Source organism: Miscanthus floridulus, chromosome 8 (genome assembly GCF_019320115.1).
Source record: "Miscanthus floridulus cultivar M001 chromosome 8, ASM1932011v1, whole genome shotgun sequence".
NCBI classification, from domain to species: Eukaryota; Viridiplantae; Streptophyta; class Magnoliopsida; order Poales; family Poaceae; genus Miscanthus; species Miscanthus floridulus.
In genome coordinates, this window is record NC_089587.1 from 61,188,606 (window position 1) to 61,260,694 (window position 72,089).

At 44.4% G+C, this 72,089-nt stretch overlaps 1 protein-coding gene and 2 pseudogenes across 1 annotated transcript; all 3 read left to right on the forward strand.

The window, feature by feature from the left end:
• The first annotated feature begins 27,162 nt into the window (after nt 1–27,162).
• On the forward strand, nt 27,163–28,239 carry LOC136469183 (wall-associated receptor kinase 4-like; annotated as a pseudogene).
• A 10,163-nt stretch (nt 28,240–38,402) lies between these two features.
• Nucleotides 38,403–53,925, forward strand: LOC136469184 (beta-selinene synthase-like). The gene is made up of 7 exons (XM_066467481.1): nt 38,403–38,568; nt 39,104–39,377; nt 39,475–39,847; nt 39,992–40,210; nt 40,289–40,406; nt 53,015–53,266; nt 53,632–53,925. Exons 1-7 carry the CDS (start codon nt 38,461–38,463, stop codon nt 53,923–53,925), a joined length of 1,638 nt encoding a protein of 545 aa, XP_066323578.1. The 5' UTR covers nt 38,403–38,460.
• A 14,187-nt stretch (nt 53,926–68,112) lies between these two features.
• The window catches only part of LOC136469185 (wall-associated receptor kinase 2-like), an 11,847-nt pseudogene continuing 7,870 nt past the window's right edge, over nt 68,113–72,089 (forward strand).

The window sequence follows — 72,089 nt, forward strand, 5'->3', positions numbered from 1 at the left end:
TGTTGAAGCTCCACCTAGTAGTAGTCCAGTAGTCCTCGAAGGAACTGATGGGTGGGCATGGCGAATCCCCGCTCGTGGAAGTGGGCAAAAGACACGATGTACCCTTCGGGCGGCTCTGGTTCCTCCTCTTCACTGGGTAGCCACCACTCCTCGACGGTGGTCAATGGGCGAAGGAGGCCTCAGCGGACGAGGCCCTCTAAGCGTTGAGGGGAGATGTTGGATTTGTACCCTAGGTCCATTGCGATGGCGGGAGCAGCACGGGGAAGAATGCAGCAGCGAGTTTAATGGCGGGAGTAGTGCGTGTGTTGGAGGCTCTGGTGACTGACGTCAGAGGTTGGCGATGCGAAGGCGAAAAGGTAGAGTACGGAACTCTAGGGGTGGACCCTGTGGTTTTATAGGGGCAATGGATGCGAGAAGCGCAACTGTCCGCCTCGATCTCTAGGCCTGCCATGCGCACCACCGCGTCACCTCACGAGATACGCGCCCACGATCCCTATCCTTTCCCACTAAAACCGAGCTGGACGGTTCCCCTTCCCAAGTAGACCGGACTCCTTTCCCACAGATGGGACATAGGTCAGAACGCTTCTTCTCTGGCCCACCTAGGCCTAGAACGTTGAAATATCATGATTAGCTCTCTTTTGGGTGTTGCTTGCTTTTCTTGATCAACCCTATTGATTTGCTTCAACTAAGCATCTCAAATGTTCCTCGGATCATCACTTCCATGTTAGCCTACCAAGTACCACACTTGGTTTACCTACACATAGGCGGCAAGCCCCTACACTAGGGAGAAGTGACCTCTCTCCAAGAACCATTTTTGACACTCACTTGAAATAACTTGATTGATTGATCCAAGTGATGAACTTAACTTGATGAGTAACCTTGATTCCTAAGTCCTTTTCTTTCTTCTTGTTTAAGTTCTTTTCTTTCTACCAAATGATTTCCAATAGTCACTAGAACTTAACCTTCAACTTCATCTTGAGTTTGATCTTGATCTTCCAATTTGAGTACCAAATATATGCAAAGTACACTCCACAATCAAATGGCCTTGTACTCTTTGCTTGGCATACTTTTAGGTCATCTCAAAACTAAACTTAGGTTCCTCAAACACTTGTAAACATGTTTCCAACTTGAGGACCTTTTGATCAAAGTGACTCTAGATCAATCCAACATTTGTCACTACCCTTCAAAGAAATAAGCATATCTCCCAAAGTACAAATCCAAATACCACTAAATTTGGTGGAGATGTTCTTTACTAAGTTATCTAGCAGCTGTAAAAATTTGAGATTCATTTGACTTCTAGATTGCAGCCATATATCAATTCTTCCACTACTGCTACATGCTGAAAACAGCTGCACTATAGCTGACAAGATCTATTCCAAAACCGAAGCATTTCTTATCCAATTCTCATGAAATTTGTACAACATCTTGTACCATAAGTCTAGAGCATGTACAATAATTTTCATGCCAATCCAATAAGTTTTCAATACTCAAACATGGCTAAGTTCACAGCTAGCTCAGATTTTGCAATATAGGACAGATTTCAACAATTGAGCTATACTTCATCAAATATGAATCAAACTTGATACTAACTTGTTTGAATACTTCCATAAGACATATATCCATTCAAACCACTTACTAAAAGTCATCTTATGAACTTATCCAACACAAATCAATCCAAACTTGACTACTAATCAATTATCCATTCAATCATCTCATAGCAAGCAACATTGCATATTTATCCAATTCAATCAACTTATATGCACCCAAATGAAATGATCAACAAGAGATATACCTTGGTTAGCTCATGATCATCCAACTAGGCAAGCTTCAACTCAATTATTTGCAAGTCATCAAATATATCCAATGAATCACCAACAACTTGAAATTTACACTTGTATGTTTTAGCACATTTGGACTTTATTCAATTTGTCATGGCATTGGGATAATGATTATCACTTAGCAATACTTGGCTCAACTACATGATCAACAAGATGAATATCATTTGAACCAAGCCTCCAATGCTGATGGTACCTACAATCAATCATCCACTTTTTGATGGTACCCAAACAAGTTTGGGTCCTCTCAAGTTAGGAGCAACATACTTAGGCAACGCCTTAGTATGAGTAGCGGGATATTTTGCAATTGCAACCAATGAGGTACCATTGCCATCCTTCCTAAGCATAAAATCATTATCAATTGAAATAGGCTTAGGAGTGTGACCTAGGGGATATGAATGTGCCATGTGTCCCCTTTCCCGGTATGAGTAGCACTTTCTATTTGATTGAGACTTCTCTTCCTTGCTCATGTGGTGCTTCTCATTGCCTTGCCTCTCATGGATTGCTTGAGCCTTCTTCTCAAGCTTGGTAGGACACTTAGAGGCAAAGTGTCCCATACTTCCACACTTGAAGCACTTGATGTGAGCAAAATCTTTCTTCTCATCTTCATTCTTGCTCATCATCTTGGCATCTTGAGTTTGCATTTGATGCCTTGCCTTTCCACCCCTTCTTGTTTTCTTCTTCTTTATCATCAAATTACCACCATCTTCATGGTTGATCTTGATCTGAACTTGGGGTGTCTTCTCTTGCTCAACTTGTGGCTTTGGTTGAGGCTTCACTTGTTGCTTCACTAATTGCTTGGTTGGGCACATTGAGGTAAGATGACCCCACGTGTGGCACTTGAAGCACTTGACATGCCTTAGCCTCTCTTCTTCTTTCTTGAACTTGAGCTTTTCTTCATTGGGGCAACCATTTGCAAGATGTCCCACTTCATGGCACTTGAAGCACATGAAATGAGAGAGCTTCTCTTGTTCTTGCTTCTTCATCTCTCTTTCATATCTTCTCTTGCCCCATCTTTTGCCCTTGATCTTGCTCTTGTTGAAGCTAATGCCACTTGTGTCATTGCGACTTTCTTGATGATTGACTTTGCTAGTATTGAAGCCGACTCCACTCTTGTCACCAAAGTTTCTTTGAGTCTTCAACATATGCTCAAAGGTGACTTGAGAGTTGTAGCACCTCTCTAACTTGTTGCTCAATTTCTTCACTTTATTTTTGAGCTCATTGTTCTCCTTCAAAAGGTTAGTCTCACAAGATATAGAAGTAGAACAAGCATCTATATGTGAAGAGCATGGCATATCTAATAAATCATCACAAGAGGTGGATACATGCTTCTTGCCTACATCACAAGGGTTAGCAACATTTTGCAATTTATCATTTGATCCATGTGATGAGCTCTCATTATTTTTAAGTTTCTTTGTAAACACTTTAATGAGAGAAGCATGTTGTTCTAATAATTCATCATGAGATGTAAGTAGTGTCTCATGATTCAATTTAAGCTCATCAAGTGAAGATTTATATTCATCAAGTAATTTCTTATGTTCTTCGTAAGAGTTCTTTAGAAATGAGTTTTCATTTTCTAATTTCAATGTTTTAGCTTTCTCATTTTCTAAAGACATGGTCATGCTAGCAAGTCTACTAACAAGCTCATCATATGAATCAACATGATCAACCACTAATCATTTGATACCTTGGTGTCACCTTGTGACATAAGACAATGTGGTGTGGTTGGAGAGCATGTAGTAGCATCTTCATCATGGCTTGAGCATGAACCATCATCACCATCAAATGTGCAATGGGTAGCATCATCACTTGCAACACTTGTGGCATCATCATCAACCTTGTCAAGTGAACTTGTAGTTGATCGATCATCATCATCACTTGACCATGAGGTGGAGCAATCTTTCACAATCACCAAATTGTGGTTATGCTCAACACACTCATGTGCCTCCTTCTTTGGTTCATCCTCCTTCTTGAATTTACCATCATCCCATGTGGAGGAGTCACCATAAAAGGCTTGGAGTGCTAGCCACATATCATGAGCACTCTCCAAGTCCCACACACGTCTAAAAATATCATCATGTATAGCACACGTTAGATAATAAAGAGCACGATGATCAAGTTGTAAGCAATCCTCTTGCACTTGGGTGAGGTTATCCTTATCCAAGGCATCACGAGAAAAACCAACAACAATGATCCACCATGCCTTGGGACCCAACTCACGGAAATGATCAAGCATATGATGTTTCCACCGTGCATAGTGTGTGCCATAAAAAATGTGTGTGTCACAAACAACTTCTAGCCCAAAGTTCGCCATCCTCTCGGGTCGATGAAGATCACAAATGAGAGACCGGGCTCTGATACCAATTGAAAGGGTCGAGATGGCGACTAGAGGGGGGTGAATAGTCCTTTTTTAAAATTAATCACGTTAGCTAACTGAAACAAGTGCGGAATTTAAAACTATCGGTCTAGCCAAGACTACACCCCTCTATATATGTTCACTAGCACCTTGCAAAGATACTGATTATGCAACTAAGGTGCCGGGCTAGCTAGAGCTCTCCTAAACAATTCTAGGAGCAAGGTTACACAAACCTATGCCACTAGTACTTTAAGCAACAAGGGAGCTCCTACAATGCTAGTAAGCAAAAGTACAAAGCTAACTAAGCTCACTAGCAATGCTCAATAACAAGGCAACCAATGCCTAATTAGAGAGTGCAAATACTTAGCTACACAAACTAAGCAATGTGACTAACAAGGTTACTAAAACCAAATTAGCCACGCAAGGGAGCTACTTCTATGCTACACAAGCAAGAAGGTAATTAGCAAGCTACACAAGCTATCTTATTACAAGAGCAACTACACAAGCTTAATATGTATAAAAGTAATTGCAAGCTTGTGTAACGGGGATGCAAACCAACGGGAAGAACAAAGGTTGACACGATAATTTTTCTCCCGAGGTTCACGTGTTTGCCAACACGCTAGTCCCCGTTGTGTCGACCGCTCACTTGGTGGTTCGGCGGCTAATTAGCATCACCCGCTAAGCCCGCACATCGAGCACCACAAGAACCTACCCCTTGAGTGAGGGTAGCTCAATGACACGCTTTACTAGAGTTGCTCTTCGCGGCTCCCATGGGGCGAGCACAATGCCCCTCACAAGCACTTCTCCGGAGCGCCGCACAAGCTTCTTACGGGCTTCCACGGAGACCACCACCAAGCCATCTAGGAGGTGGCAACCTCCAAGAGTAACAAGCACCACTGGCATACAACTCGATCACCTAGTGCCACTCGATGCAACCTCACGATGCAATCGCACTAGAATCGCTCACTCACATAATCTAATGATCACTATCAAGTATGTGTGAGATGGAGGGCTCCAAAGCACTCTCAAGCATGGACACAAAGTCCCCCAAGGTGCTCAACACCAGCCATGGCCGAAGGCCACTTCTATTTATAGCCCCAAGGGCTAAACTAGCCGTTACCCCTTCACTAGGCAAAAATCGGGCCGACCGGACGCTCCGGTCGTGTTAACCGGACGCTGGACCTCAGCGTCCAGTCGCCCGCGGATAGCCACGTGTCCTGATTCCAACGGCCACTTGACCTGACTGGACGCAGCAGCTTCAACTGACCGGACGCAGAATCCTCAGTGTCCAGTCGTTTCCAGTAAGCTCCCCGAGGCATATTTCTTCGACCGGATGCATCCGGTCCACCTTGACCGGACACAGACCAGCGTCTGGTGCAATACCCTCGGTACTGTGCAGACCCGTCAGTTTGACCGGACGCACGCTGCCAGGGTCTAGTGCTTTTAGACCCAGCATCTGGTCAGTTGACCAATGCCAGCGTCTTCGCGATCAACTCGTTTTCACTTCTAACTTCTTCACCCTTGCTCCAATGTGCCAACCACAAGAATTTGCATCCGGCGCAATAGAAAATAGGCATTCCATTTTCCCAAAAGTGTCGAATCACCAAGTGTACACCACCATGTAAACACCACCTCCTTTGTAGATGTGCCAACACCACCAAGTGTAGACCACCATGTGTATGTGTGTTAGCATTTTCACAATCATTTCCCAAAGGATGTTAGCCACTCAACTTGCCACGCCACTCGATCCTAGCGATGATGCAAAGTCAGATCACTCGAGTGGCACTAGATGACCGATGTGCAAACAAGTTTGCCCCTCTTGATAGTATGGCCATCTATCCTAAACCCGGTCATAAACTTCTCTACACACCTATGACTGGTGAAATGAAATGCCCTAGGTTATACCTTTGCCTTGCGCATTCCATTCCATCTCCTCCAATGTTGATGCAACACATGCACCAACACGATCAACAATGATATGATCCACTTCATATCATCACGTGATCATATTGGTTCATCGATCTTGACTTCACTTGCTCTTCACCGTTGCTATCGTCCATCGGCGCCAAGTCTTGCTCAAGCTTCACTGCCACACGGTCCATCACTCCAAAACCTTCGACTTGCCCTTCACGCTTGCAACCAGTCCATCAAGCCAAGTCTTGTCTTAATCTTCTCCACCTTGATCACATGACTCAATGTCATGTCTCATGTGCAATGAGCTCCTTCATCTTCACATGTGTGAGCTTTGCAACATCTCCAAGCCATTTTCACCTTCAGTGCATATGTTGCTCACACACATGTACCTGTGGACTAATCACTTGTGTATCTCACATAAACACAATTAGTCCACCTAAGTTGTCACTCAATTACCAAAACCAAACAAGGACCTTTCAAACATCCGGGGATCGGCCCAACGGTCTCGATGACCAACCAACAGAAGATGGGCCCGTAAGCAACCAGAACCCAGGTACACGAGCATCAACTGGGCCTCGATCCAAAGTTGAGCCCCAGCTAGGTTAACCCTGGACAAAATCCCTACAAACGGGACACCAGGGTTCCCTTAAAGCTTTCCGGTTGATGAAACCAAACCTCATAGCCTTACCCACAAAGGGTCCAAAGCACCCCCAGGCGATTCTGCCCAAATCACCCGGGGGCTCAGGGGCTACACCCATCGGGTGCGCTCGCGTGCACCCTCTAGCAAATCAAAATACCCCCCGGGCGATTCTGCTGGAATCACCTAGGGGCTTGGGGGCTACTATCGGCGACCAAATACCGGGGTACCTAATGAGGTGGAACTGATAAACTATCGAACGTTGACACTCTAGATCAAACAAGAACGTTACTTTGTCTCTTGTCTGAAATGACAGGAGACTGGTTCCACCTCGCCCGACCCCTAATGGTCAGACTTCGCCTCACCCGACCCTCGAGGGCTAGACTCTGCCTCACCCGACCCCCGAGGGCTAGACTCTGCCTCGCCCGACCCTCGAGGGCTAGGCTCCGCCTCGCCCGACGGCCAAGGGTAGACTCCTCGTCGCCCTACAAGTACACCTTGCTCCATCATAAGGATGAGCACAGGGTATGACTTGACACTCGAGTCAAACACAGCACTAAGGACCATGCCCTGTGCCACGGTAGGAAAAGTACCACCAGGGTACGACGGGATAGGTGCTTTAGACCATTCTGGCATTGTAGAGTCCGAACAGTATTGTAGGCGCCGCCTTCAGCCCTTCGACACGGAACCCAACATAGACATACGACAACCACTACGGTCCAGGAAGAGACTCACGACCTCTACAATGATGGATGTGCTGTCACCACATCGTGGTCCCAAAGGAGCGGCGCCCACTCCATGGCCCCTCGGGTCCACCAGATCGGAGCACTCGCTTTGACCTCCGGACACCCTCTCCAATCGGAAGGCCTCGCCCAAAGCGCTACTTCTGACTCCGACCCTGCGTCCCTTCGACCGAGGCTCATAGGAACCAGAAGGCATGCGGAGAAAGGCAGGGTGAGGCTCATAAGTCAAAACGACTGTACCAGAGACCATACCCTGCGTGGAGCAGTACTCTACAGCCATCATGACATTCTACAGTGGCATCGATAGTGTTGTAGGCGCCTACCATTATCTGGTATCCACCGGTATGGGCAACAAGGCTTGGTAGACGTGGACAACAAGGCTCGGTAGCATACGCACCCTTTTCCTCTCACTTGTAAAGATGTCCCCTTCATCTATAAAAGGGGATGTGCTTCCTCCAACATGGGAGACCGACTCTTGATGGATAAGTTGAACACACACGACACGACATACACAGCTGAGCACTGACCAAGCTCTCAGCAACCTTTTCGATCATTCCATCATAGACTTGGGACTCCTCCCTCTCTCGACTGTTTTGTACCCCCTACTACGAACCATTTTTGGTACAGATAACACGAGCAGCAGCAGCAAACTGGATGTAGGGACATTCTGCCCGAACCAGTATAATCCTCGTGTCCTTTAGTGCACCATCCGGGCCTAATGCGTAATAATCACAAATTTACTAGCCGGTGTTTATTCGAAACACCGACACAAAGCATCCGCCAAAGACAATGCAGCAAAGTATCCGCAAGCGAGGGTGTCCATCACGCACCCTACAACAACTACATGAGGGGGAGCCCAAAGCGACGTCGACGGCAAAGCATCTGCCCAAGCGCAAGTGGCCATGCATCCGCTGCGAAGAACCAAACGACTACGGCAACACCAAACACCAGGCTAGACAGACCAAAGCGGAGAGTAAGCTAAAGCACACGTAGGCGCAGCACAGTGAGGAGCCACTCCGACAGGAGAAGCGAAATGACAACAGAAGTGCCCCAGTGAAGCCTCGAAGAAGGGGATGACATCCGCAGGTGCCAATGATGCTGGAAGGAATGCACGAGATGCACTTTCATCCCAAAGCTGCCCCCGACAACACACGCAGCCCGAACAACACTTCAACGATGCCTCCAAGAAGGTAGATGACACAGGGAATGCCATTGCCGCCGCCCTGATGCAAGAAGTCGGGCAAACTTTTCACCTAGCGGCTGTTCAACCACCGCAGCAAGGCGGCCTATCCCGCTCACAGAACACATACTCTAGCCACCAACCACTGTGTTGGCAGACGTGTGACCCAGCAAGTCTGTCGACAAAGGGCACCAGAGTAGGATGTCACAGGGCCAAACCAGGCACCAGCTGCCAGTCACCGGCCGGCTAGAGCTAGCCACATCCTTGTCCACTAGCAGCCGGCCGCAATGAGCAGGCACGTGACCCTAGCCACCAGCAACCAGCCGAGGCGGGCAAGCGCACGATCGAGCAAGGCTGCTGCCGCCCCATGGCCATGGCCAGCCCCTGGCACCCCAGAAGGGCACCGGTCGCCGCCGTAGCTAGCCATAGACGCCAGATCTGGACCCTCAGGGTGTGGGGGGGGGGGGATCCGGCCGCCCATCCTCGTCATAGACCGCCGCTAGGTGCCGGCCGCCGGCGCCGCTGTACGCACCCATGGCCAAGGCGGTAAGGCGTGAGCATGGTGTAGACGCCAGATCTAGCCCCGGCCAGGGAGCCCAGATCTGGCCAGCCGACTGCCCTACCTCGCCAGAGAAGAAGAGGGTAGGGGAGGGTGGTAGAAGCGAGGGGGGAGGGAGGGGGTGCTGCGGGCGGTTCCCTTTTTTTGGGCCACCGCTCATCGGAGGGCGACGACGACAACAGCCAGAGGTGAGGCGAGGAGGGGTGGCCCTAGGGCACCGATGAGGAGACCCCCGAGTCGCCCTTAGGAGTGCTCCACATGACACTAAATATATGCTCAGCTGAAAAAGGAAGCAGCTGATGGTTAAACTGCAATCCAGCGAGACCAAAGGTCTGGCTGGCCATTAACCGGTTGTGATGGTAAGATTATACAACCGGTTTTTCACTATACCTGTGACCTTCTATGATGATCTGGTTATGTCAGTAAACATGGAAATTACGTTACATCCAAAACCTATAGTGCTTGTGTGATGAAAATTCATTCATCACCTATCATGCGTGTTAAATCATGTTATGTGACTAAAACGCGTTTCTTTCCATAATAGATGAAGTGACAATACTCCTATCATCATTAGGCTACGATGCTTGTTTTCAGCATTATCATGTCGAAAAGACATCACAAAATGTCTTATAATTTGGAATGGAGGGAGTACCTTGCAAAGACAAAAGTACGATACCTCTAGCGATATAAGTGGCACCAACAAGTGTCACCACCAATGATATTAGGTTATCACTCCCACCAGCAATGTCCATGGAACAAAACACTGTTATGCCAAGCAACTAACATTGAAGTATCTATAAGGAGGTGCCGCCTATAGATGGCCTACCAACCCTATAGCAACCCTAGGTGCACATTCCAATCAGAACCTTTTTGAGAGCCTTTCATACTGGACAAAGGAGAACCGGCCAGACTAGTTTCTGCGAGTATTGTAACAAGGTGAACTTCATGTGATCCGTGCATTCTAGCACTATTGGTGTGGGATTAGATTTGTGTCAACACCTCCACTTCTTGACTCATCCCCCACTCCCTACACACATGCCAGATACCCACTATTCCTCAGTAAGGGCATGCAAATTGAAAACTATAGAGAATCATATATGGTGCATAGTGTTAAAAAACTGAGAACTAGCTCCCATCATAATGTGACAGAAGATCACTTGATAAATTATCTAAGCTATTTATAAAATTTAGAACTACATGTACTTCCCACAAAAAAATTGCTGTATCTAAAAATTGCATCACAGTGAAATTTACATATATAAGCTTAAATGAACGGCGAGCTAGCTTAGTTGTTGTTTAGGTTCCTTATGGTTAAACATGTTTACGCAAGTTACATTCAAGTCTCCAACTCAGCATATTATGCTTACAGTTAAATGCACCATATAGATCCATTAACTTGTGATGATGTTTCAATTAGGTCCATCAACTTTCAAAGTGGCATTTTTGGTCCATCAACTTTGTATGCCATATCACTTAGGTCCATATCCCTCCACACGGGCTTCTCATGCTAATGCGTCCTGTTGACTTGTCCATCTGAAGCAACTATATATTGACCGATCATTTCGTCCATGTTGTGGGCACGCGAGTAGGCGTCGTCGCCGTGGTCACAAGGGCGTGCGAGCATGCCCGCCACGGCCACGCGGGCGCACGAGCAGACCCGCCGCGGCCACACGGGTGTGTGAGCAGGCACCGCCGCCACCGCTGACAGGGATCCACAGCTAGCATGAGGCGTATAGCATTGAGTACGACCCGGTGACAGAGCGGCACAAGGTCGTGTGCGTGTTGTGCTACCTTGATCGGACCGGCGGCTTCAACGTGCTGCAAGTGTTCATGCTTGGGGACGCGGTGGGGTGGCGGTACATCTTGGTCCCTGGTGGGAGCTGCCGCGTGGACGCCGGGCTCACCAACATTGGCGGCATCACGCACTGGGTCACCAGGGACATGGAGTGCATCGAGGAAGAGCGCAGTGGCGGCGGTGCCTGCTTGCGTGCCCGCGTGGTCGCACCGGTGGCTGCCTGCTTGCACGGCCACGGCAGCGGCTTGCCCACGTGGCCATGGCAGCGGCTTGCTCGCGCGCCCGTGGGGCAGTCCGCAGCACCTGCTCACACTCCCGCTGCGGCGCCGACAGCACCTGCTCGCGCGTCCACCACGTGTTTGACGAAATGAAGGGTCAATAGTTGCTTCGGATGGACAAGTCAGTGGGCCACCTTAGCATGATAAGCCCACATGAAGGGATATGGACCTAAGTGATACGACATACAAAGTTTATAGACCCAAAAAACCATTTTGAAAGTTGATGGACCCAACTGAAACCTCCTCACAAGTTAATGGACCTCTAGTGCATTTAACTCTTGTGCTTACATTTTAATCTACACTACTACAGGATGGCCTTATTGTCCCGGGCGGTAACGGCCTTTAGTCTCGGTTTCCGCGCCGGGACAATGATCCCGAGACTAAAGGTGGAACCTTCAGTCCTAGGTCATCGAGTCAGGACTAAAGAGGGACCTTTAGTCCCGATTGGTGTTACCAACCGGGACTAAAGGCCCTCCAGCTGAGCAAACATGGCCACACCCTTTAGTCCCGGTTGGTAACCCCAACCGGGACTAAAGTTCCTTTTCTTTTTCTTTTTTTTGTTTAATTTGTTTTCAGTTCAGTTACACATATTTGTTTAATATATAATATGTTTTTATGTATGTATTCTAAGCTGCTAATATAAATATACGCACGCATATAATTACCTCTAATTCTCATCTCGAGCATTATTATATTCGAATAAAGTATGAAACTATATATATTATAGATATATATGTATATATACAACACTTTCATAATCTTGTTCTCGAAAATAACGATATCAATAAACATTTAATTTACATCATTTATTCCTTAGGATCAAAGTAGAACTCGTCGTTGTGATTTAGCATTTTTTCTAGAAGAAATCCTGCTATTGACTCTTGAATTGCTTTCAGATGGTCTTTTTGCATGACCCTTTGTTTCAACCATTTAGTCTTGCATTTAAAATAAAAGGAAAAGTATTAATACATATATATATATATATATATTCATTTAAAAATAAATAAAAAATTGATATATACGTACTCTGAGGACATCTTCAGGAGTTCTTCTTATGTGCGCAGTGATAAATTCACAAACGTAGTATCCACACAAGTTATTACATGGTTGCTGCCGCAAACACCACTGTACGAGAAGAAGATTATTCTCATCATCTCACACGTAAATTGAAGTACGATATAGTAATTAAACACGTGGGGAAGTATATATAGTACAACTTACTGGTATTTCAACTACATTAAGTGGTGCCTTGCAATCCCTGCAGTGTTGCCGAATAAACTCTTTCCAAACCCTGTGCGACCAATAATGTACAATCATTAATAAATTATGGCAAAGTCTATTCAATAATAGTTGTGCGCGAGAGATCAAAATTACCCCTGGATAATGTCTATCATATCTTGGTATAGTGCCCGTTCTTTTCTCAACAAGTCCACGATTACTAACCGACTTGAGTTTAACTCAATGACAATGAGTATCCAGTGAAACCTGCATTGGTTTATACACACACGTACATGCATATAAGTTGTATTGATATTACATAAAATGTGTAGACTACATTATTATTAACACTTACTCAAAGTTGTACGGGAAAAGTATTGTTGTCTTGTCGTGCTGCTTCACGAAGAACCTCATGATATTCTTCTGTGCTTCATATACCCACTGCTCCTTGGCAATAATATCGGTTTTGAATACGATATAAGGATCAATGAAGCCAACACTGGTGTCTTGTATTCTTTGGAGCTCTGACATCTGGAATCTATATATAAATATAAGTTACATGTGAGGATAATTATATACACGTACGCATGGAAGTGAGTTTATTAAATAAAAGTAAGAATCACTTACAAACAAAAGCAGCTAATGATTGATTTGTCCAGAGCGTCCATGTGGTATAGTTGATGCAATTCTTCAAAACTAATATGTAAGATGTCATCGCCACAAAAGTAATGATGGTCTCTAAATCTAACAAAGATCCACTCCTCACCCCTGCCACACGCCTGCATATACCACTTGTTGAGCAAGTACATTTGCGTATCCAATTCATTCAGAGCCACAGGGTTGTACAGACTTTTGCCAAATTTATAAGTCTTCTAGGTATCAACTTCTAGGTTCTGGATTGGAGCTTTGCTCGTCAATTGATCCAAGGTTAAACCAGTATCTTCAAAAAAAGCATTAAGGTCTTGAACCGACACTTCTCTAGAGTTGTCTGGTCGATAGACTTCTATGTTGGAACCATATTCATTAGCAACAACAAGATTTTGCATTGGTTGCTTCTGTTGTCTGAGCTGTGGGACATCCTTCCCTGACGCTCTTTTCCTTTTCTTATCTGCATCATGTGACTTCACGAGGGAGCGGTCATAGTCTGATAGTGGCGGAGGCTTACGAAGTTTAAGCATCTTTTTCTTGTTAGCTTCGACCTTCTGCCTCAGCAGATCTCGTGGTATGTAAAAGTACAGCTTCTCCTTAAGCTTCGCTTGTCTCTGCTTTTTGATATCTATAAAAAAATCTTTCACTTTTTTGTCTTCTTCAGCTGCTATTTGCTCATCAGTCTTTTCAGGAAGTATTTCTTGAGAAATAACTCTTTTTTAGGGTCTTCTTTGCCATCGAGACCTTAGATGTCTTTGTAGTGCGTCGCTATGGAGGGGGTAGGGGCGGTGTTGGAGACCGGCGTGGAGGCGATGAGGCAGGTGTTGGAGACCGGCGTGGAGGCGTTGGAGATCGTTGTGGAGGCGGTGGGGCCGGTGTAGGAGTTGGAGATCGTTGTGGAGGCGATGGGGCCGGTGTAGGAGTTGGAGATCACTGTGGGGATGAAGTCGTCTTGCCCCCCACGACGCTGTGATGAAATGGGGAATGAATGATTGGGCTAGGCTAGGGGGAGACCCTGCTACAAAAACAAGTTGTGAGTCAATTATTTTTGAAGCCAATAGAAAATTAATGGAAAATAATATTTCATTCACTTTCATTCGTACCTAGGGTGAGGTAGGAGAAGCGGTGGCACCCCAGGAATGATGATGAAGCGTTTGCGCCATTGAATAAATGTCTTCTCTGCTTCTCCTAGTGTCTTCTCCCCATCACCGCCTTCAATGTCAAGAGGAACATTGCTGTAACCTTTGAGCACTCTATCGATCGAGACGCTAGCATATCCAGGTTGAATAACTGACCCATGGATTCTTGGTGTCTTCGTTCGGTCTATTGGAGATACAACCCCGATAGCCACCATGATTGATGCATTATTACCATCTAGAATGTGCAGCTCACATGTTGTTAGAGGCTCGGTAATGTCATCAATAGGGAAACGCAACCCAGCGTCATCTTGAATAACTGGCAGCTCCGTGGAAGCACAACTGCTTTTCATCTGACCAACGGGGCTAATGGTGACTCTCGGCGTTGATTGCGATTGCATTTGACTCATTGCTAGCTGCACTTATCTCTTGATCTCATCCTGCATTCTTGCCTCAAGAGATTTTTCTCGTTCACGTGATTCAAGCAATGCTTGTCGTGACTCATTAACAAATTACTCCAATACACGGATTCGGTCTGCCTCCTCGCCCTTCTTTCTCTGGTGGCTTATGTAGGTATCCTTGTTTGCTCGGAATGCTTGTAGCCACAGAACTACCCCATAGCCTCTTGTTCGACCACCGTGTTTGGGATTCTCTAGGGCATATGTCAATTCATCATTCTCTCTGTTGGGCTTGAAAACACCACTATCAGCTTCTTCCCTAGCACGAGCTAGTCTCTGTATTGCTCTCTCAATTTTTTGGTCGAAATTTAGCTTGCTAGTGTCTGGGTCTAGGCTTCCCCCATGAGCGTAGTACCAATTCTTCACGCGTTGAGACCAGTTCTTCTCTATTGTTTTAGGTATGATTCCCTTGGCAGTAATCTCTGCTTCTAGGTTCTACCACTTGGGAATAGCACTCCTATAACCACCTGATCCCATGCGATGATGGTATTGCTTCTATCGGGTATTCTGCTGATTCCTCATCACATGTTCCTCACTCTCTTGAGATGTCTTGTATTCTACGAAGTCATTCCAATGGGACTCCAACTTGACAAATGCCTTAGCATTGAAATCTGGTGTATCATTCTTCAAGATAAACTTTTTATATAATGTTTTCTTCCAACTCTGGAATAATGTTGCCATCTTCTTCATTGTCCAATCCCTCACTAGCTCCTTCAAAGCATCATCTGCTTTTAATGTGAAATGCTGAGTGATATCTCTCCAAGCTAGGTTCTTGTCACGATTAGATACAAAACTAACATTCGGAGCGGATATCTTCTGCTTCCATTCATGAGCACTAACTGGGATCCTATTCCTTACAATGAACCCACATTGATTGACATATGTCTGAGCATGTGGTCCCAATGGTTTGCCGGTGTCGATGTCGAATTCTGATATTATGAAACGGCCCTCTAATAGCTTTTTTGGCCCTCGGACTTTTCTACTCTTGCCGGTGGTTGATGTAGATCCAGAGACCGGCTACATGAGTAGAAACACAACGATTAACAATAAATATACGTACGCATGCATCTATAAGAGATGATAGATAATCGAATATACCTCGCCAGTATTTTCTTGCGCGACAATTTGTTGATCTTCAACCACCGGGATATTCAGGATATCCTTATAATCAGCAAAGTGCTGACTCATGTCATCTACATCCGCATTGGTGCCAGCGTTGATAATATTCGCCATTATGTCATCATTCAAGTTATCATCCGAAGCAGCCATTTGTATCTTCAAGATAACACATAGATAGAATTACTATGGCACATAACATAAGTACATGTGATAACACATATAGAATTACTAAATCTAATTAAATATAATAACACATAATATTTCATAAGGATAAACAATAATAAGGTATAGGATTTGGAATCGAATCAAAAACACTTTCGATCCAAAAACATGGAAATAAGTATATGTATATATACACATAGAATGATACCATTTTCTCTCTCTCTCAACACATAGAAATAAGTGCATATGTATATATCTCTAGATATGCATGTGATAACACATAGAATGTCTCTCTAGATATAATTTTCTCTCTCTCTCAACACATGGAAATAAGTACATGTATATATACACATAGAAATAATTAAGTACACATGTATACATAGATAGAATTACTAAATCAAAATTAAATCTAATTAACATATATATAGAGAGATAGAATATATAATTACTAAATCCAATTAAATAAATCTAACATAAAATTAGATAAACTAGTAATAGATAATACATTTTAATCTAACATATATCAAAAACTATAATAAAAAACTATCTAAAAACTATCTAAATAAAGTACTAATTAAATTTTAATAATTTAAATCTAACATATATAAAAAAAAACTATCTAAAAAACTAACTAAAAAACTAACAATAAACTACTAATTAAATTTTAATACATTTTAATCTAACATATATATCAAAAACTATCTAAAAACTATCTAAATAAACTAGTAATTAAATTTAACATACATTTTAATCTAACATATATATCAAAAACAATCTAAAAAAACTAGAAACTTTGTAAAAAAAATATGGCCGAGAGCAGCTAGCTAGCAGGCTAGCTGGGGCAGATGGTGGGCCAGGCAGGGCGTGCTGGCCGGCCACGGGGCCGAGCTGAGCACCTGGTGCTGGCCGGCCACGGGGCAGACAAGCTCGACGGCCGCCGGGCGGGCCGGGCTCGACGACGAGGCCGGGCGGGAAGTGGTCGGCGACGAAGGGTGGGCTCGGGTGCGGCGGCGGAGACGGGATGCGGCGGAGAGACGGCGCGCTATGCGGGCCGGGCGGGGGTAGATGACGACAGCAGCGCGGCAGAGACGAGCTCGACGGCTGGGCGGGGCTGGGCGACGGAGGCGACGTGTAGATCGAAAAGTAGAAGATGAACAGAACAGGAACCGTTCGATATATATAGGCCGGGACCCTTTAGTCCTGGCTGGTAACACCAGCCCGGACTAAACGCCATTTAGTCCCGACTGGTAAGCCGAACCGGGACTAAAGGTCCAACCCTTTAGTCCCGGCTCGGCTTACCAGCCGGGACTAAAGGAGCTTTAGTCCCGGTTGATGTTACCAGCCGTTACTAAAGGTATTTTTGACCGAAATTGCTGCCCACCCTTTAGTCCCGGTTCCTGGCCTGGGCCGGGACTGAAGGCCTGAAAATTTTGGCCGCAAACCGTCAGAGTAATTGGAAAGGCCTAGGATTTTGATTTTGTTCTCCTTGTTTAATACTAGGTTAATCAACTAATTCTATAGCAACTTCAATACTTTGCAACATTTATTTAAAAAAATACTATTGATTAACTAATTAGTTATTGTAAATAGGAAAATTTTGTAACCTAAAGTTTTTAATTTCTTTTATGAATATAGTATATAAATGTTACTAATACTAAGTATTTTGTTAATGCAAAAATATATTTGTAACTTAAAATTAATAAAACTAATATTATTTGATAGAAATTTATTATCACATTATTGTAACGTCAATGTTTCAATTTTTTCTCGGTTTTTGACCAAAATTGACAGAAAATTTTTGTTGGACCTATAAAAACAAAGAAAATATAGTATTTTTGTTCTATAACTTTTTCAAATAAAAAAATAGCCTATATAAGGATTGTAGATCTTGATGAGTTGAACAAACTTAATATTCAAAACTTTTCAATTTGAGACAATCTAGGGTTCCGAAAACTAGTTTGTAGGTATCGAAATTTAAAAATCACAAATTTGAACCATCTATACTTTCTCAAATGGAAAGTTGACCAAAACAACAATTGTATATCTTGATGATCTGAACAAACTTGGTATTTAAAACTTTTCGATTTGAGACAATCTACGGTTCCGAAAACTAGTTTGTAGGCGTCAAAATTTAAAAATCACAAATTTGAACCATCCAAACTTTCTCAAATGGAAAGTTGACCAAAACAACAATTGTAGATATTGATGATCTTAACAAACTTGGTATTCAAAACTATTCAATTTGAAGTCATTTAGAGTTCATAATAGTAGAGTCAAAGTGTTGTTTTTTCATTTGACCAAATTTGACTTGGTCAAACTTGCTCAAATGAGACACTAAATGACCTCAGATGAAAAATCTCTGAATACCAAGTTTGATCATCTCAGCAAGATCTACAATTTTTACATAGCTCATTTTCCCATTTGAAAAAGTTTTATCAAACACTAGTCTCAAATTCTTGAATCTCATATAGACTTTCTAAAACTATGTCATGCACTTGTGAAATTTGAACTACATTTTATTTAAACTTTCTCAAATAAAAAAATGGCCTATATAAGGATTGTATATCTTGATGATCTGAACAAACTTGGTATTCAAAACTTTTCAATTTGAGACAATCTAGGGTTCTGAAAACTAGTTTGTAGGCATCGAAATTTAAAAATCACAAATTTGAACCATCCAAACTTTCTCAAATGGAAAGTTGACCAAAACAACAATTGTAGATCTTGATGAGTTTAACAAACTTGGTATTCAAAACTTTTTAATTTGAAGTCATTTAGAGTTTATAATACTAGAGTCAAAGTGTTGTTTTTTCATTTGACCAAATTTGACTTGGTCAAACTTGCTCAAATGAGACACTAAATGACCTCAGATGAAAAAACTCTGAATACCAAGTTTGATCATCTCAGCAAGATCTACAATTGTTACATAGCTTATTTTCCCATTTGAGAAAGTTTTATCAAACACTAGTAACAAATTCTTGAATCTCATATAGACTTTCTGAAACTATGTCACACACTTGTAAAATTTGAAACATATATTAAACATATTACAATGTGAAGTCATAACATATTACATAATATCTGTCTCTAAAACATAATATATTAAACATGCATCCGTTGTATCATGCGGGCACAATAGTGAATTTCTTCTTGACGTATAACCCTTGGTTATGATCTTGTTGTAACCATGGAGTGTCTTCATCATTTAACATGATGCTTGGATCTTTCTTCATTATGAAGGGTGGAATTCAGACATTTCTTTCATAATCTTCTGACATGTCTGACTTGTCTTCAATTGCCACTATATTTATTTTCCCAGAAAGAACTATGTGGCGCTTTGACTCATTGATCATTAAGTTGATGTCTTCGTTTTTTCCTCTATTTGATTTTGTAGGCATGTCTTTCACATAGAACACCTGACTCACATCGGCAGCAAGGACGAATGGTTCGTCTTTGTACCCAATATTGTTGAGGTCCACTATTGTCATTCCATACTCTTTGTCGACTGTTACCCCCTCCTCCGGTCAGCTTCACCCATTGGCACCAGAACAATGGGACTTTAAAATTAGGTGCGTAGTCTAGTTCCCATATCTCTTCTATGCGGCTATAATATGTTTGTATATTCCCATTTGGATCTGTGCCATCTATGCGAACAACACTATTTTGATTGGTGCTCCTTTTATCTTGGGCAACTGTGTAAAATGTATTCTTATTTATCTCGTACCCTTGGTACGTGAGGATATACCACGATGGTTGCCTAGCCAACAAATATAGTTGCTCATCAATATTGTCATCGCCTTGACATTCTTTTCGCAACCAACCACTGAAACTTTCCATGTGCTAACGCCTAATCCAAGCTTCAGTCTTCCCTAGAAACTTGGATCGTAAGAACTCCTTATGTATCTCGATGTACGGATGCACCAATGACGAGTTCTGAAGAACTGTATAGTGTGCTTTATTGAAATAATCATCTTCCATGCCAATATATGTCTTCTTCCCTAAAGTTCCTTTACCACTAAGGCTCCCCTCGTGTCGCGATTCGGGAACGCCAATCAGGGCAAGGTCAGGAATAAAGTCAACACAAAACTCAATGACCTCCTCTGTTCCATAGCCCTGGGCAATGCTTCCTTCAGGCTTAGAACGGACTTTCACATATTTCTTCAAGACTCCCATAAACCTCTCGAAGGGGAACATGTTATGTAAGAATACAGGTCCAAGAATACTAATCTCCTTCACCAAATGAACTAGGAGGTGTGTCATGATATTAAAGAAGGATGGAGGGAACACCAACTCAAAGCTAACAAGACATTAAACCACATCATTTGTAGAGTAGCTAGTTCCACTGGATTGATTGCCTTCTGAGAAATTGTATTAAGGAATGCACATAGCTTCACGGTGGCTAGACATACATGTGGAGGTAGAATTCCTCTTAAAGCAACTGGAAGCAATTGCGTCATAAGCACGTGGCAGTCGTGGGACTTTAAGTTTAGAAATTTCTTCTCTGGCACATTTATTATACCATTTATATTGGAGGAAAATCCCGATGGGACCTTGATGCTGCTTAGACATTCGAACATACTATCCCTCTCTTCTTTGCTAAGCATGTAGCTAGCAGGACTTAAGTAATAACGTCCATCATCTGTCTTCTCTGGATGAAGGTTGTCTCATTCTTTCATGCCCTGCAAGTCCTGGCGTGCTTCAAGTGAATCCTTTGGCTTCCCATACACACCCATGAATCCTAACAGGTTCACACAAAGATTCTTTGTCAGGTGCATCACGTCGATTGCGTTGTGGACCTCTAAGACTTGCCAATAGGGTAGCTCCCAAAAGATGGACTTCTTGTTCCACATGGGTGTGTGTCCCTTAGCATCTTTGGGAACAGATTCGCTGCCTTGTCCCTTTCTAAATACTACTTTCACATCCTTGACCATTACGAGTACATCTTCCCTGGTTTGGTTATGAGGCTTCTTCCGGTGGTCTGGCTTACCTTTAAAATGCTTCCCTTTCTTTCTTACTTGGTGATTCAAAGGAAGGAATTGACGATGGCCAAGGTACGCGACCTTTCGACATCTTTTCAAATATATACTGTCAAGGTCATCAAAATAATGTGTGCATGCATTATATCCTTTGTTTGTCTGACCTGAAAGATTACTTAAAGCAGGCCAATCATTGATCGTTATGAACAACATTGCTCGTAGGTCAAAGTGTTCTTGTTTGTACTCATCCCAGACACGTACACCTGGTTTGTTCCATAAAACTAGAAGTTCTTCAACTAATGGCTTCAGATAGACATCAATGTCGTTGCCAGGTTGCCTCGGACCTTAGATGAGGATCGGCATCATAATGAACTTCCGCTTCATGCATAACCATAGAGAAAGGTTGTAGATACATAGAGTAACTGGCCAAGTGCTATGACTAGTGCTCTGCTCCCCAAAAGGATTCATACCATCTGTACTTAAGGCGAACCTTAAGTTTCTAGCCTCATTTACAAACTCTAGAAATTCTCTGTCTATCACTCTCCACTGGGACCCATCAGCTGGGTGTCTTAGTGTATTGTCTACCTTACGGTCTTCTTTATGCCACCGCAATAACTTTGCATGGTCTTTATTTCTGAACAAACGTTTTAAGCGTGGTATTATAGGAGCATACCACATAACCTTGGCAGGGATTTTCTTTCTAGGACGTTGTTCACCCTCGACGTCACCAGGATCATCGCGTCTGATCTTATACCGCGATGCTTTACATACCGGGCATTCATCCAAATTCTCGTATTCATTGCCATGGTAGAGGATGCAGTCATTAGGACATGCATGTATCTTCTAGATTTTTAATCCCAAAGGGTAGACAACCTTTTTTGCTTCGTACGTAGTGGTGGGCAATTCATTTGGCTTTGGAAGCATCTTTTTTATGAAGTTCAATAAATTTCCAAATGCCTTGTCGGATACACCATTCTTTGCCTTCCACTATAGCAATTCCAGTGTTGTACCTAGCTTTTTTTGCTCCTCTTCGGCCGTCGGGTATAGCAACTTCCTATGATCCTCAAGCATGCGCTCAAACTTAACTTTCTCTTTTTCACTTTCGCATTCTTGTTGTGCATCACGAATGGCATCGCCAAGAGCATCATCGAGATCATCTTCTGCCGCTACCTCTTCTTTATCTCCCCCATTGTAGTATCATCAAAGGCACCATACTGAGCAATAATGTTATCAATGTCTAAATCTTCTCCTTCACCTTCTTCCATCATGACCCTGCTTTCTCCATGCTTAGTCCAACATATATAGTTTGACATGAAACTTGACTTAAGTAAATGTGAATGAAGACTCATTGAGCTTGAATATTCCTTTAAATTCTTACATAGGGCACATGGACAGCACATGAAACCATCCCGCTTATTTGCCTCGGTCACACCTAAGAAATAGTGCACGCCCTCAATAAAGTCTTGGGAGCGGCGATCGGCATTGTACATCCAGCGGCGATCGCCATTGTTGACATAATCTGCATTACACAACAAATTATGAAAACCTTGAACATAATTAAGTATTTTATTACACAACATAGATGACACACACGGTTGATTAATTAACTAAGCCTGGCTACAACGTAAGCAATCCCAACTATCACTAAACAAACTAAAACTACAATGCACTTCAGTAACATAATTATTTCGTGATCGTACGCAACAAAAACAGACAAATCATTCATCAGTTGAATATCAATAAGCTTCTCCAGCTGGCTCACTGCCTCATCATCAGCAGTCGTTACCTCAAGCGCACCCGAATTCTGCACATATGTAGAATAATCTTCCTCCCAGTACCAACCATCGCATCCATTGCCCTCCCACTGAAATTAAAGCCAAAAAATATTTAGTCAAAAATATTCAAGAAAAGCAGGTCAATTAGCCATAATAATCAAATGCGTAAGAAACTCACATCGCGATCCGGGCACTTGTAGAAAACACGCCCCTTGTTGGGTCTCTGTCTCTTGACTTAGTACTCCATCACAATTTTCTGCTTACACTTGCCGTAGATAATGAGAGGGAGTTCTAGCCTCAGTCGTTTCGCAACCGAACGAGAGGCCGAGGATCCGGTACCAGTTGTCATCTACTTTCTATACTTATTTTTGCAAACTAGTGTAAATTTCACATTTTCTAAAATAATATATTTAAACAAAACTAAAATTATTTATTTATCTAACTGAACCATGAAATATGTACTATGTATAATAGTAAAATACCAAACTATCAAGTGATTTTACTATTATAAATCATCATGTGATTTTGAGCTAAAAATGACATAGAAATCATAATCAAATCCACCATATCAAGTTACTTTCTATACTTATTTTTGCAAACTATTGTAAATTTCTCATTTCTAAAGTAATATATTAAAAAATAAAAATATTTATTTATCTAACTAAACCATGAAATGTACTGCATATACTAGCAATACTAAACCATCAAGTGATTTTGATGAACTAATTTAACTTTTGTTTATCCAAACATATATGCAAATCATCATGTGATTTTGAGCTAAAAATGACATAAAATCATAATAAAGTCCAACATATAAAGTTACACATGTATCTACATCACAAAATGAGATAAGCTACTGATAAAACATAAGAGAATTAAGTTTGTTACCTCCAAAATCGAAGAGCAACACCAATGGAGGGGGAGAGAGCAAGAACAACAGCAAGCTGAAGAACAGAGACAGTGAGTTTGAATTGAATGGCTCGGGCTCGGGGACGAAGAAATGAGCTGGTCTATAGGCCGGGATAATTAGTCCCGGTTAGAGGGCCAAACCGGGACTAAAGATTAATCTTTATTCCCGGGGCATTACCCAAACTGGGACTAAAAACTTTAGTCCTGGCTGGTATTACCAACCGGGACTAAAGGTAGCCGAGACTAAAGATCCCTGCCCCGCGGACGACCGTTGGGCAGTAACCTATAGTCCCGGTTGGTATTTCCAACCGGGACTAAAAAATACCGAGGCTAATACCAAATTGGGACATCGTTCTAAAGTCTGTTCTCTAGTAGTGGGTATCTTGATTTTTTTACGTCTCTCATCTGGATACAGCTGTAGCATCTGTTCATGTACAGACTCACACCAACCCACACACGCACACCACACTCACACCACGCGTACACAAACAAACCTACAACTACACCCAGATCATAATATCGCGTCCTTTGTGAGATCACCGGGCCCAACCAAGGCTCCATAGACAATGGGCGCGTCGCATTCCCTCCGTGACTCCACGCGTGAGAGGCAATGAAATTTATTGAGGACAAACCCCGGTGTAAGACGTGAGTGCGGTTCTAGGGAATCGTACTCACGCCGGCTGCATGCCCACCGGCTGTGCTAGCCACCCAAGCGCTGCTTGGTTCACCGGTATCTTGACTTTTGAGTCCACCACCGGTTGTCTGGAAAAATCTCACGCAACCATGAACATCCGGCCGGGTGTGCGCCTCTTCTTAGGCCTGGTTTAGTTTCTAAAAATTTTCACCCCAAACTATTACAACGAATCTTACGGCACATGTATGGAGTATTAAATATAGACGAAAAAACTAATTGCACAGTTTAGTTGAAAATCACGAGACGAATGTTTTAAGACTAATTAGTCCATGATTAGCCATAAGTGCTACAGTAAATAGCATGCGCTAATGAGGATTAATTAGGCTTAATAAATTCGTCTCGCAGTTTTCAGGTGAGCTATGTAATTAGTTTTTTTTATTAGTATCCAAAAACCCTTTCCGACATCCTCGAAACATCCGATATGACATCCAAAAATTTTTATTTCGTGAACTAAACACAGCCTTATCTCTGGTTGTACGCTCTTCTTACACGAGAACCGACATCATGGAGGGAGCGGCACGTCCTAAAGTTGACAAGTACATCCCACCAAAGCAATTTGTATCTGCTCAGAATGATCTCTGGGCAACTTTTTTTTTTTTGCTAAAGATATATAGTGTCAAATATAATATGTAAGCTTCTGCTCAGTTGCACCAACATTATGACAGATGGGTTGGCCTCCATACCGGCGAACATTCAGTTTGTAGTCGCTGATGATTTAGCTCCGTCTCATTAATGGAAATATATTTTCCCCTAAAAAAACTTTATGACAGATGGTTCACTACTGTACCCCTCACTCCCTCAGTAAATTATGGAGCAAACTGAGTATTATAGACCGGGAAGCCGCAGATCAGAGCTGATGACCCTTATATATACCTGCAGACTGCTGTTGCTATATATGCAAATTTGATCAACTGAGCGAGGTTAGATACGAGTAGTCCAGCCAAGAATACCTCACCAAAAACTTTTCAGGTACTTGCGTGCACCACAGAGTGGCCGAAGATTATGTGATCAAAGCAAGATCTCCCAAAAGGAAAGACAAACATGTTCCTTCCGCGTGCAAATTAATTAAAAGGACGCTGCAAAGTGCTTTTGCTAGCTAGCTACTATATGCAATCCTAATCGATGCTTCGGAATCCTGATTAAAATACAATCACCACGTCTGAAACAATCATTGCATCTTTTTTATTTTTGAAAATGAACATCAGTGCAATGTACTAGGCGATAAAAACCATGCCAATCACTGAGGATTCCATGGAAGGTACTGTACTTTTGTCCCCTCATCCTCACTATGATGGCCTCCTCCTCCTTTGTGAGTTGTAGTTTTTCTATGAGGTCTTAGACAGTACGTTCTACTCTGTCGCGCCGAACTCACCTCCAATCTCCTTCACCGATGAGACACACCGGTTGTCACTGCCTCTCGTTACCCAAATCCTTAATCCTGATCTGTTCAAAGGGATCAGATGCAGGAATCAAAAGCCACGTCTAGACTAGGAGCAAGAGGCTCCAATCCTAGAGGCCAGCTACCGCCGGAGCCCCTATAGGATGAAAAATAGGCGGCACCGGTACCGGAATGGTACTATGGTAGTAAGCGAATATGTGGATACTAGGGTTGGATTGACTGTCAATGAGGAGTGCAAGTGGTGCGGGTCTAACAAAGCAGTGGTGGATGTCGAAACATCAATGCAACCACCCTAGAAATGCCTTGATTTTAGGGGACAGTCGGTAAAACCAATTGTCCCTAGAATGATATTTCTAGGTTTGGCTGTGTTATGAAGCACCCTTGAAGATTGAGGTAATCTAAGGGCAGTGAATAACATCGACCGCCCTAGAAACCAATTTTTAGAGTTGGTTTGTAAGCTAGGATCTAAAATGATTTTTAGGGGTGGTTGAAATGATACAAATGTGCCTCTAAGTAGGAAAAAAATCAATAGGACAATCCTCCTAAAGCAGTCATGGACACCTATGATACGTAGGTGTCCATGTGTATACATCCAACATGCAGGAGTTGTTGCTCAAATTTAGGAGGAATAGTTGAAAAGAAACTATAGCTTTCTTATGTGTGAATCCACCTCCACGGCTACCCCATGAGAACTTAACTCTAAGCAGCGGCGATTGCCTCCCCGATTGACCTCCGTAATTTTCGGAGAGCTGTGACCATGGTGCCGGGTGTTAGATGCCAATAATGTTAGCCCACAGGATCACCGGCTCAGGTGAGTCGACCACTCACCAGTCTTGCCGAGCACGGCCGACCACGACAGATGTTGTCCGACCACACACAATGGCTAGAGGTAGAAGAAAATGGGAGAACAGAGCATACACACACATAGACAGAGACACCAGCGTTGGCCGGAGCCCTATATAGGAGATGACAAATCTGAACTCTTTTTACTGTGTTTAAGTGGCAAACTATATATACAACTCTATACATCTAGTACTAGTACAGCTGCCATGCTGCTATAGTGACTAGATAACACAGCAGGACTGACTTCTGTGCCTGTCCCTGTTGTGGCTACAGTGAGGCAGGTGAGCCGTTCGGCGCCTGCCTTCTACAGCGGCTACAGTACCACAACAGGGAGCCTTTTTGGCGCCGCCTTCTCTTACTATGTGTTAATATAAGGAAACAGTAGATTATCTGACAAAGAAAAGATATTCACGTCTGATTGGCAGAGGAGGACCCTCTTTTCAAAAGCTTACAGGCCCACCCCCAAATACATATATATATACCTGTCCTAAAGCGATGATAGAGGAAGGAATTATCACCCAGACCGCGATGGCGACCATATCCTCCTCGCTAGTATCGTCTCTGCTGCCATTGTTGTGCTTGCTACTGGCAGCTGCCACCAACCAACAGCAAAGAGCGGCCAACTCAAGCGTTGCCGCCCATCACGCTGGCAGGCTGCCCCGACAAGTGCGGCAACATCAGCATCCCCTACCCTTTCGGCACCAAGGATGACTGCTTCTGTCCAGGCTTCTTCGTCATCAGCAACGACACCTTCGATCTGCCCCGCCCCTTCATCAACTCTAGCCTCGTGCTCGGCACCGACGACACGAGGACGAAGATCATCGTCGAGGACCTGTACTACCTGACCTCCAAGGACAACGAGATGACACCCAACCGGTCCGCGCGGCCAATCGAGCTCGTTAGCGTGTCTCTCACGGACGGGAAAGCGTGGCTGCTGGGCGCCTTCAGCTACGAGTGCAGGCTGAACAAGATGCACCATTCGGTGCGGCGGCAGAGTATCAACTTCGGCCTCAACGACTGGCCGTTCCTCCTGTCGGACGCCGATAATGTGCTCATGGGCATCGGCTGCAACGTCATCGCCGAGCAGACCACCGGCCCGCCCTGCCAGTCCTACCTCAACCCACTGTCCTTCACCGACCGCCCCGTCAACGGGTCCTGCATCGAGCAGGGCTGCTGCCACGTCAACCTACCCCCGTCCGCTCCGACAGCGAGGTGACCATCAAGAAGGGCACCACGTACGAGGATGACGGCGGCTTCGGCGGTGGCAGCGGTAGCCCCGTCTCCTGCTCCTACGCCATGATCGTGGAGAAAACGTGGTACAACTTCTCGTTGGTGGACCTCGACAACGACGCGTTCCTGCGGAGGAACGCCACTGGGTCATACACCCGTCGTGGCAGACTTCACCATCGACTTAGGTGGATATCCCAAGGCCGGCGAGCCGACGCCCAAGGACTTCGCCTGCATAAGCGACAACAGCAAGGCGTGGACCGGCCAGCCGCCGATTCGACGGCGCACTACTGCAGTTGCTCGGTTGGGTACCAAGGGCACTACCTGAAACAACAAATTTGCCGAGTGCCAAAAGATTTGCCAAGTGCATTCCATTGAACACTCGGCAAAAAGTTGTTTATCGAGTGCTTCAGAAACCACACTCGGCAAAATAATGGCACTCAGCATACCAATATCTTTGCCGAGTGCTGAAAAAAGATCACTCGACAAACTAGGAAAAACACTCGGCAAAACAGAGACACTCGACAAAAAACCGACATGTAGACATCCGTCAGTTAGTGTGCTGGTCGTTAGAAGTTTGCCGAGTGTCTGTTAGTGGCACTCGGTAAAGAAATAAGTTTGCCGAGTGTTTTTCCTTAGCACTCGGCAAAGAAATAATTTTACCGAGTGTTTTTTTGGCACTCGACAAATAAATAAGTTTTTTTTTCTCTCTTCTGACCTTGAAACTTTTTCTACTATCCACATATAACATGCGGTACTCCATGTTATGATTTGACATATTTTTGGATCTGTTTGCTATATTTAATTAATTTATTGCATTTCAAGGAATTTTTTGGTATAAGTCAGATTTGAACTACAAGTGATTCAAATAATAGAATAAAATGAGTAGAAAAATGATATTTATGTTATTAAGTCTGGTGTGAGGTCTTACCTAGAAAATGAAAAAAAATTTCGAACATCTTGTTCAGGAAACACGACCACGAACGTGTGGCCGAATGGTTTTTAAATTCTAAAAAAAGCAAACAAAGTCTAAAAATCATTAGATTTGTCAAGATCTCATGATATCATACGTGGAGGCCATGATAAAAAATGGAGAAGGTTTCGCACAATCTATCATGTACGATGTTTACAAACCGAAGTATCTCAGAAGAAGAATTGTAGCGTTGAGAAGGATTCAGTAAGATGTAGAGTCAAAGTGACGGTCGAATTAGGGTTTGACTTCAAAACTTTTTGTTTAGGCAATAGAGAACATAGATTGATTCATGTGTAATTTCAGTAATTTTTTGGATCCGTTTGATCATTTTAATTTATTAAGTGTAATAATAGAATTTTAATTGATATACATTGAATTTGAGCTATAATTGCATGAAATAATAAGTTTTTTTCACTTCTGGCTTTGGAACATTTTCTACTCTCTACATACAACATATGGTACTCCATGTTAAGATTTGATATATTACTGGATACGTTTGCTATATTTAATTAATTTATTGTATTTCAAGGAATTTTTTGGTATAAGTCAAATTTGAACTGCAAGTGATTCAAATAATAGAATAAAATGAGTAAAAAATAATATTCATGTTATTGAGTTTAGTATGAGGCCCCCGAGAAATAAAAAGAAATTTCAAACATCTTATTCAGGAAACACGACCAAGAACGTGTGGCCGAATGGTTTTTAAATTCTAAAAAAAGCAAATGAAGTATGAAAATCATGAGATTTGTCAAGATCTCATGATATCATATGTGGAGGTAATGGTAAAAAATTGAGAAGGTTTCGCACAATCTATCGCGTATCGCGTACGATGTTTATAAACCGAAGTATCTTAGAAGAAGAATCGTAGCATTGAGAAGGATTCAATAAGATTTGGAGTCAAAGTGACGGTCGAATTGAGGTTTGACTTCAACATTTTTTGTATAGGCAATAGAGAACATAGATTGCTTCATGTGTAATTTTAGTAATTTTTTGGATCCGTTTAATAATTTTAATTTATTAAGTGTAATTATAGAATTTTAATTGATATACATTGAATTTGAGCTATAACTACATGAAATAATAAGTTTTTTTTCACTTCTGGCCTTGAAACTTTTTTTACTCTACATATAACATGTGGTACTCCATGTTAAGATTTGGTATATTTTTGGATCCGTTTGCTATATTTAATTAATTTATTGAATTTTAAGGAATTTTTTTGGTATAAGTCAAATTTGAACTGCAAATGATTCAAATAATAGAATAAAATAAGTAGAAAAATGATATTCATGTTATTGAGTCTAGTACGAGGTCTTACCTGGGAAATGAAAAGAAATTTCGAATATCTTATTCGGGAAACACGACCATGAATGTGTGGCCGAATGATTTTTAAATTCTAAAAAAGCAAACGAAGTCTAAAAATCATGAGATTTGTCGAGATCTCATGATATCATACGTGGAGGCCATGGTAAAAAATTGAAAAGATTTCGCACAATTTATCATGTACGATGTTTACAAACCGAAGTATCTTAGAAGAAGAATCGTAGCGTTGAGAAGGATTAGGTAAGATTTGTAGTCAAAGTGAAGGTCGAATTGGGGTTTGGCTTCAAAACTTTTTGTATAGGCAATAGAGAACATAGATTGATTCATGTGTAATTTTGGTAACTTTTTGGATCCATTTGATAATTTTAATTTATTGTGTAATAATACAATTTTAATTGATATAAATTGAATTTGAGTTATAACTGCAAGAAATAATGGAATAATATTCGTAGAAAAATCAAATATATATTGTTGGGTGAATTTGATAAGGTATTTTCAAAGTTCATCGGAACAAATTTAGAAAAACATGGTATGGAAAAGAAGGAAAAGAAAAAAAACTGGGTTTGCTGAGCGCCCCTAATCAGACACTTGGCAAACCGTGGTTTGCCGAGTGTTAGGTCTGGGACACTCAGTAAACCCCCCCCCCACCAGTCGCACACACGCACAGTGTGAAAATGAAAAATGGGTTTGCTGAGTGCCCCTGATCTAGCACTCGATAAAGATGGGGTTTGCCGAGTGTCATATCAGGGGCACTTGGCAAACCCCCTCATATCCAGCCCACCCGGGCCGGCCGCACGCATGCACGCACGCACACACGCACGCACACATATAGACACCCGCTCCTGGTCACCTGCCCTGCGCCCAACGTCGGCCTCGCTCGTGTACCAGCGTCGCCTGCTCCACACCCGCTGCCTGCCCTGCGCCCGCACCCCACCGCCTGCCCCATGCCTCACACACACGCATGCGACACACACAGCACACACACTACCGCCACCGTCCCGGAAGCCCGACGCTGCCACGGAAGCCCGATGCCACCGCTCTCCGGCCTACTTCCTCCGTCGGCCCTCCAAGCCAGCCGACGAGCGAGAGCCAACGAGTCGCCAGGCCAAAGCAAAGTGCACCGCCTCACCCACCCGCCCCTGTGTTCTCGTAGGCCACCGTAGGGCGGAGATCTGCACTGGACTCCCCACCGTTTCTGTCGATTCATGGTAAGGAAGCAAGCCCTAGCCTTTGTGTGTGGAATGGGGTTGGTGTTGTTCTAGGACCGGGTCATGTCCCGTGGGATCTTCCCTCTCCCCTTTGCTCTAACGCAAATCAAGCTCGAATCTTTCTTCCTGGGGTCGACGGGTTCACTGGCTGTAAGTGTGGAGGGTGGGCAGCTTGTTTTCGCTTCCCCAACAATTTGGGGGCTCGACGGAAACGAGCCCAATTGCCTTGCCATGCCCTGCCTGTTGGAACTAGTGGTAGCAGCATGCTCGTTCACTAGGAACTACTAGATGCTCAGTGCTTCGACAAACAACTAATTTTATTTCGTTGCTCCACAACACTCTACATGTGAGGATTTAATTTAGTGCAACACCTGCATTGTGTAATTCTAGCTACTTCTGGTCCTACCAATATGCATGTGATACTCATCTTCAAAAAATTGGTATGATGTTTTGGGTTTAAACATTACGGCATCAATAAATTGGTAATTGTTGCCTTGCTTAAATAAAATTTAGATTAGAGTTCATACAAATAAAATTCAGAAATAAGCAGATTTGGTGAGTTTGATGGTGAACCTGATGTCCAACTAGAGAAAAGCAATGTCATGTTAATGGGGCCTGCTTGATCTGCTTTGGTTGATAGTTAGATCATGTAGTAGTTCATATGGTCACACATGGCATTGTGTCATCAGATTGAGGGTGTAATACTTATTTGGCCAAGGAAATATGTGACTTCTTGTTGAGACCTGTTTGAAAATTGTGCTGTGAGCTTTTCTTTAGTCCAATGGCTATGGTAATGATGAAATGGGAGCAATGCAATGCACCTTATTTTTTTTAGGTTTGAGTCATGATTAGTTCCAAGGCTCTGGGATGCTCGCACTTTCATGTAAACTCTGTTAGCTCTACAACAAGTTGTTTCAGCATTATTTCTTGGACTCTGTATGTGGTTGTCAGCCATCATGCCATTGGTTTGTTGCAGGTTTTGGTTACCTCACCGTGCAGGGGAGGTGCTGCTGAAATTTATAATTGACACTATTTTGTTCGTTTGTTGTAGGAGAGGCTATTGCAAGGATCATTTCCCACTGTCCTCGACTTGTCACTTTGCAGGACAACAAGATGAGGCATCCTACACCCCTCTTTCCATATCATGTTCGTATATCACGTAACCTAGCTAGGCATCTCCGGTTCGAAAGAGATGCGGTTGGAAATATGTCAATCTTTGCATATCTATAATCGTATCTATTTTGAATTGTCCACGTTTTTTGAACAGCCTGAGGATGTGTAGATGGAGTTAGTTTCCATGCTCTACTCGGATCCGAGACAGAGTTTCAGTAGCATCTCTCTGTTGTTCTCCGGATACACAAACTCCCTGCCAGGACGTATATTTAGAGAACAGCAGGAAGGTGCTGTCAAAATTCTATCTTGGATAGGAGTAGAGCATGAAAACTAACCCCATCTACATATCCTCGGGTGGGATTAGGGCCTATCTTCACCTATTAGATAGTATAGGAACCTGTAGATGCAATTGTGTCGACAGAATATCATCGACAGTCCTCCAAGGGGTATCCTAGAAGGTAGATTGATAGGTAGAGGTGCGCATAATCAAGAACAAGAAGGCAACAAAGACACAAGAGTAGACATGTTTGGGTCGTCAGCGCGACATAATACCCTACTCCTGTGGTCTGTTGGTTTGTATTGGCTATCATACGATATTGCATGTGTTTTGAGGGAGTCCCCTACTCGCCTTATATAGCTAGGGGGTAGGGTTATAAGTTGGTTAGATCTAGGAGATAAGCAGTACGTAATAACAGATTATAGGAATCATGGGATCGAACATATCCTAACAGATCTCGTAGCAACTTTAGAATATCGCCCTTGATGTCTTGTGGTACACGCCGAGCAGTACCGTGCACCATAAGTCTTCATCTTGTGGGCTAGACCACCTCTGGAGGCGCAACCCATGTAGTCTGCCATGGGTATTCAGGGTTATACCCCCACAGCTAGTCCCCGAGCACCTTGTATCCGCTGTGCAATGCCATCTTGAGCTTGTCCGAGTAGGTGTAAACAAAGCCAAGCAGTTAGACTCATAGTTTGACCACTCTAATGAGTCACCGAGCAGTTATGGACCGTGATCGACCAGCTTAACTATCCAACCGAGCACGGGCTTACCCAAGTAAGGCTTGCCAGAAGGATGTAAGGAGCTTAAGTTCAAAATTGAAAATTTCCTCACAGTGGACCAAGTGTGCCCACTTAGAGTCCGACCACAAGAAAGGGAGTTAATCTTCTTCAACTTCAGGAGGCACGGAGTCTTCCAATGAACAGATTAAAGAAAACACACTCATCGTAAGGTGAAGTGTGCCCACTTAGTCCCCGAGCCTGACAGTAGGTGACGTGGTCACATGGTGCCAAGGTCTACAAAGTAGAAGAAAGGCAGAAGACTAGCTAAGCAGACAACCAGTCCATGGGCTGAGCCCTAAAATGAAAAGCGCACATTCACCGCAAGGTGAAGTGTGTCCACTTAGTCCCTGAGCCTGACAGTAGGTGATGTGGTCACGTGGTGCCAGGGTCAGAAACAACAGTAACCAGAAAAAAGTGCCCAGTGTGGTGTGAAACCAAATCATAATGATTACATAGTCCTCGAGCCACAAGCAGAAATCTCAAATAAATCAAGAAGTGCCGATTACTCAAATCATGGAGAAAAAACCAGAGTAATGAATGTACAGTAGAAATTATTGAGCCTTGATGATATTGCGGAGTTGTCGGCGAATATTCGGTGTGTAGTACCAAGTTGCATCGAAATGTGGGTGATATGGGCCGTAGTTGCGTAGAAGCCCAGATAACGGCCCACCACGCTGCTTTGGGGAATTCAGAAGGGCAAAAATCAGTATGGTGCGGTTTCCCAAAAAACCCTTGAATGCGAAAAGTGGGTACGGTTTCTTTATAACCATGACACCGCACTCCGCACTCCCACCTTTGCCACTCTGCCACTTCATCTTCCTCCTCGCCCTCACACTCCCCCATTCACATTCACACGCAGTCCGCTACTAGGGCTAAAAAGCTTGCGTAAATTGTCCAGTTCTGATCTAGATCTGAGGGATGGCACCAAAGAGGGGAGGTGGTAACCCGAAGAAGGCGGCCACTAGGGCAAGCCGTGATAAGGAATGGGTGCCGTCACTCATGGGGGAGACAGAGCTCAATGAGATGGTGGAGGTGGGTGTTCTTCCTGACCGTATCACCGTTGGATGGCATCTAGCCGACGGTGAGCCCTATCCGATGCCACACACTGACGAAGTCGTTGTATTCGAAGATTATTTCTAGCATGGATTAGGACTTCTGGTACATCCTTTCTTATGGGATCTGTTGGAGTATTGGGGAGTGAGCTTATGTAATCTCCATCCGAACACTATTTTGCACATTTCTGCGTTTATCCACTTCTACGAGGTCTATCTTGGCATTCTTCCCCATTTCAATCTCTTTCAACACCTTTTCGAGCTGAAGAAGAAAGGAGGGGGTGGTTCCAAAGTGGTCGGCAATGTGTATCTATAGCTCCACGATGGGATGGTGGGCGAATACATTACTATGCCACTGAATACCTCGCTGAAGGGGTGGAATGCCAGGTGGTTCTACATGAAGCAAAGTCATCCTGCCATCCGATGCGACGTCGACCAGATTCTAGAGAATCAAAGGAGCTGGTCGGAGAAACCGACCAGTGTCGATATGGAGCAGGTGAAGGAGGTCCTCGAGCTAATAAGGGGCATGAAGATGAACGGAGTGGTGGTGGCGGTGAACTTCATAATGCACTGCGTCTAGCCCTACAAGGAGAGGGCTCATCTAGGCTTTGACTTCAAGGGAGATACTGATGGCACCCGGGAGAGGACGGAGAGACTGATGAAGGCCGTGCTACACCAGCCCACTAAACTATTTGCTCCAAACGTGCCGTACAGCGTGCTAGGGCAGCCAAAAACCTTCAACTACATGAACCCACCTCCTCAGATAAAAATCTCAACTATTGTTCCTGGTGCTTTTTATCCAGTGCCGGCGCCGAGCAGTGGACTGATTCGCTTGTGGAAAGATCTATTTGCAGGAATGGGCACCGTACTTCTCGGGCGTGCCGAGGAGCGATTGGCCAAAGGAAGTGGATGCCAGGCTAACCACTCAGCCGGTGGAAGGTGCTGTCAGCGCCTCATTCGAATCCGAAGGCGAAGGTGCTAGTCAGAAGGAGAGTCCCCCAGGTATCGGAGAAAGTTCGGTTGGAAAGGGTGGCGAAAGATGAGCTGGCCCGAAAGAAGAGAAGAACAGTGGATGTGGCTCCCCGGAAGCCGGGCGGCATCTCACTTGGTGGCGATCGGACCGCTCGGATGCAGAGTACGGCGATATCCGAGTGGGCGAACAACGATGAGGCTCCAGTAGCTCCCCCTCCGAGCACTAAAGCGTCATCGCGCAACACGCGCGTGGAGGTGCAATCAAAGTGAGGGGAAGGAGTCCCCCGAGCAGCAGGTGAAGAAGACACCGATTGTAGGGGCCACAAGACCTCCAGCCCAGGACATGCGGGTTGACCCTAGAGCAGTGCCTGGGTGCTCGGGGAGGCAGCGCCGGTTCAGAACCGTTTATCGAGAAGCTAATGTGCAAGTATCTTTGCTTTGGAATCGGTTGCTGTCCAATTTTTGTAGTTGCGGTGATCGATGAGCTAAACTGATGTAGAACGGGGTGTGCGGAGGATCTAAAACCTTTAGGCCAGACTATCGAGCAGCCGGGGGCTGTTCCCGGCATGGAGACATTGTGGGCAGACTCCGTCCTAGAGTCTCCAAGTGCTCGTCAGTCTACGAAGGAGTCGACCACCGCTGCTGATGGAGTTGGAGGCGGAGAGCGGTTGGCAACAACGGCGGACGATTCGACGAAGACGCCAGGAGCAACGGTGAGAGCCGCCGAGTTTTTGGAGGCGGGAGTGGGAGCTGCTGGCGTTGTGCTGAAATCTAGGGCACAGTGGCAGACAACGTCGGAGGAGCAAGCGGCGTGCCCTGAGATGCCGTGGGGTGTGGTCGGTCGCACTGTGCAGCCACCGAGCCCCCAGGGAGCACCACCGGTTGTGGAGGAAGAGGATGAGGACGAGGAGATTGAGCGTGAGGGATCACGAACTCAAACAGTCTGCATCTTCTGCAAGCGCGGGGACAAAGTTATGGTCGTGGAAGAGGAGGACACCACTAGGGAGGTGAAGAGGCTACAGTCCACCCTTTGCACAGCTATGAAGCAAATTGAGGTTAGTATTGCATCAATGGTGTCCATCTTTGGCGTTGGAGACTAGTCCTTTATAATCTTGGTGCTTTGCAGGGCATGGCATGAACTGCTGTACAACGGCAGCAGTTGATCAAAAGGATGGAGCCCCTTGTTGAGGAGAATGAGAAGCTGAAGGAGGCGGTGAAACTGATGGAGAAGAACATCCAGAGGGCCCAGCGTGAAAGGGATCTTACTGAATCAAACACGAGGGACCTGGGGTACCAAAAGGGCACCTTATCCGAGTAGTTGAAGACCATCTCCGAGCAGTTGGAGCGCACCTCTAAGCAGCTGAAAAGTGTCTTCGAGCAGCTGGGGCGCACCTCCGAGCAGCTAAAAAGTGTCTCCGGGATCGGTGAATTTGTTCTGCATTGCCGAACGATCTTGATGTTGCTGTCGATCGTTTCGTTTGTAGAGCGAGATGCAGAGCTCAGTCGGTTGCATCAAGTCGTCGGTCAACTCCAAGAGGAGAAAGAAAAGGCATCTGGGCGATGCGGAATGAATATCCATGAACAGGTACTCCCTCCGTCGTAAAATATCTGTCGTTTTCGCTTCTCGAGAAATAACTTTAATAAAATATATATTAAAAAATGTTAATATTTATAGTACATAATTGGTATTATTGGAAAAATCTTTGAATCTAGTTTTTTAATAAATTTATTTAGAGATACACGTATTGCACACATTTTATTAAATTTACGGCACGAAAACCTAAAGCACGAGATAATTTGGGACGAGTAGGGGCTAAATGATTTGATGCTACAGCTCTCCACCTGCAGGGCAAAAGCAGCATGCACCGAGCGCACGCATCGTGGTAGACTGGTAGGCACCTGCCGTCTGTGTCAGAGGAGAGGAGAGGAGAGCGGTGTGTGGTGTGTGGGCCCGCTATCGCTTGCACGTCTCATCACCTCCGTCGCAGCACATCATCTGACGGCTCCGAGGTTGGCGCCAAGATCTGTGGCGCCGAGCTCGACGCCATGTATTCTGGCGCCGAGCTCGACGCCATGTCAATGCCACCTAGGATGTCCTGCTGTGCACGGCCAGGCACCTCGGAGCAAAGAGGGCGAGACGTATTACCTCGGCGCCATGAGTTCCAGCGCCGACCCCCAGGGTACAAAGATGAGTTTACGTCTCCTAGGAAGCTAAACGTAAATTTTCTTAAAAAAAGGACCAAATTATAAAAAAATGGGCCGGCTAGCGATCGATATAATATGCAACCCCAACCCTAATGGATGCGTGTTGAATCCAGCCTGATTAGAATATATAATCAGGTGATCACCTTTGTCCTTTTTGAAAGTGGGCCGCCGCAGGAGCAAAGAGTGAGGTGAAAGATGTCCTTTTTATAAAAAAAAAGTGGAAAAAAAATGGCAGTCGACAATGATCCAAGAAACGATACTAGGATGACGATCTCCCCATGGAATAGGGCACTGGCAGGCAGCTGTCCATTAAGAAATATCTCCATGCCCTTTGAGTGTTAAAACTGTTGCTAGATAGCGGCCCCCCAACCCCCAATTTTGGTGCATCGTCGATTTGCATTCTGCCAACACACGTGGGAAGTTCGTGCAAAATGAGAAAATGAAAAAAAAAAACACGTGGGAAGTCGGTATGTTTGCAGAGGCCGCACTTACTACAGGCACCACACAAGCAAGCATGTGATTCACATGTCCATTTCGCCAAGGCGATACATTTGCTCTACAGCCAGCAGCAAACTCGCTCTATAAATTGATACCAACTAGAGTGATGATGGATACATTGCAAGCTGCACGATTTGTTCTAGCAAGTAGCAGCAGACCTAGTTATCAACGAGTTAGCTAGCTAGGCCCTGAGGATATGGATCCAACAGGTGTTGCTGCAGCCGCCGATGGCACTGGCACCGGTACTTCGCAACCCTGCGCGTGGGGTGACTTCTTTGTGACTTACACCCTTCCTCCCTCACAGGTAATATAATAGTATATCAATATATATATATGCACAGTTAATAAGATATAGTATATATATACAGGGGGTGTGTTTGCTCCACTTCATGTTTTTCAGTTTCGCTCCATATTTTTAGCTAAACAGGTTCAATTCCACGCAACGCTGCTCCATGAAAAAAAGGTGGAGTTGTGAGAGCACCTAGGGTTGCTTCAAGAACTCTAAGTTTTTTTGTAGAGCTACTCTACAGTGAAGTTTGTGAAGCAAAGTTCGTAGAGCAGTCCCAAACAACCATGAAGTATAGTGTTCTTTTCTTAGATCCGGTCCTCTCTGGTGCCTCAATGCATAGAAGGCACAATAAACGAAACAACCACCCTTAATACATGGTTTTATTCTATTATTTCCATACATACATATTTATCTATTCTTCTATCTCTTTTTAAAAACGTTGTCATATCATAAAGGAATGTTTATATGGTAACTAATGCATGCAAACAATGCATATATACATACATACATATATATATACATAGCTAATGCATGCAAACAATACAAGCAGAGGTACGAAGAGTGGATGAGAGAGAGGGCAGATGAGCTCAAGGGGAAAGTGCGGCAGATGTTCGTGGGCGGCACAACCATGAGCACAGCTGACATGTTGCGTTTGGTGGACACCCTTGAACGCCTTGGCATAGACAAGCATTTCCAGGAGGAGATCGGCGTGGCGCTAAGCCGTATCCACACTAGTGGTGAAGAGCAGGACAGCTCCAACGATCTGCATGTTGTCGCGCTCAAGTTCTGTCTGCTTAGACAACATGGCTTCTGGGTATCAACAGGTATACATATATTGCTATATATAGGAAACTATAAGCTATGAGTAATGCTAACCAAGAATCAATTAATGAGGTTATATGCATCATTGCATATATACAGATGTGTTTGACAAATTCAGAGATGACACGGGCAATTTCAGCAAGGATTTGGCAACCGATCCCATGGGACTGCTTAGCCTGTACAACGCGGCTCACATGGCTGTCCCGGGTGAGGCAGCCCTAGACGAGATCGCTGCTTTTGCTAGGCGCCACCTTGAGCTCGCAAAACCCAAGCTCAGGTCACCTATGGCAGAGCAGGTGTCCCGCGCCTTGGAGATCCCACGCCCTCGGTTCATGCGGCGACTTGAGGCCATGCACTACGTCACTGAGTACGAGCAAGAAGAGGCGCACAACACCGCAATTCTCGAGCTGGCGAAGCTGGAATTTAACATACTCAGGTCTCTCCACCTCAAGGAGCTCAAGGAAATCTCCTTGTAAGTACACACATACACATAGACACACTTATATATATGCATAATACCAGCAATGATTCTTCTGCCCTTTGAAGAATAGTCATGTGTTTATGTGTATATATTATCTTGGTTGAAATGAAATTTGTAATTTCATATGAGAATTAGGTGGTGGAGTGATCTTTACAACGATGTGAAGCTTACCTATGCTCGGAATCGCATCGTGGAGACATACTTGTACACCTGTGGAGTGTTCCATGAGGAGGAGAACTCTCGCGCACGACTAATGCTCGCCAAGGGGTTTGCACTTTTGAGCCTACTTGATGACACCTACGATACTCACGCCACCTTCAAGGAGTGCCAGATATTGACTGAAGCTATACAAAGGCACGATTGTTTTCATTGCTTCATTTCTCGCTAGCTAATACATATATATCCTCGTTGAACTAACTAATTTCTATGCAGATGGGATGAAAGTTGTGCTCCTATTCTACCAGAATACCTGCGCATGTTCTATGTCAAAATGCTGAGCAATCTCAGTGAATTTGAGGACAATTTGGAACCATGGGAGAAGTACCCACTAGTAGAGAACAGACCTTTGATCCTCGGCCAAAATGGGCTCTAGTCCCGGAATTTTTTGCCCCCGGGACTAGAAATACCTTTAGTCCCGGTTGGTGGCTCCAACCGGGACTAAAGGTCCCTGCCCAACGGCTACTGCGCCAGACAGAGGTGGCAGGGACCTTTAGTCCCGGTTGGAGCCACCAACCGGGACTAAAGGTATACTTTTACTCCCGGTTTGTGGCTCCAACCGGGAGTAAAGGTCTACTCCCGGGTCGTGGCTGCGCCCGGGGTTGGAAAGTTACCTTTAGTCCCGATTGGATCTATCAACCGGGACTAAATGTTCTCCCTTTATAAATCGGCCGTCTCCTCCTTCCTCCCCGAGCCCGAGCTCAGCACATTTTGAAGCTCACTGCAGTAGTGTTCTTGCTTCCTCCCTCCCTCCATTGTTCCTCCATCCATTCTTCGATTCCTCCGTCGATTCTTCAGTTGTAAAGGTTACCAATCTCATACTCTCATTTTTTACCATTTTCTTATGCCATTTTATTCACTATATATATTTATGGTTCTTTATTGTGGTTTTTTTTTCATTTGTAAGCAATTTGAGCTCAAAATCACTTTAAGCTTGCATATTTACATGAAAGAAGGTTAAAGTATATATAAATATAAAGTTAGAAAATAGTTAGAAAATTATAGCAAATCCTTACTAGTTGAACTTGCGGACCGTGTTCAGGTCGGCGAGGATGTTCTCTGCCGAGCGGTAACGGACGTCAAGGAGGAGCTTTGATTCTACGAGGGAGAGCGATAACGGTCGTGGAAGACCGTGTTCCCTTCCTCGTAGAATCGGAGCTCTTCCTTGACCAAGTACGGTGCCGTCCGGTGGAGAAATCCTCGCCGAGCTGATCACGTAAGCAAGGTCAACTAGTACGGATGGTTATTTATTCACATGTCCCGATATCGTCGTAGTAGTCTGTCAATCACCGTACCTAAACGTAGTATATATAAATAAAAACTTAGAAAATAGTTAGAAAATTATAGAAAATCCGTACTAGTTGAACTTGCGGACCGTGTTCAGCTCGGCAAGCATGTTCTCTGTCGAGCGGTAACGGACATCAAGGAGGAGCTTTGATTCTACGAGGGAGAGCGACAACGGTCGTGGGAGACCGTGTTCCCTTCCTCATAGAATCGGAGCTCTTCCTTGACCAAGTACGGTGCTGTCCGGTGGAGAAATGCTCGCCGAGATGATCACGTAAGCAAGGTCAACTAGTACGGCTGGTTATTTATTCACACGTCCCGATATCGTCGTAGTAGTCTGTTATGTGTGTACATTCCCATTCTTCTGTTAATTTGCGGAAATATCATATGAATTACTTACCTGCCGCAGTAAAAGACGAGAACACAATGACCATTAAAAATATCATTGTTTAGAGATCTAGATAATTTTATAGTTTGTTAATTTTATTTGTTTATAAAAGAAGAAATTTATAGTGTATTAAAAAATGAGTATAGAGAGTAGATGGCAACTGCTTCCGGGTCCTCGGCCTCTCATGGGTTTCCAAAGCGACTTAGGCCGGGCCTTCCTCTCATTCCATGCGGCAAGTGTCGTGATGAGATGAAGATTGTGATGGAGTACCGAGTGAAGAAGGAGGGTCCCAACAAGGATCGTATCTTCTACAAGTGTCCGGATCGCAATGTGAGTTATTTTATCGTATTTAATGATTATGGTTAGTTTATACCTATTTTCATGATGGTTGTGATTAAAGTTCTAGTTTTTTGTTTTAATTTCAGTGGGATGGCAGTGGACGATGTTCAGGCTTCTACTGGGAGGAAGAGTATGTTGAACTCGTGCAAAAATATCTTGCACAACAGGCAGATACGGCGGCTAATGAGGCAGTGATCCAGTCGAAGAAGCCCAAAGATGTTGCACAATCGGGGGATCTGTCTGTTTTAGTTGAGATTGGTCGCGAAATCCTTGTGCTCCTGAAATGTATTTTAGCTTTAGTTCTTTTAGTGGTAGTTGGGATTGTCTACATTGTAGCGATGCTTTCATAAATTTGTATCTTTTGTGGTGGCACGCATGTTGTATAAATAATTAATTATGATCTAGGTTTTAATATGATATTTATGTCATGTAATGCAGATGAGCCGTCATTGGATGTATAATGCTGATCGCCGCTCACAAGAGTTCATTGACGGCGTGCATTCTTTATTACGTGCGGCCGAGACAAACAAACACGACGGTTTCATGTGCTGCCCATGTGCCATATGTAAGAATACGGTGGAATATCCTTGCTCAAGGACTCTTCATTCACACTTGTTCAAGTCGGGTTTCATGCCAAACTATATTTGTTGGACAAAGCACGGAGAAACCGGTGTTGTAATGGAAGAAGATGAAGAAGAACAATGGGACGACAATGATATTATTCCTGATGGTGCGTGCTTCAATGATACTGCAATGGGAGAAGCTGAAGAAGAGGTAGTCGCAGAAGATGAGCCGGCTGATGATCTTTGTCAGGTCATTCGTGATGCACAAAGAGAATGTGAAAGTGAAAAGGAGAAGATCAAGTTCGAGCGGATGCTAGAAGATCACAAGAAATTGTTGTACCCAACTTGTGATGCAGGGCAGAAAAAGTTGGGAACCACACTAGAATTGCTGCAATGGAAGGCAAAGAATGGTGTATCTGACAAGGGATTTGGAGAGTTACTAAAAATCCAAAAGAAGATGCTTCCGAAGTACAATGAATTGCCCGCCACTACCTACGAAGCAAAACAAGTTGTCTGTCCTATGGGGCTAGAAATAGAGAAGATACATGCATGTCCTATTGACTGCATCCTATACCGTGGCAAAGAGTACGAGAAATTGGATGCATGCCCGGTATGCCATGCGTCGCGGTATAAGATCAGGCGAGATGACCCTGGTGATGTTGAGGGCGAACGTCCACGTAAGAAAATCCCTGCCAAGGTTATGTGGTATGCTCCTATAATACCACGCTTGAAACGTCTGTTCAGAAACAAAGAACATGCAAAATTGTTATGATGGCACAAAGAAGACCGTAAGGTAGACAATATGTTGAGACACCCTGCTGATGGGTCCCAGTGGAGAGCAATCGATAGAGAATTCCCGGAGTTTGCAAATGACGCAAGAAACTTAAGGTTTGCTTTAAGTACAGATGGTATCAATCCTTTTGGAGAGCAGAACAGTAGTCATAGCACTTGGCCTGTTACTCTAAGTATCTACAACATTCCTCCTTGGTTATGCATGAAGCGGAAGTTCATTATGATGCCTGTGCTCATCCAAGGCCCGAAGCAACCTGGCAATGACATCGATGTGTACCTGAGACCACTTATTGATGAACTTCTCATTTTGTGGAATAAAGAAGGTGTACGTGTGTGGGATGAGTACAAACAGGAACACTTTGATCTGCGAGCATTGTTGTTCGTAACAATCAATGATTGGCCTGCTCTAAGTAATCTTTCAGGACAGTCAAACAAGGGATATAATGCATGCACACACTGCTTCGGTGATATTAGAGGTGTATTCTTGAAAAAATGTCGAAAGGTCGTGTACCTTGGCCATCGTCGATTTCTTCCTGCAAATCACCCCGTAAGAAAGAAAGGTAAGCATTTTAAAGGGAAAGCAGACCACCTGACCAAGCCTCGCAACCGAACCGGTGAGGATGTACTCGATATGGTCAATGATGTGAAAGTCGTCTTTGGAAAAGGACATGGAAGCCAACCTATTTCGAAAGACGCTAACGGTCACGCACCCATGTGGAAGAAAAAGTCCATATTTTGGGACCTACCCTATTGGCAAGTCCTGGAGGTCCGTAGCTCGATCGACGTGATGCACCTGACGAAGAATCTTTGTGTGAACCTGCTAGGCTTTATGGGTGTGTATGGAAAGCCTAAGGACACATTTGAAGCACGACAGGACCTGCGTTGTTTGAGAGAAAGAGACAACCTGCATCCAGAGAAGACAGATGATGGACGCCATTACTTACGTCCTGCTAGCTACACTCTAAGCAAAGAGGAGAAGGAAATCATGTTTGAATGCTTAAACAACATCAAGGTACCATCTGGATTCTCCTCGAATATAAAGGGTATTATAAATGTGACAGAGAAGAAATTCTGTAACTTAAAGTCCCATGACTGTCACGTTCTCATGACGCAATTACTTCCAGTTGCATTAAGAGGAATTCTACCTCCAAATGTACGTCTAGCCACCGTAAAGCTATGTGCATTCCTCAATGCAATTTCTCAGAAGGCAATTGATCCAACTGATCTAGCTAAACTACAGAATGATGTGGTTCAATGTCTCGTCAGCTTTGAGTTAGTGTTCCCTCCTTCCTTCTTTGATATTATGACACACCTCCTAGTTCACCTAGTCAAGGAGATTTTCACTCTCGGTCCTGTGTTCCTACACAACATGTTCCCCTTAGAGAGATTCATGGGAGTCCTAAAGAAATATGTTCACAACCGTGCTCGCCCAGAAGGAAGCATCGCCAAGGGCTATGGAACAAAAGAGGTCATTGAGTTCTGTGTTGACTTTATTCCCGACCTTGACTCGATTGGTGTTCCTGAATCGAGACATGAGGGGAGACTAAGCGGAAAGGGGACACTAGGGAGGAAAACATATATTGGTACGGATGATGATTATTTCAATAAAGCGCACTACACAGTTCTACAGAACTCCTCTTTGGTAGATCCGTATATTGAGACACACAAGGATCTCTTACGATCCGAGTTTCCAGGCAAGACTGAAGCTTGGATTACGCATAAGCACATGGAAACTTTCGGCGGTTGGTTGCGAAAAAAATGTCAAGGTGATGAGAGCATCCATGAGCAACTGTATTTATTGGCTATGCAACCATCATGGCATATCGTCACATACAAAGGGTACGAGATAAATGGGAACATATTCTACACAGTAGCCCAAGATAAAAGGAGTACCAACCAAAACAGTGGTGTCCGCATAGATGCCACAGACCCGAATGGGAATAAGCAGACATATTATGGACGCATAGATGAAATATGGGAACTAGAATATGCACCTACTTTGAAGATCCCATTGTTCAAGTGCCAATGGGTCAAGGTGACCGGAGGCGGAGTAACAGTAGACAACGAGTATGGAATGACAACAGTAGACCTTAGTAATATTGGGTACAAAGACGAACCATTCGTCCTTGCCAAGGATGTGAATCAGGTGTTCTATGTCAATGATATGTCTACCAAACCAAAAAGAGGGAAAAACGATAATGACTCAACCAAAGAGCCAAAGCGCCACATAGTTCTTTCAGGGAAAAGAGTCATCGTGGGAATTGAGGACAAGTCGGACATGTCAGAAGAATATGAAAAGGATGACCGAATTCCGCCCTTCAAAGTGAACAAAGACCCTAGCATCTTGGTAAATGATGAGGACACTCCATGGTTACGAAGCGATCATAACCAAGGGACATACGTAAAGAAGAAGTTCACTGCTGTGCCCACTTGATGATATAGTGATTTAATATAGTGTGTGTTTGAGATATTATGTAATAATTGTGAATTCAGATGTTTATTATGTCATATTTCAAATTAAATCAATGTTTGATTTGGTGGGATTTCTCTCTCAAAAAGGTAAATTAGGATACTGAGTGATGAAAAATTAAAATATTAACGTTAAAATGATGTGAAAACAAATTTCCTGTCCAAAACCAATAATTTTAATAATTTTAATTAAACACTACATTTTTGCATTAACGAAATAATAAATATTAGTTACATTATGTTTTATAATTCTAACAAAAAATAAAAAAAGTTAGGTTATCGATTTTTCCTATGTGCAATAAACAAAAATAAAATTCATATTTTTAACAAAATAATTTTATGCCTTTTATTTAATTTACTATGTATTTAATAAAAACTATTGCATTTCTATTGTATTTAACAAGACTATTGCTTAAAACAGGCGGGAAACGAAACTGCAGGCCACCTTTACTCCCGGGTGGGAAGCCCACCCGGGAGTAAAGGTGGGCTGCAGTTTCGTGGCCCGCCAAAAAAAGCCTTTACTCCCGGTGCGTGTTACCAACCGGGAGTAAAGGTATACCTTTACTCCCGGTTGGTAACACGCACCGGGAGTAAAGGAACCTTTACTCCCGGTTGGTAATACGCACCGGGAGTAAAGGGTTTTTACTCCCGGTTGGTGGCTGGCACCGGGAGTAATTCTCCTCTGCTATATAACCTCCAGCGCCTGGCAGATCGATCTGCTCGTCTTCTTCCTCGTCGAACACCGCCGCCCGGCCTCTTCTTCGACCTCGCGCCGCGTCCGTTCGCCTTCCGTGACACCGGCGCCGCCGTCTTCTTCCTCGTGCGGCCTCCACCGCGCGCGCCCGTGCCCCTCCTCCGCGCTTGCCCGTGGCCCTCCACCGCGCCCTCCTCCGCGCCCGAGGCCCTCCACCGCGCGTTGCCCCACCGCGCCGGCCCGAGGCCCTCCAGTACGTACACTGCCGAGCTTCGAGGTGATATATTCGTCGATCTCTTTGTACATTCGTCCGAGCCCTCCACTGCCGAGTTATAGATCACGTCGAAAACTACAACTTTGGTGTAAGCCATGTCAACGGTCGAGGTCGATTGAAAATTCCAAATTTTGAATCACAAAATCTATAGAAACTAAAAATGAATATTTGGAACTCTAAATGATTTTAAATAAAAATATATCTTAAGGCAAGTTTTGAATATTTGGAACTCTAAATGACAAGTATAATTAAGGATCACCAATGAAATTACTTTAGAAATTAATTAGATCGATGTAAATCCATGGCTTGTATAATAAACACGCTATATATTATTTGGAAACAACGCTACGAACCATCCGCTAATGATCCAGCCCATCAACCGCCATATATTCATCACTATATGATATGCCATTATTTCAAGATGCAGTTTCAATAGAAGAATTTTTTCTATCTTCATAGATCAATGTTTGTTAACGAAATTTTATCCAAATATATTCATGTAGGGTCTTTTTTTTGAAGGATTTGTTGTAGGATATATAATGGTCAAATAGGAACTCAATTTTGATACCCAGTTTATAAACTAAGCGTTTTTTAGTTTATCAAAAATATCACATGTTTCTTCATTTGTGAACTTTGAATATACAGATATAATATATTAATGTTGCTAAAGTAATATGAGCATTACATATTTTTTTCCGGGAAGACTATCTTCAAACTTTATATCATAGCATCAGAGATCGCCTGTAGAAGAAGAAAATAAATTCTTATCATTTCGGAAATAGTAATGGTTATATGAGCAATAAGACACGTATACTTACATTTCATAATGGCTTATACTTATATTATTAACATAGAATTTTCTCATATGATGAATGACTACATGGTTGATCACATGGTACATAGGATCACAACATCACGCACCGACACCGCCCCGGCCCGCCTCACGTCGTCGTCGTCGTCAGCACGCCAGCCCGCCTCACGTCATCGTCGTCAGCACACCGGCCACCGCGCCGACACGTATATATACGTCATTTGTATTCATATGCATTTCGTCCATGCGTTTCTATGTATACGGCGGAGCACCGCCGCCCTCGTTCACCCATGTGTACAGACATATATACGGCGGAGTGGAGCACCGCCACTCTTGTCACACCGCCCTTTCTCGTGCCCTAATTCGCCCTAGTACCGACGTAGTTCGTCCTAGTGTGGCGAATTGCGTCCGTGATCGAGGGGCAAGATTTAATAATGCATATTGTTTGTAGATTTTACGCATGTAATAAGCAAAGATTTGACGTACTATATATTGGTTTTGTTTTTTGAAGCTAGATGGCCGACCCGAGAAATATGGATGAGGAGGAGTTGATGATGAATTTGATCAACACTGGCACTCAAGTTGCCGGCGATGATGGTGCTAAAAATAACGTGCAAGAGGATGTAGATGACGGGAGTCAGTACTTAGCTCTTGAACAAAATGAGCAACAACATATTGGCCAAGTATATATTTTTTATTATTAGCTATATATATATATTATCATATGTCTTATGTGTGCTCATGACATTAAAAATAATGTTTATGTTTTGTAGCCCTCTGGATCGACATCAACAACTACAACGAAGAGTAAAAATGTTCGAGGTCCCAAAAAGCCATTGGAGGGTCGCTTCATCATCTCGGAGTTCAATGTGGATACAGGAGAACCGGGGGGGCCGAATAAAATGAAATTTGTGCACCACTGTGGTTACCTTGTACGGGACCGGCTCCCGATTAGTACCCGTGAATGGAAGAAGAAGACCAATGCTCCTCATATCAGTTTTGTCTCCGATCGTGACAAGGCGTTAATTTGGAATGATGTCTTGGTACATTTCACGCTCCAAACAGATGATTATGATGATATAATAGATGGTGATGAATTGAAGGAGCGAGTTAGGGATTGGGCAATGAAGAAGATGGCCACCCAGTTTCAGACTTGGAAGAAACACCTATACACGACGTATGTCAAGAAGAACATAGCACCAGATTTTACTGTCCCAGGCCCGATCTCAAAGCAGAGGCCCTATTGGGATGAGTTTGTACAGTACAAGACTTCAGAAGAGGGTGTGAGTCGGGTGATAAAGAACCAACGTAATGCCCAACAGAAGACATACCACCATACCTTGGGATCAGGTGGCTACCCGACTGCCATTAAGAAGTGGAACAAAATGGAAGCAGACCTTCTTGCCAAGGGTATCAGACCAGAATCACTCGAGTGGGGAGAACGTGCAAAGAATTGGTTTTTCGCTCATGGGGGAACACTAGACCAGGAGACAGGGAAGTGCGTTTATGGCGCAAGACTGCAAGAAGCAGCAGAAAGATTGTTTTATGCTCAGAGAGCTGCTGCTAGTGGTGAGTTCAGGCCCAACAGAGAGAAGGATGAGCTGACATACGCCATCGGGACTATTGAACATGGTGGCCGAACTAGAGGCAAAGGAAGTGTCTCGTGGGAGCATGGATTCCCTCAGGACAGACCTTCCTACAGAAGTCGCCAGAGAAAGAAGGAAGAAGAGGCACACCGGCTCCAGAGGTTGGAGGAAGCGGTGCGTGAAGCACAGGAGCGGGAAAAAAACCTTGAAGCGAGAATGCAGGAGGAAATCAAAAGGCAAGTGCAAATAGCAGTGAGTGCAAGCAAGCAGGCATCAGAGCCAGGAATCAACATTAGCCAATCTGTTCAGTTGAAAAGCAGCTGCGCTTCCACGGAGATACCAAATCAAGGGGACACAGGACTGCGCTTCCCTGTGGATGACGTCACTGAACCTTGTACAACGTGTGAGCTACACATTCCGAAGGAGAATTCCACAATCAAGGTGGCTATCGGTCTTGTTAATCCTATCGACCGAACCAAGACACCAAGGATTCATGGGAATATAATCCAAGAAGGATATGCCACCATCTCGGTAGATAAAGCTGAAAAAGGTTTTAGTGATTTGCCTCTTGACATTCCTGGAGGTGATGGCGAGAAGACTCTAGGAGAAGCGGAGAAGACATTCATTCTATGGCGCAAGCGCTACATCATCATTCCAGGGATGTCGGCTCCACCTCCTTCTGAACTACCTCACCATAGGTACGTGCGGATGAAAACACTACATCATTAATTTGTATTGGCTTAAATAATTAACAATCTGCTCATAATAATATGTCATTCCTTTTTTTGTAGCAGATCCTCCCCCAACCTAAATCCAATTGTTCAATCGCCAGATCATCATAGTGCTCTGTACGATGACATTGTGTTGGAAGACGAGGCTGCATCCACACCCTCTCCAAGGAGGTCTCCAACGCCACAGCCGCCACCTCCAAGGAGGTCTCCAACGCCGCTGCCAACACCTCCAAGGAGGTCTCCAACGCCTCCCCCGCCCCCGCCTACCAAGAAGCCTAGCAAGAGGCCAGCCCCTCAAACGAAGAATCAGTCCCCGCCTGCAAAGAAAGCCACCGTGAAACCAAGGGCTATTCCCAAAATAATATCTGAAGAGAAGGAAGAAGGAACTGATGCATATAAAAAAGACATGTCTAGATTCTATGACAAACTTAAAATGAATCAAGAAGCAAGGAGAAACCCAGAGAAACCGTACTTCTTCGTAGCTCCGGATATTTTAAGAAAAAAGGTGACTTCTTACCAGCATCAACAGCGGGAATCTCGTAAGCCGTCCAAATCAACGTTATCAGACTATGACCGCACTCTCACCAAGTCAATTGAGGCGGCACAGAAAAAGAAGCGGGCAGGGAAAGGAGTTGCCCAACTCGGACAACAAGCGCACCAATCAATCCCCCCGCTAGTTGTTGGTAATGAATATGGTTCGAATTTAGGATTAATGCATCAGGCAAACATACCTCCGGATGTCGATTTGGATCACCTTGGTGAATTTCTTGATGAGACTGGTCTCGACCTTTACCAGATGTTTGGTGATGGAAAAATTGAGAGTGCGGCGGAGGTTGATATTTGGAAGAAAAAATTTGTACTAGGCCAGAGTCTATACAACCCTCAAGCCTTATCTGATCTGGGGACGCAAATGTACCTGCTAAACAAGTGGTACATGCAGGCGTCTACCAGTGGAGACTTCTGCGTTGGTGTCAGAATTAGAGACGAACATTGGTTCCGTGGCGATGATGTTATGTATGTTGACTTTGCAGAATTTCATCAACTATGCCACCTTACCTCTCTGGACAAAGTTATCATTAGCTGCTATTGCCTGTAAGTAATAATTCTTTCGATCTATTATTAAACTCATCATATGTGTGCATATGCATATAAATTATCCTAACAAGTACTATATATATGCAGATTTACAATGACAGAGCTCAGAAAGGAAGGCTGCAATGAAATTGGTTTTGTTGATCCCCATATAGTATTCAAAGACCCAATTACTCCAATGACTAATTGGAAGTCTGAGTCAGAGAGTAACATCATGAACTTCTTAGTGAACCAACGCCACAAGAAGGATATACTCTTTCCCTATAACTTCAAGTGAGTGTTAATCATGTCGATCATAGCCTTAATGGCTCATATGTTGATTCTAGTTAATTAATGAGTGTTATGCGTTATATCCTATAAACACATGCAGCAATCACTGGATATTGATGGACATCGATCTGGTGAAAAGTCACTTGATAATCTATGACTCGATGAGAAAACCACAACAAGACTACCAAGATATGATAGATATTATCCAGAGGTAATTTCGGGATCTCTAGCAACTATATATACACACAAACATGATGATTAACTATATCTGATGACGTGGCAAATTTTTTATTGGGCAGTGTTTGGAAAACCTTTATTGAGAAGCAACACATGGAAAAATGCAAAGCGCCACTGAATGTAATCCCATTGAAAGTAAGTCCCCTGAATCGCATCATCTTTATTAATTAAACATATAGCTTTCACCGGATCACCAGATTGGATGACAAATCTTTTTCTCGTAAAGTGGTGTCTGAGGCAGGAACAGGGGAACAACTACTGTGGTTACTATGTTTGCAAGTTTATCAAGGTGCTCTCCCAAAGAACTCCTACAGAGAGACTCAAAGTACGTTAAAAATACACTATATATTCATTTAATTATTATTATTGATTGTGTTACTATGTCTTTATATATATATATATATATATGTACATATATTAATTTATTTTCCTTTAATTCAAACCTGTAGACTCGATGGTTGGAGGAAAAGGTCATACGGCAAGACCAAATCAAAGCAATTCAAGAGTCTATAGCCGGATTTTTTAATGAGCAGGTCATCGATTCCAAGGGCGAGTTCTACTTCGACCCAACACTGCCATTGAAGCCAAGCTAGAGGATGAGAAGAAACTTGTTATGTCACAACAACTATAATGCAATCTTTTGTAATATATGCATATGAAATAATATAATGTAAAATACACATATGCATGCATGCATGTAAATATATATATGATGCATGCATATATATATATATATATATTTCTATGCTTGAATTGTGTGATTTAATACGTTCATTGTGCTTGAACCGAAACATACTATATGCGCATATAAATGTATAATTAGCAGCGTACAATACGACTTCGAAAACCTATTTTGAAAAGAAAACAAAAAAATGAAAAGAAAAGAAAAAAGAAAAAAACCTTTAGTCCCGGTTCGTATTACCAACCGGGACTAAAGGTGCCGGCCATCGTGGCATGTCAGGAGGCACCTTTAGTCCCGGTTGGTGTTACCCACCGGGACTAAAGGTCCTCCTTTAGTCCCGGTTCCTGACCCGGGACTAAAGGACCCCCCCTTTAGTCCCGGATGCTTGCTCCCGGGTGGGGAACCGGGACTAGAGGGGGTTCCCCACCGGGAGTAAAGCTCGGTTCTCTACCAGTGACCGCATGACTTATATCAAAGAAATGGTACTCCAATGCTCATCACAATTTGTAGTAGCTACTCCCTCCATTCCAAATTATAAAACATTTTGACTTTTTTACGTTACTATGTATCTAGTCATAGTGTATATCTAAGTGTATAGAAAAATCTAGCACGTAGAAAAGCCAAAACGTCTTATAATTTAGAATGAAGGGAGAACTAATTAAATATCATGGCTACTTTAGCGTTAAGCCTTTTTATGATGATGTAATAACGAATTTCTTTAACTGTTCAGTTCAAATTGCAGTCCAAAAAATACCTTAAGGAGGCTGAATGGTTCAGCAAAAACTATACTCCGAGCTTCAAAGAGCATGTAGATGTGTCCGTTATATCGACAGGTGTGCCGATGCTGTTCCTGGTGGCGCTCATGGGTGCAGGTAAACTGGCAACCAAAGAAGCGTTCGACTGGGCGCTCCACATACCTGACATGGTGCGTGGGTGTGCAGAGACCGGCCGCTTCCTCAACGACATTTCTTCTTATTTCAAGGTATCGTTTGCATTTGAATATTCGATTGAAATAGTATATATATGCCAGCCACTACTAAAATATTTGCTAGGCACTAGTAAAATGTACTAACACAGTCTCAGTTAAGACAAGAAAGGCCACACCTATTATCTGTGCAATCAAACTTTAAGCGTGCAACACCAATCCACATAAATGTACTTGAATGAAATTTTTTAACATACTTTTCAACAATACTTAACCAGTTATAAAATTACTTCAAAATTAATGGCACAGTTGATTCGTGCATACATAGGTATAATATTGTAAGAATAGTTATTTTGTTTTACTTATTAGTGTCTATATGAGATCAACTTTATTATAACATGCATGCATACATGTTTGCACAGCCAAGGAGTAGCAAGATGGATGCGGCTAGCTCATTTGAGTGCTACATGAAGGAACATAGCATGACGCCAAGCGATGCAGTGGCGGCATTTGCCTCAATGGTGGAGCACGCATGGAGGAGGATCAACCAGGGGTGTATGGAGTTGGACCGCGGAATACTACCAGCGGCGCAGCTAGCGGTGAACATGACAAGAATGAACGAGGTGTTGTACCTTCATGGCAGGGACGCCTACACCTCCAGTGACTTCCTCAGGGAAACTGCTGCTTCCTTGTTCCTGAAGGATTTTCCTATTTAAGCTTATTCTTTGCTTGAAATAATTGGTGTGAACAAGATATATACACACCCATCAGTGCTGCATCTGCTATATATCGGCACTAGTAATGAATAAAGGTTCTAGGCTTTAATTGTTGAGATGAATATACCCTAGCAATGACATTTAATTGTTGTGTGATGTTGTCGGCAATGTAGCCTCTTGTGGTTTATGAAACATGCGTTCATCTCAAAATTCATTTGCAAAGACAGGTTTGGTTCTCTAGTGCCCAAGTGAACTGGGAAGCTTAGCAACTGACTCATGAACAGAGCCCCAAACCAGAGACACAAGAACTGAATTATTCAGATAAAGTATGACACTCCATGCCAAAACTAGCCCAAGCATACTACATACCATAGCCATCAAGCCAGGTAGCAATCCATTAACCATAGCTCAAGACTAGAACCTTTATTTCACAGAATAACTCAAATATAGACTAGAACCTTTATTTCACAGAATAACTCAAATATAGATCATGTCATGTCTTAAAAAAATTCAGATTCATTCCAAATAACTAGGCTTATCAAGAGAGAATAGAGTTCAGTTGAAAACATTGCACAACCTTGCATCTTGCTCAAAGGCTGACATAATGATGATGGCTCCTAAAATGTTCAGAAAAGATGTATCGGAGAATAAGAGATATTCTGACATATACAGAATCAAATTAAAGACATGTACAGCTCTATCTACCGCAGGAACTTGTCAATGCAAGAACTCAGAACTCCATATATATAGACTTCTGACAGAAGGAAATAGACAAACTCAGATTGAACTCCATACTGCATAATTGCACTGCTCAAATTGTTGGATCAGTCAACATAACGATATATATGTTTTTCAGATGAGGAAGAGCAGCAGACTATTTAAGAGATTATTGACTGCAACACTGGACTGCTACCTGAGAATAACATTTCAGCTAATGGCAAGAATATGTAAACTACTAACTAGGAACTAGTAAGAACGTACAATAGTTCCTGAACATGTAAATTACTACCATGATTCCCATCATCATAACTGCTCCCTCAACTTGCCACATGCAGATGAAACACTCAACTGCAGTTCAGTTCTGATAATATTCCAGCAATTACACATGAGCTACTCACATGATGCAGTTCAGAAATAATCCATCACAAGCTTCCAAACAATTATATGCTTGGTTAGCAAGTATTCAGTAGTTCATTACTATCAAACTCAAGAAAGTTAATCAAAACAACAATGCAGCCTACCTGAATGTGGTTGCTGATACTATTGGCAGTGAGGGACAATCATCTCAGGCAAACAACATGACAATAAATTTTTTTCGAGAACACGACTTCACGCGTATTTCATTAAGAAGGGAGCCGAAAGAACGGCATACACGACGCAGCTATGAGATCCTGGGAGATCACATAGTGCTGGCAGACAGAGTGGTTAGGAACCTAAACCGAGACCACCCACCACAAACCTAACCGACTACAACTGCAAAGAAAAAAACATCAACGCAAGGCTGCCAACATAGTAGACGAAGCCATGGTGGCAAAGTATCCATGATAAGAGACGACTGCGGCAGCAAAGTATCCGCCCGGCGGCAAAGCATCCACCAAAGACAATGCAGCAAAGTATCCGCAAGCGAGGGTGTCCATCACGCACTCTGCAGCAACTGCATGAGGGGGAGCCCAAAGCGACGTCGGCGGCAAAGCATCCGCCCAAGCGCAAGCGGCCATGCATCCGCTGCGAAGAACCAAACGACTGCAGCAACACCAAACACCAGGCTGGACAGACCAAAGCGGAGAGTAAGCTAAAGCACACGCAGGCGCAGCACAGCGAGGAGCCACTCCGACAGGAGAAGCTAAATGACAAACAGAAGTGCCCCAGCGAAGCCTCAAAGAAGGGGATGACATCCGCAGGCGCCAACGACGCTGGAAGGAATGCACGAGATGCACTTTCGTTCCAAAGCCGCCCTCGACGACACACGCAGCCCGAACAACACTTCGACGATGCCTCCAAGAAGGTAGATGACACAGGGATTGCCATTGCCGCCGGCCCGACGCAAGAAGTCGGGCAAACTTTTCACCTAGCGGCTGTTCAACCACCGCCGCAAGGCGGCCTATCCCGCTCACAGAACGCATACTCCGGCCGCCATCCACCGTGTTGGCAGACGTGTGACCCAGCAAGTCTGCCGGCAAAGGGAACCAGAGCAGGCCATCGCAGGGCCGAACCAGCCACCAGCCGCCAGTCACCGGCCGGCTGGAGCTGGCCACATCCCCGTGGGGCCCCGTCCACTAGCAGCCGGCCGCAGCGAGCAGGCGCGCGACCCTAGCCACCAGCAGCCAGCCGAGGCGGGCAAGCGCGCGGGCGAGCAAGGCTGCTGCCGCCCCATGGCCATGGCCAGCCCCTGGCACCCCAGAAGGGCACCGGCCGCCACCGTAGCTAGCCATAGACGCCAGATCTGGACCCCCCCGGGGGGGGGGGGGCGGATCCGGCCGCCCATCCTCACCGTAGACCGCCGCTAGGTGCCGGTCGCCGGTGCCGCCGTACGCACCAGTGGCCGAGGCGGTAAGGCGTGAGCGTGGTGTAGACGCTAGATCTGGCCCCGGCCGGGGAGCCCGGATCTGGCCGGCCGACCGCCCTACCTCGCCGGAGAAGAAGAGGGTAGGGGAGGGTGGTAGAAGCGAGGGGGGAGGGAGGGGGTGCTGTGGGCGGTTCCCTTTTTTCGGGCCGCCGCTCGCTGGAGGGCGGCGACGGCAACAGCTGGAGGTGAGGCGAGGAGGGGGTGGCCCTAGGGCGTCGGCGAGGAGACCCCCGAGTCGCCCTTAGGAGTGCTCCACATGACAATAAATATATGCTCAGCTGAAAAAGGAAGCAGCTGATGGTTAAACTGCAATCCAGCGAGACCAAAGGTCTGGCTGGCCATTAACCGGTTGTGATGGTAAGATTATACAACCGGTTTTTCACTATACCTGTGACCTTCTATGATGATCTGGTTATGTCAATAAACATGGAAATTACGTTACATCCAAAACCTGTAGTGCTTGTGTGATGAAAATTCATCCATCACCTATCATGCGTGTTAAATCATGTTATGTGACTAAAACACGTTTCTTTCCATAATAGATGAAGTGACAATACTCCTATCGTCATTAGGTTACGATGCTTGTTTTCAGCATTATCATGTCAAAAAGACATCACAAAATGTCTTATAATTTGGAATGGAGGGAGTACCTTGCAAAGACAAAAGTACGATACCTCTCGCGATAGAAGTGGAACCAACAAGTGTCACCACATATTAGGTTATCACTCCCACCCCCACGGAACAAAACACTGTTATGCCAAGCAACTAACATTGAAGCATCTATAAGGAGGTGCCGCCTATAGATGGCCTACCAACCCTACAGCAACCCTAGGTGCACATTCCAATCAGAACCTTTTTGAGAGCCTTTCGTACTGGACAAAGGAGAACCGGCCAGACTAGTTTCTGCGAGTATTGTAACAAAGTGAACTTCATGTGATCCGTGCGTTCTAGCACTGTTGGTGTGAGATTAGATTTGTGTCAACACCTCCACTTCTTGACTCATCCCCCACTCCCTACACACATGCCAGATACCCACTATTCCTTAGTAAGGGCTTGCAAATTGAAAACTACAGAGAATCATATATGGTGCATAGTGTTAAAAAACTGAGAACTAGCTCCCATCATAATGTGACAGAAGATCACTTAATAAATTATCTAACCTATTTATAAAATTTATAACTACATGTACTTCCCACAAAAAAATTTCTGTATGTAAAAATTACATCACAGTGAAATTTACATATATAAGCTTAAATGAAGGGCGAGCTAGCTTAGTTGTTGTTTAGGTTCCTTATGGTTAAACCTGTTTACGCAAGTTACATTCAAGTCTCCAACCCAGCATATTGTGCTTAGAGTTAAACGCATCATATAGATCCATTAACTTGTGAGGAGGTTTCAATTAGGTCCATCAACTTTCAAAGTGGTATTTTGGGTCCATCAACTTTATATGTCGTATCACTTAGGTCCATATCCCTCCACACGGGCTTCTCATGCTAATGTGTCATGTTGACTTGTCCATCTGAAGCAACTATATATTGACCGATCATTTCGTCCACGTTGTGGGCGCGCGAGTAGGCGCCGCCGTCGCGGTCACACGGGCGCGCGAGCATGCCCGCCATGGCCACGCGAGCACACGAGCAGACCCACCGCGGCCACACGGGCGTGTGAGCAGGCACCGCCGCCGCCGCTGACGGGGATCCGCGGCTGGCACGAGGCGTATAGCTTTGAGTACGACCCGGTGACGGAGCGGCAGAAGGTCGTGCGCGTGCTGTGCTACCTTGATCGGACCGACGGCTTCAACGTGCTTCAACTGTTCACGCTTGGGGACACGGTGGGATGGCGGGACATCCTGGTCCCCGGTGGGAGCTGTCGCGTGGATGCCGGGCTCATCAGCATCGGCGGCGTCACGCACTGGGTCACCAGGGACATGGAGTGCATCAAGGAAGAGCGCAGCGACGGCGGCGCCTGCTCGCGCGCCCGCGTGGTCGCACCGGCGACCGCCTGCTCGCACGGCCACGGCAGCGGCTTGCCCGCGCGGCTGTCCGCAGCACCTACTCACACTCCCGCTGCGGCACCGGCGGCACCTGCTCGCGCGCCCACCATGTGTTTTACGAAATGAAGGGTCAATAGTTGCTTCGGATGGACAAGTCAGTGGGCCACCTCAGCATGATAAGCCCACATGGAGGGTTATGGACCTAAGTGATAAGACATACAAAATTTATGGACCCAAAAAGCCATTTTGAAAGTTGATGGACCCAACTGAAACCTCCTCACAAGTTAATAGACCTCTAGTTCATTTAACTCTTGTGCTTACATTTTAATCTAGTTATTTGTTTAGTGGTAGCGAAGTGCTTGTCATAATGAGACGGTTGTGATGATTACGCAGATCTCAACATCTGTTGGCTCAGTCTATTTAAGATATTCATATGGATAGGATGTTCTTACATGTGTTCATGGTCATGTGCGTTTATATGAGCACCAGCTCTACTTATTCTTTAAAAAGAAGGGAAACAATAGTGGTGATGATAGGTACATCGCACCAAATTAATTTGATAATTTGCACCTCCTAAAGTTGATAAGTACATCCCACCAAAGCAATTTGTATCTGCTCAGAATGATCTCTAGGCAACTTTTTTTTTTGCTAAAGATATAGTGTCAAATATAATATGTAAGCTTCTGCTCAGTTGCACCAATATTATGACAGATGGGTTGGCCTCCATACCGGCGAACATTCAGTTTGTAGTCGCTGATGATTTAGCTCCGTCTCATTAATGGAAATATATTTTCCCCTAAAAAACCTTTATGACAGATGGTTCACTACTGTATCCCTCACTCCCTCAGTAAATTATGGAGTAAACTGAGTATTATAGACCGGGAAGCCGCAGATCAGAGCTGATGACCCTTATATATACCTGCTGACCGCTGTTGCTATATATGCAAATTTGATCAACTGAGCGAGGTTAGATACACTACTAAAATAAGCATTTGTAGGGATGGCTGGTGATGGTTTGTAGAGGCGGCTCGGCCAGCCGCCCCTACCATACCGTCTCTACAAATCATGCATTTGTAGGGGCGGTTCTCAGACCGTCCCTACAAATCGATTTGTAGAGGCGGCTGGTGTTAGCAGCCGCCCTTACAAATCGATTTGTAGGAGGGTCGTAGTATCAGCCGCCCCTATAATACCTATTTGTAGGGACGGTTCAGTCTATAACCGCTCCTACAGTATATTTTTTCGCCAAAAAAAAATCAAATTCACAATTCAAATTCGACCATAACATATATTTTTCATGCACAACTCCATCATAACTTATCTTCTTCTGCGATTGTACTGAAACTCAATGACAATGCACATTTATTTATACCAGATTATAACAAATATTCCATGACTTTTAGGTGGACAGTTTAGTCCAGATAAATGAAACAACAAATTTCATCTATTAAACTTTCCAGTAATCGTAATAACATTTAATGGTGACTATGATTTTTATGTGAAAGACCATTCAATAACAAAATCAATGACGCTCAGATCTAGCAATCGAACATCACAAAATCAGAAGCTTCTAATAATCCTTCCACTTGCCGAGTTACAGTCACACATCAGGTCAATGTAGCACTAAAGCAGACTGAAAACAGATAATAGAAAACATCCAATGAATACACCAAAACAAATACAAGCAGCCAAGCATTGTTCAAACAATAATACTAGACTTTGGTGTTGCGAAGAATGAACTGCTATAAGTTGCCAGACAAGAAGACAAGTTCAACAAAAGAAATGAGAAGAAAACTATCAAACCAGATAGTTTGCTTTTATTATCAGATACCACAATTCAATTTACACATTGGCTAAAAATCTTTAATAAACATACCCCTTCAAAAACGAGAACCGTAGCACCATTCAGGAGAGGACCATATGTTACATAACTATGTCCAGTAATCCAACCACAGTCTGCAGTGCACCTGATGCAAACAAAACAGTGGGGGTGGATAAGGAAATAGCAGCTTCTACGAATAATTCACCACAAAGGAATGAGGGTACATGCTAAAAAACATAAGAGCTTATGTGCTACCACCTACCAGTATATGTCAATTGGCTTGTAGTCAAATGCGTACTTAAAGGTTGTTGCAGTGTACACCATTTAGCCCCCAGAAGTATGCAACACACCCTACATACAACAAGAGAGATAAATATCCAGCTAATGCAATAGCTGCTGAATACAGCTCAGTTAGAACTTAGAAGTACCTTTGGCTTCCCTGTGCTGCCACTTGTGTACAAAAGGAACAATGGATCCTCTGCATCCACCCATTCCACATCACATTTGCTTTAGTGATGGATGAGGTCACAAGGGACATACAAGGGGACATCCCTTGGTGTATGCTTTTCGCTGACGATGTAGTGCTAGTTGATGAAAGCCGGACAGGAGTGAATCAGAAACTGGAGTTATGGCGGGAGACTTTGGAGTCCAAAGGTTTTAGACTTAGTAGAACTAAAACTGAGTATGTGAGATGTGACTTCGGCACTACTACTCGGGAGGAGGAATATGTTAGTTTGGAAGGTCAAGTAGTGCCTAGGAAGGATACCTTTCAATATTTAGGATCAATGCTACAGAGGGACGGGGATATTGATGAAGATGTTAGCCATAGAATCAAAGCAGGGTGGATGAAGTGGCGGCAAGCGTCTGGTGTCCTATGTGACAAAAGGGTACCACAGAAGCTAAAAGACAAGTTTTATAGGACGGCGATTAGACCTGCTATGTTGTATGGTGCAGAATATTGGCCTACGAAAAGACGACATATTCAACAGCTAAGTGTCGTGGAAATGCATATGTTGCGTTGGATTTGCGGTCATACAAGAAGGGATCGAGTTCGGAACGATGATATACGTGAGAGATTAGGGGTAGCGCCAATTGAAGAAAAGCTTGTCCAACACCGGTTGAGATGGTTTGGACATGTGCAACGGAGACCTCCAGATGCACCGGTGCGTAGTGGAATCCTAAGTCAGGATAGTAACGTGAAGAGAGGCAGAGGAAGACCGAAGTTGACTTGGGTAGAGGCAATAAAAGGAGACTTGAAAGAATGGAATATATCCAAAGACTTAGTCTTAGATAGGAGTGCTTGGAAGACAGCTATTCATGTGCCTGAACCTTGATTGCTTTTGTTGGGTTTCAACTCTAGCCTACCCCAACTTGTTTGGGACTTAAAAGCTTTGTTGTTGTTGTTAGCAAGGTTATTCACAGTAGATATGCGCGTGCCTTGAAATATAGGATGACTACTGTATATAATAACAAGTTTTCATTTAGGAGCACCTGCCACCAAACATCCCTTTCTGCTTGCCATTTTATGTCTTCCCTCTTCATGGCTGACTGATTTTCATATGTTAAGCAGAGACCTAGTATCGGCACAATGATAGTCCGCATCCGTGGACTACAAACCAGGCTATATTCAATAGTTCTCAGATGTGCTCATTGAATGAACCACATGCCAGAAAAGAAGTTTCCTTGACTATCAAGTTAGAATATAGTTGAGGACTTGAGGTTGAGTACACTATATACGACAAATTGCAGCATTTATGCAATAGAAAATTCTGGAGAGGCTGTTGAGATATTGGTCCTAAGACTACCAACTGCTTGATCAATATATACCATGTTCTACATCATAATTATAGTCATGAATTCAATTTAGTTTGCTCAATCATGTTCCATAGGTTATGAGACTGCCTAAAATTGGCTTTGCACATGATTGCTATGTAAGACACTAGAACAATAAATTGTAATCAGAAGAAAGGACTGCCCAGGTAGAGGGATGGTTACATGCATGGAGGCAGTTAGGCTACAACATAAAGGCTTGTATGGCTACATCTTAGCTGTTAAAGTCATGTTTTATACTTTCATGTAAGAAAAAGAAAAACAAATCATACTCTCAAGGGCCTCATCAGTACGAAATCTTTCTGTTATTTTGTTTCCAGTGTCAACATCCCTCAGTTCGACCTGCAATAGTCAAAGTGTTCAAAATAAAACAGAATAAATATTGACTACTTGAAATCGTGAGAGTGAAGTATGTGGCGCCAATTGCTGCAGGAAATAAACTATGGAACAAATAAAATGAATGACATGTATTGTGGCTCCTCCTCTTCCTTGATGCGAATGTTTTGCTTTTATTACCTGAACAGAAGACAAGCAAGTCAGGAAACCATACAGTGCTTGTTCTTGTAATGAACACAGAGCCAGACCACTCCCACACAGAGACGTCATCGATTGTGGAGTGTTCGGCTGCTAGAGGTATCTTCAATGTGTCCATTCCAGGTGCTCTGATAACTGCAAGAATTTGAGAGGTGTGAATAAGAATTATGTCTTTCGGAGTGTCCTCTGAAACATAAACATGGAAACCAAAGTGCAAATCGTGCACATCCTGAGGCTGTGCTTGCCATGTCCATGAACCGATAAACTCTTGGCAAGCATGTAACAGAGCAAGAAACTTTTTCAGCACATGAATGCTAACAATTGCTGATCGATCAGCATGAATTCCCAATGAAGGGTGAGAAGCACTTGAAATTGGTATAAGAACAAATGGCAAGGGAAAGCAGCCGCAGAATCTGCTCTCCCTTTTGCATCAATTGGTTCCATTCAGGTTGTACAGTTAATTCCATTACGGCCAGCAAAACTAGTAAAACGGGTTGCGGAGAGAATAATTAATCGGATAAATGAATCCAGTAATACCCATGTGGTCGTCGGGCGTGGGCTGCCAGTCCTCGGCGAAGGCCTCCGGCGGCAGCTCCACCTGGACCAGAGCGAGCTTGGGCTCCACCCGCTGGGTGTACGCTCTCCCTTTGGCGTTCACCACCACCCACTACCGATCCCACCGGAACCCTGCCGGCCGAGCACCAGATTAGTCGATTAGACACGGGCATCGTCCCAGGAAGGAAGAGAACGCCATGGACGGAAGATGGAGAATGGAGCAGAGCAGGTAGCGGCCGAGCATCTTGGCGCCGCGGCGCTGTGTGGCAGCCCACGGAGCAGCGGCAAGCGAGCCCGAGGTGGCGGGCGGGGGCCACCGCGCGGCGGCACCCGCGAGCGTGGCCACCGCATGGGCCCGGCCGCGGTGCGCGGTGTAGAAGAGAGGGAGGCGGCAGGAAGCCTCCAGAACCTTCCGCTGGAGGATGTGGATGCACGAGAGGGAGTTAGGGTTAGAAACTTTTTTTTCTCGGGTCGGAGAGAGTGGCCCAGGTGAAAGGTGTCGGTTATATATACGGCGGGCATTTATAGCGGCAGCTGGACACCCCTATAAACCGACTTATTTGTAGGGGTGGCTCGTATTATCGGCCGCTCCTACTGTGCTATTCGTAGGAGCGATTACTGTGCTAGAGCTCGAGTACGTCACTGTAGGGATGGCTCTAATACCAGTCATCCATAAAAAAAATCTTTGCTACAAACTTTTGCTAGGTAGCTACTATATGCAATCCTATTGGATGCTTTGGAATCCTGATTAAAATACAATCACCACGTCTGAAACAATCATTGCATCTTTTTTATTTTTGAAAATGAACATCAGTGCAATGTGCTACTAGGCGATAAAAACCATGCCAATCACTGAGAATTCCATGGAAGGTACTGTACTTTTGTCCCCTCATCCTCACTATGATGGCCTCCTCCTCCTTTGTGAGTTGTAGGTTTTCTATGAAGTCTTAGACAGTACATTCTACTCTGTCGTGCCGAACTCACCTCCAATCTCCTTCACCGATGAGACACACCGGTTGTCACTGTCTCTCGTTACCCAAATCCTTAATCCTGATCTGTTCAAAGGGATCAGATGCAGGAATCAAAAGCCACGTCTAGACTAGGAGCAAGAGGCTCCAATCCTAGAGGCCAGCTACCGCCGGAGCCCCTATAGGATGAAAAATAGGCGGCACCGGTACCGGAATGGTACTATGGTAGTAAGCGAATATGTGGATGCTAAGGTTGGATTGACTGTCGATGAGGAGTGCAAGTGGTGCTGGTCTAACAAAGCAGTGGTGGATGTCGAAACATCAATGCAACCACCCTAGAAATGCCTTGATTTTAAGGGACAGTCGGTAAAACCAATTGTCCCTAGAATGATATTTCTAGGTTTGGCCGTGTTATGAAGCACCCTTGAAGATTGAGGTAATCTAAGGGCAGTGAATAACATCGACCGCCCTAGAAACCAATTTTTAGAGTTGGTTTGTAGGCTAGGATCTAAAATGATTTTTAGGGGTGGTTGAAATGATACAAATGTGCCTCTAAGTAGGAAAAAAATTAATAGGACAGTCCTCCTAAAGTAGTCATGGACACCTATGATACGTAGGTGTCCATGCGTATACATCTAACACGCAGGAGTTGTTGCTTAAATTTAGGAGGAATAGCTGAAAAGAAACTATAGCTTTCTTATGTGTGAATCCACCTCCACGGCTGCCCCATGAGAACTTAACTCTAAGCAGCGGAGATTGCCTCTCCGATTGACCTCCGTAATTTTCGGAGAGCCGTGACCATGGTGCCGGGTGATGATAGAGAAAGGAATAAGATGCCAAGAAAAGGTATTCGCGTCTGATTGGCAGAGGAGGACCCTCTTTTCAAAAGCTTACAGACCCACCCCCAATACATATATTTCTATATATCAAAGCAGGAAGCTTTGGCCAGCTCTCAGGGTGGCCACTTCGGCCCGAATTCCCCTGGCCGTCTGATTCAGCGATCGACGGTCCATATTGTCTCCACCGCTCGCTACAGTTCCTCAAACCCGCTACGAAACCCTCGCCAGCTCTCCCCGACCCGACGACCTCCTCCTCTCCTCTCCTCTCTCTCTCTCTCTCTCTCTCTCTCTCTCTCTCTCTCTCTCTCTCTCTCTCTCTCTCTCTCTCTCTCTCTCTCTCTCTCTCTCTCGATCCATGCCGCCATGGCGACGCTGCACGGAGCGCACGACCCGGCCGGAGCAGCTACGACCACCCCCTCCTCCCCCCACACCCCACGCTGTGCCCTCCCCCCTCTCTCTCCTCTCCACTAGCTACCTCTCTCTCCCGATGTGGCCAAGGCGACGACAGCCAGTGCGTGCAGCCGGGCAGATGCGGGCCGCCGCCGCCGGCACTTCCGCGGGAGGCCTGGCCACTGGCCTCTACTGTTCGGCCGCTGTGCAGGTTAAGGTTCGCTCTCTCCCTTCCTCCCCCTCCCCTTCCCTCGCCAGCGCCGGGGACGGACGTCGATGTAGCCTTGTCGGATCGGTCTTCCTTGCTGGCGGACGCCCAAACCGGCGGATCTGGCGGATCCGGTGCCTACATGGTCTGATCCGTCTGCCCTCCCATCCGATCTATGCAGGCAACAACCTTCGGGAGGCCATGGCCGTTGGTGCCATGGTGGAGGACCGTGGGCCAATGACGGCGCTGCCCACTGCCTCCGCGGCGGCGGCGCCCATCCTCCTCCTCCTCCTCCTCTGCCCTCCCTCCCCTTACTCTCCCTCTCTCCCCTTCCCTCCCGAGGCGGCGGTGAGCGCGAGGCGATTGCTTTCTACACTTCGGCTGCAGTTGTCGTCAGCTCAGGGTGGCACAGTCCCACTCGCCAGGCAGGCTGCAAGCCTCCTAAGAGCACACATGGTCTTAAACATTTTATTTGATACATTCATGTCCTAATTCGATGAAACTCAAATTTGATTTGATGCTCAAATGGTACATGTTGCTATTTTCTGGCTTCAGAGATACAGGTAGAACTACCCTGTGTCGAGACTATAAATCAACATTTATGTACATGTTTGAGTTGCTTTATAGAATAGTTTTCTCATTGTTCTAGAAGGCTGGGTGCACATAAGCACCCTGCAGGTACTCTCTCAAATTTGAAGTCAGGTTCATGTTCCTGTTCTAATGTGTCCTTTACCATGCCATCCAGCAAAACAGAAGTGTATGCCAATTTATGTCAGAATAGGTCCTATTTTTCTATGCTTTTCATACTGTTCTACCTTAACATTGATTTATTATGACACTCTGCTGACAAATTAGTGAGCTAATTTTCTGTCTTACTTGCAAGGGGAACTTCACAAACACGGGTTCAAACTGCCCTTGCAAACATAGTGGAACCAAATGGAGAGGACACGAAGTGGGAGAAGGGCAACAGTGGACTTATTTGCTTCCTGTGTGCTCAGCAGTCCCAGTAGGAGGATTTGTGATGCTATCAAGGCTATGATTAGTCGCATGTGCACATCTTGCCAGAATTGTGCACAACTTTGGTATTGCTCAGGATGACTTGTAATTTGAAATGGAGGGAGTATCAGGTATACTCCATCTGTTCCAAATTATAAGATATTTTGCCTTTTCTAGATATATTGCTTTAACTATGTATCTACACAGTGTGTGTCTAAGTGCATAGCAAAAACAATATATATCTAGAAAAGCCAAAACATCTTATAATTTAGAATGGATGGAGTAGTAGAGTTGAAGGAATGAGGGTTCCTCACAATCTGATACATATCAAATGATGAACAAGTGGTTGTTTCTTTAGTACACCTGTTTACATAAATCCTTGATTTTTTTGGTAGTATTCTATAGCAGCCAGCCAGTCATTCTTTGTACCCAAACACCCCACAGTCCTATGTATAACAGATTTACTGGAGTCATACCACTTGCAATCTTTTATGAATCCACTGAAATAGCATTAGATGATAGAAGTCATTTAGTACAAGAGAAATAACGTTTTAGATGATAGAAGTCATTTAGTACAAGAGAGTATGTTTGTAACAGAGATGATGTGCCTTTATTATTGTTTTTTGCAGGGATTTTAGCATGCTTATTTTTGTAGTAGATTAACCAGTTTTGCAAGCCTTTTTTCTTCTGAACCAAGCCAGAAAGGTGGTTTGCGCTGTATATAGTCTGTTGACCTGATTTATGAAGTTACTAAGCTTCTAGCAGGAAGGTAGCACGATCTTGTGGATTATGAAACAGTTATATTTATTTTAACAAGAGATTAAACATTCTGTATAAATAGAGAAGGTAGGATGTTAAGATATGAAAATAGTTAATTAGTTGCTTCTGCATGGATTTACAATATTCAAGCAAGTTCAGATGCCTCATCACAATTCACAAATTGGCTATTTTTATTCCAAAATTGTTTTTTCCCACACCTGCTGTACCTAAACTTAACACTAAATTTATGGCCGATGGCTTCAATGCAGAATTCATGGGTGTAGGCCACGAAGATGCAAATACACGGGTAAGGTAAATACCATTTCCTTACCTCTTCCAATTTCTAATCTCTATGTGACTCTAGAGAGAAAAAAATACTCATGCTTTATGGTCGGTGTGAAAATAGAAGCTTTAGAATATTTCTCATGCAGTGTGAAGACCTGAAATAGTTTATTGCATTGGCTTCTATGTTTTTGCTACGAAATGTCATCTACCACATCAAGCATTTCATGTTTACAGTTCTGAATAGTTTTACCATGTTAAATATAAAAAGAGCTCCAATCGTTCAGTTCTTGTGCATGACATATCTACATTAAACTCCTAATATTGTTTCCATGCAAATATTAAATATCTTTTTTACATGCATCTTAACCAGGTGATTTGCCGGCGCGCGCGATGGCACGCGTGATGGACAGTATATACCTGTCTTGAAGCGATGATAGAGGAAGGAATGATCACCCAGACCGCGATGGCGACCATATCCTCCTCGCTAGCGTCGTCTCTGCTGCCATTGTTGTGCTTGCTACTGGCAGCTGCCGCCAACCCGCAGCAAGAGCAGCCAAACTCCAGCGTTGCCGCCCATCACGCTGGCAGGCTGCCCCGACAAGTGCGGCCACGTCAGCATCCCCTACCCTTTGGGCACCAAGGACGGCTGCTTCCGTCCAGGCTTCTTCGTCGTCTGCAACGACACCTTCGATCCGCCCAGCCCCTTCATCAACTCCAGCCTCGTGCTCGGCACCGACCACACGAGGACGCAGATCATCGTCGAGGACCTGTACTACCTGACCTCCAAGGACGACGAGACGACACCCAACCGGTCCGCGCGGCCGATCGAGCTCGTCAGCGTGTCTCTCGCGGACGGGAAAGCGCGGCTGCTGGGCGCCTTCAGCTACGAGTGCAGGCTGAACAAGACGCACCACTCGGTGCGGCGGCAGAGTATCAACTTCGGCCGCAACGACTCGCCGTTCCTCCTGTCGAACGCCGACAACGTGCTCATGGGCATCGGCAGCAACGTCGTCGCCGAGCAGACCACCGGCCCGCCCTGCCAGTCCTACCTCAACCCGCTCCCGCCCCGCCAGTCCTACCTCAACGGGTCCTGCGCCGGGCAGGGCTGCTGCCACGTCAACCTGCCCCTCGTCCGCTCCGGCAACGAGGTGACCATCAAGAAGGGCACCATGTACGAGGACGACGGCGGCTTCGGCGGCGGCAGCGGCGGTCCCGTCTCCTGCTCCTACGCCATGATCGTGGAGAAAACGTGGTACAACTTCTCGTCGGTGGACCTCGACAACGACGCGTTCCTGCGGAGGAACGCCGCTGGGGTCGTACCCGTCGTGGCAGACTTCACCATCGACTTAGGTGGATGTCCCGAGGCCGACGAGCCGACGCCCAAGGACTTCGCCTGCATAAGCGACAACAGCGAGTGCGTGGACCGGCCGGCCACCGAGTCGACGGCGCACTACTGCAGTTGCTCGGTTGGGTACGTACCAAGGGAATCCATACATCCATGGAGGATGCCAAGGTACGTCCGCTGTGACTCGTATGGGGGCGGTTGCCAGAGCTCGGATGCAAACGGATCGGATTTGCATGGAATTGGATCCGGATGTCAATATTTTACAACTTTTTCGAGAATACAAAAATAATATCTCGCATTCACATTACTATTTGGATATTTTACTCACTTTAACTCAAAGTGTATATATTATTAAATTCAACATATTCGGGTTTCTATTTGGATAGTTACGTTACTCAATTGAACTCAAAGTGTATATTATCAAATTCGACATAGATGAATCGAATTTTACTACTAAGTTCGTAGATAACCAAAGTGAAATAAAATCAAAGTACACTTCTAATAATCTTTAATATCAAAGTAAACTAAACTATAATGGATAATATTTAATAAAATAATAGATTAAGTGAAGAAATTTAAATAAGAATAGTAGGCGACAAGTAGTCAGTTTGTTTTATCATTTTTTTAAGCACAAAATTATTAGACAAGTAGAGAATGTAGTATGTAGGAATAGCTCATAAAAAATAATAAAGTTATCAATAAATATTTTGTAATTAAATATATCAATTAATCAATCATTATTATATAATATTTATCATAATTATAAATTATATAAAATAATTTACACCATCAAAAAATAAATTAAAGTATTCAAATAATTTGTACAAGAAATATATTAGGTTTAAACTAAACTAGAAAAATATTAAAATTAATTTAATATTTACGTATCATTAATAGTATTAAATTAATATTAAAAGTTACTTATAGATGTACTACTAAATAGTTTCAATGCATCATTAATAATATAAAATTATATAATTAGTCACTAATAATGGAGAGAAAACTTTTAAATAGATTCATTATACCTTGTTCTTTGTGGATACGAATAAATGTCGAATATTCCATATTTTTGTGAAATATGGGTATGGAATCAGATAGAGAAAAATACTAAAAAACGAATTCGGATACATCCATTTAGTATCCACTGTAACATATACGGATATCTATATTATAAGTTTTAACGGGTTTAGATTCCGATAATTTCGCATTTCCACTTTCATTTCCACCCCTACTCCTCCTCGGAGCAGATTTTCCTTGAGAATCACTTCTCATCCCAACAACTAAGAAACTAGGAGCTAAACGAATTTCTCATCATTACCACTAGCTCCACCACCAGAATCAAGTAGAATCATTCCACTGGAGAATCAAAGAGCAAGGAGAGAATCTAGGAGTGGAGCTCTGCAAATAGACCGATGGACACAGGAAGCCAAGTCACTTTGTTCGGGAACATTAAAAAAAGTTCAATTGGTCTATGGACACATTGGTTTTGTGAAAATTTTGGTAGAAGACAAGGAAAGAATTGGGTGAGGATGGTCCTCACTAGGACGCCATGATTTAGGATGCGTGGAGGTTGGTAGCATCTGGAAGCACAATACGCAGCGAAGTACGACAGGAAGTTGTGGTCCGTGGAGCCCGCATGGAACCAACAAGGGTAGGTCTGCATGGCGTGCTGGTGAGGACGGTCCCCATCTATTTTTTTTTTCCCAAAGACACTATTCTTATTAAAATTTCAATTTTCGAATCAAGGACAATGAAATGTCATTTTTACAACTTATCCTTTCTTCTTCATTCCTCATGTTCTTTTTAGATTCAGGAAAAACGTTGCGGCCTCAGCTTATCAAAGTTTGAAAGCCTATAGCCAAAGTGGTACAACACTGCATTACTTAGACTGACCAACCAAAATAAAAAACAAAAGAGAAGATATATGGTGTGTTTGGTTTCATGGCCTATTTCTAGCCTGGTTAAAATCTTGGCCCGGACAGTTTTAGCCCATCCCCAACAAGTCAATTGCTAGTTATTTGATTATCTGCATTATCTAAGTCTGATTAACAAATGGTGTGTTTGATTGTCTGGTTTACGTTGCATAGAATCACCTCTTGTTAGAGCTGGTAACTTTACCCCTTTGAGACATTTTCACAAACATGTGGTGCGTTTTGCTACTCGACGCCATAGCTCGGGGCCCGGCCTTCTCGGACCCCGCACCCACGCCCCAGACGGCCTTCCTGCTGCTCAGTTCTCTTTCATGGCAGACGAGCACGGCGAGCATCTGGGCGAGCACCTCCTCCACCGCGGCGGCATCTGGGCGTGCGGCTCCAGGATCGTGGCCTGATGATGCGTCGTGGTGTCATGGCGCCTGAAGCTCTCGAAGGTCACACCGACGGTGACGGTGGTCAACATCCAGAGGACCATGGAGCAGGCGCCGCCGACCTCATCGCCAAGTGGGAGATGACTATCCTCTAGCAGGTCCTCCCGGACCTCACCATCCGGGTCGTCCTGCAGGCCTGCAGCACAGGCACGCCTTCTTCCATACACTCTTCCTCGGTGGGTGCTCCGACCTCCTGAACACGATGCGCGGCCTCTTCCCGGAGCTCGGCACGACGGCGGCCGACTGCAAAGAGATGAGCTGGCTGCGCGCTATGGCGTTCATCTACTTCGGCAACACCAACACGCCGGTGGAGGCGCTCCTGATCCGAACCAACAACATGGGCAACTACTACTTCAAGAGCAAGTCGGACTACGTGCGCCACGTCGTCGGCAAGGCCAGGTGGGATAGCCTGTACCAGCAGTGGCTCTCGGAGAACGGCAACGGGCAGATGATCCTGGAGCCGCACGGCGCGGCGGTCCGTGAGCATCTGGGCGAGCATCGCGGCGGCAGCGTTGGGTGGCGAGGTGTCGGTGCCGCGGAACTTCCAGCGCAGGCGCATCTCCGGTGGCCAAGCCAACGAGGAGCACGAAGGAGCAGAGGTGAGAGGTGAGGAGCAGCGCTGAGCAGTGAGAGAATCGCGCACGCGAGCTCAGCCGGAGCCTTGCTCCAAAAGAGCAACCGATCTCTGTTGGGTGGCTTCCTGGAGCTGGCT

Bases quoted from the DNA above. Each gene is read 5' to 3' on its own strand.
- LOC136469184 (XM_066467481.1), top strand. From the start codon at position 38,461: ATGGATCCAACAGGTGTTGCTGCAGCCGCCGATGGCACTGGCACCGGT. The intron at 39,378-39,474 runs GTATACATATAT...GCATATATACAG, and splicing joins TGGCTTCTGGGTATCAACAG to ATGTGTTTGACAAATTCAGA. The intron at 40,407-53,014 runs GTAGAGAACAGA...TTAACTGTTCAG, and splicing joins CATGGGAGAAGTACCCACTA to TTCAAATTGCAGTCCAAAAA.